Here is a 54685-nt window from a genome sequence, read left to right on the forward strand (position 1 = left end):
CGTCCATCGTCCCTTTGATGTGGTGCAGTTGTCCTGTCTCTTAGCAGACACCCCCAAAGCATAATGTTTCCTCCATGTTTGACGGTGGGGATGATGTTCATGGATGGTGTCCAAACACGGTGAGTTGAGTTGACGCCAAAGAGCTGGATTTTGGTCTCATCTGACCACAACACTTTCGCCCAGTTCTCCTCTGAATCATTGGCAAACTTCAGACAGGCCTGTACATCTGCTTTCTTGAGAAGGGGGACCTTGCGGGCGTTGCAGGATTTCAGTCCTTCACGGCGTAGTCTGTTACCAATTGTTTTCTTGGTGACTATGGTCCCAGCTGCATTGAGATCATTGACAAGATCCTCCCATGTAGTTCTAGGCTGATTCCTCGTCGTTCTCATGATCATTGGAACTCCACACGAGGTGAGATCTTGCATGGAGCCCCAGTCCAAGGGATATTGACAGTTATTTTGTGTTTCTTCCATTTGCGAATAATCGCATCAACTGTTGTCACCTTCTCACCAAGCTTGTAGCCCATTCCAGCCTTGTGTAGGTCTACAATCTTGTCCCTGACATCCTTGGACAGCTTTTTGGTCTTGGACATAGTGGAGAGTTTGGAATCTGATTGATTGATTGCTTCTGTGGACAAGTGTCTTCTATACAGGTGAGATTAGGAGCACTCCCTTTAAGAGTTTAATCTCAGCTCCTTACCTGTATAAAAGACACCTGGGAGCCAAAAATCTTGCTGATTGATAGGGGATCAAATACTTATTTGACTTGGTGCCCGCAGAATAACATAGGTTTCATAGACAATTGGACAAGTTTTTGGGGCAAACCTGACCTGTTGAAAAGAGATGGTGTTCCTCCCTCCTGGGGTGGTGCCGCTCTTCTCTCTAGAAATATGGCACATAGTCTTAGAGTTCGTACTTGACTAACTGGGGCCCAGATCAGCAAGCAGACAGACTGGCTAAAGCGACCGTCTGCTAGCCGCCTCACGTCACAGAAGTCAGTTAATTCTCAGCACATAGAGACTCCTTCACCCAGATATCACACTACAGAGACTGTGTCTGTTCCCCGAACTAGAAAATACAGAAAACATCCAAACCAAATTAAGAGTAACAATCTAATTGATGTTCAACAAATAAAAAAATGTTTACAATACAGAGAAACAATTTATAAAACTTGGCTTACTGAATATCAGGTCCCTTTCTACAAAAGCACTTTTTGTAAATGATTTGATCAATGATCATAACCTAGATCTGCTCTGTTTGACAGAAACATGGCTAAAACCACATGAATACATTACTTTAAATGAGTTTACCCCCCAAGATAACTGCTATAAAAATGAGCCACGTCCAAAAGGTAAAGGGGGAGGTGTTGCTACAATTTAGAGCAATATTCTCAGTATTTCTCAGAGGGCAGGCTTTAAGTATAACTCGTTTGAAGTTATGGTGCTGCGTATAACATTATCTAGAGAAACACGTGTTAGTGATAAATCCCCTGTGATGTTTGTACTGGCTACTGTACACAGGCCACCAGGGCACCATACAGACTTTATTAAAGAGCTGATTTTCATCTGAGTTAGTACTGGCTGCAGAAAAAGTCTTAATTGTTGGCGATTTTAATATCCATGTCGATAATGAAAAAGATGCATTAGGATCAGCATTCATAGACATTCTGAACTCTATTGGGGTTAGACAACACGTTTCAGGATCTACTCATTGTCTAAATCATACTCTAGATTTAATACTGTCACATGCAATTGATGTTAGATGTGTTGAAATTCTGCAGCAAAGCGATGATATCTCAGATCGTTATCTAGTCTTGTGTAAACTCCATATAGCTAAAACTGTAAATTCTACTCCTTGTTACAAGTATGGTAGAACCATCACTTCTACCACAAAAGACTGCTTTGTAAGTAATCTTTCTGATTTATCTCAATTCCTCAGCATATCCAATAGCTCAGAAAAACTTGATGATGTAACAGAAACTATGGACTCTCTCTTTTCTAGCACTTTAGATGCAGTTGCTCCTTTACACTTAAGGACAATCAAAGAAAGCAGTCGGACTCCATGGTATAATGAGCACACTCGCACCTTAAAGAGAGCAGCCCGGAAAATGGAGTGCAGCTGGAGGAAAACAAAACTAGAGGTATTTCGTATAGCTTGGCGGGAAAGTACCCTATCCTACAGAAAAGCATTACAAACTGCTAGATCTGATTACTTTTCATCTCTTCTAGAAGAAAACAAACATAACCCCCGGTATTTATTCAATATAGTGGCTAAATTGACGAAAAATAAAGCATCGACAGGTGTTGGCATTCCCCAAGAGCACAGCAGTAATGACTTTATGAACTACTTTACTTCCAAGATCGATACTATCAGAGATAAAATTGTAATAATGCAGCCGTCAGCAGTATCGCAACAATTCCACTCATTCTCTACTATAGGAGAGGAAGGATTGCATAAACTTGTTAAATCATCTAAACCAACAACATGTATGTTAGACCCTATTCCATCTAAACTACTAAAAGAGGTGCTTCCAGAAGTCATAGATCCTCTTTTGGCTATTATTCATTTGTCATTGTCATTATGATATGTCCCCAAAACCTTCAAATTGACTGTAATTAAGACTCTCATTAAAAAAACACAACTTGACCCCAAAGATCTAGTTAATTACAGACCGATCTCAAATCTCCCTTTTCTGTCAAAGATACTAGAAAAGGTAGTATCCTCATAATTATATTCCTTCTTAGAGAAAAATGGTATCTGTGAGGAATTCCAGTCAGGATTTAGACCGTATCATAGTACTGAGACTACTCTCATTAGAGTTACAAATGACCTGCTTCTATCATCTGATCGTGGTTGTATCTCTTTATTAATGCTACTGGATCTTAGCGCTGCGTTCGACACTATCGACCACAACATTCTTTTGAATAGACTAGAACACTTTGTTGGCATTAGTGGAAGTGCCTTAGCATGGTTCAAATCGTACTTATCTGACCGCCATCAATTCGTAGCAGTGAATGAAGAGGTATCATACCGATCACAAGTGCAGTACGGAGTACCTCAAGGCTCAGTATTAGGGCCGTTACTGTTCACGCTTTACATGTTACCCTTGGGAGATTTTATCAGGAGACATGGTGTTAGCTTTCACTGTTATGCTGATGATACTCAGCTCTACATTTCTTTGCAGCCCGGTGAAACACACCAAATTTAGAAACTAACGGAATGCATAGTCGATATAAAAAACTGGATGACGAGTAATTTCTTACTGCTAAATTCTAAAAAAACAGAAGTTTTAATTATCGGATCTAAAAACCCCACATGTAATAACAGATCCTTCTCCTATTTAGCGCCAAAACTCTGGAACAATCTACCTAACGCTGTTCGGGAGGCAGACACACTCTGTCAGTTTAAATCTAGATTAAAGACACATTTTTTTTAATTAGATCAACCGGAACTGGGAACACTCCCCATAACACACGATGTACTTGTTACATCGTAAGAAGAACGGCATCTATGGTAATATTTGTCTGTTTCTTTCTTATTCTTTTTCTCAGTCCGTGTCCGGATCAGATGGTGGATCGGCGCCGGGAGATGATGTCTCCCTGATCGTCGGCGGAGGCCAGGACACCTGGATGAGCCTGGACATATCCCCAGTGAAGACCTCGACTTTAAATTAAATAAAAATAAAAGTAAAAGAAAATAACTAAAAATAGAATAAAATACATAACTACATAATACTACTATTGTTAGAAATTGCAACAATATAAAATAGAAATATACATTTATACATTTAAAATTTTAAATAAAACATTAAGTAAACAATAAATAAAATATTATTTATGCCTGATCAAAAGAGATCCCGAGAAGCTGAAACTTCACCCCTGGATCAGGATAGCGGGAGACAGAAGCAAAGTGAGTTACGTCAGCCAGAAGAAATAATGGAAGAGGTAGCCACGTCGTCAGTTACAGAAAATTCCACTGATCTGATCAATGATATTTGGTCTCAAGAACAACTGAAGAACAAGCAAGTTGTATATCCGTGGCTAATTATGCAAAATCAAAAACTGGGCTGCCGGACATGTCAGAATGTGGGATCGCTCGGACCTGACCAAACAGTTGGAATTAACTTTGCACCAAACTCTCTAATCCGGAAGTATGTTTACAAGGAAGATGCAGGACAACTAAGTGCCAGCAGTACAACATGCAATACAACCCTAACAGATAAGTACACATAACAATAAAAATAAAGAACATTTAAACAAGATGAACTGGATTGTGTGTGTTTACTCTAGTATAAAACTGTTATTAGAAGAATGCACTAATTAACTATTGGAATGCCTATGAGCAAATTTATGAAACAAAAAGGCACAAACAGGGGAATTTGTAGAATGTAAAATTACATGACTTGCAAGCGGGAGTTATTTGCCACTGTTAATAAAATAAATATTAGGTACTATTATAATAGCATAGTTTAAATAGTGTCTGCAAAAATGTATGCCAAAATATAACCAACCTCAAATGGGAAAAAAGCCCACATCCTGCCTCTACTCCAGCAGAAGGATTCCCTAAAATAGCACAACTGTTGACAACTACTGATAATTTTAGATAGTGGTTATGCTAAATCATTTTAAAGGAGAGAGGTGTGTTGGACAACAGAGACCATAAACTCAAAACTTTCATGTTAGACAAACACCAGTGCTCACTGTTATGATGACAAAATTCACAGAATTATATGAAATCAGCAAATTCAAAGAGACATGCTGTCTTGCAGCTTTGACCTTGGAGGAAGATAAATCATGACAACTGTCAGACAACATGGAGAACTTGACTGGCAACTGTGAAGACATCAAAAACAGTAACGTCAAACCTTCCAACTTCCCAAAATAGCCACAAAATAAAGTCATACATGATACAGATGACACTAAAAGTGACTGAAATGATTGATGATTGTACATACTCTTTCTAAATATTAAGAATTCCTGGAGTTCTCATAGACTTGTCTAATGTTTGGAAGGGTTATAACCAGAGTTGTGCAGACATTACCAGCTAATCTGAATGCCCAAACTGAGTTCTGAGGCCTCTCCCCTGTGCAAACATTACAGGAATGTAAAATCAAATACACAGAGGTCCAGCAAAACAACCCTCAGGGAAAGAGCATTAACCAAAAAAAAAAAAGATGTTGATTCTTAGAATGTGGAAAATGGTTTGTGTGTGTGTTTGTGTACACCTACTCGAACATATTTTGTGGACAAAATATAAAATAATCTATAAATAAAGCAGTATGTAAATAAAATATAGAAAGCTTTCTGTTAGAGTCAAGGGTGTGTGTAAAAGTGTTTACAATCAACTGTATGCAGGGTGCGAACTACGGGGGAGCTAGGGGGAGCTCGGCTCCCCATAATAAGACATGGGCTCCCCTGAAAACGTGATTTGTGAAATTTTGGGGGTCTCCAAAATTACTGACAATGTGTTATTTTGACATGCAATTTCAGTTTTGTGTAATGTGATCATTGTGGATTATTATGTGTAAAATTGCAAAAATATACATGCACATGGAAAGTGAGGGGGCACAGTAACTCGTTTGGGGGGGCCCGCGAATGCCCCCCCTTGGCGCCGGCCCTGTTGCAAGACCAAGCTCACGAATTGAAAATATTGAAAAAGCACCATCAAATAAGGAAAAACTCTTCATCCGTTTGACAACACGTGCTTGCAAATACAGATGTTAATGTACAGGATGTTAAAATAAACAAAAACTCACCTTGCAGGTGATCAATTAGACACACAATAATGTCCTAGCCAGCATCGATGCCATCAGCAAACCAGCATTGTTATGACGTAATTTTCCTGCTACTTCATAGTTCAGACTTAAAATTGCATCCTTTGAAAGCAAGCCATTGAGGTCAATGGAAAGGTTAATGGACTTTTTTTTTCTCTGGGTATAATAAACCTTTTTGTGTTTATGCTTAAAGAAATTGCCAATGGGGTAAGAAAAATAAACTTTATTCAAGACATATTCTCTAAAAATAATTGATAAATTTATCTTGTTTTAAGCATGTTTTGAAATTGAATAGATACTGATAAAGAAAATAATTTTTGCTGTCTTTGATACTACAAGGTGAGAGAAGAGAAAGGAACAGCTGAAGGAAATATTGAGAGCAGAGGGAGGGTGAAATATTTCAGATAGAGTTCTGTGTGAGTTCTGTAGTGGAAAGGTGTGTTTGGAGAACAGACAGAGGGGAGCTTTGTGTACCTCTCTCAGACAGGTCAGCTCTCTCTCCTCTCTCTCCTAGCCTTCCTTCTTTCTCTCGTTCTTTCATTCTGGGTGCACAGAGCTCCTTTGCAGGCCGTATATGATGCTATCACTACTGTGCTGTGTTCTGCTGCTCTTTCTGAGTCAGGTAAGAGCCACCAATTCCATTCTTTCTTAACAGTCAAAGCTTGACTATAACCAATAGCATCATTGTCTGCCCATAACCCATAGTGACTGGCCTAGTTGGCCTTAAATATACACTCATACTTTCATGCTAATGAAAGTTATATCTTGGCTTTTAGGTTCTATATTTTTTGGGATGTTAACTGTACATTGTTGGCATGCATTTGTAATTGTAGCTGATTGCTAATTAACATTAGTACATTAAAAAAAACCATAAAATCAGAAAACGTTTTAGTTCACATCAAAGCTATTCTGGTGTTCTTGTCTTTTAGAAGAACTTTTTTGAAGTTGTCAAAGTACTTATGACAGGTCAGACTCCGAGTGATGTAATGCAAGTTTGCTGCTGTTTAAAACCTTGAGATGGTGTGGCCTGAGAAATGGCATTTTAATATAGCATCTCTTTAAAGCGAAACCTCCTCAGAGATGTTTACGAGATGAGTTTGCATTGGCATGTAAGTTCCTATTGTTATTTTGGTTTCATAAAATGAGCTCATTCTGTAAACCTTAACAGAAAGACTTCAGATTTTTTGTTTTGACCTCTGGTGACCCTGGAAGTACTTGTGTGAAAGAGAGGGGCCTGCAGTGAACCCTATGGTACAGAAGTGATATAGCTCATATGATAAACGCAACCAATCTAACTAACTACACTAAAACCTACAGAACTAAGCTTACAAAGGCTCTTATGGATTTAAAATGTCACATTTGTTCAAATCTCTGATATCTGGGTCATACTCATTTTAATTATTATATACAACCTATTATAAAATAAAGGATCAATATAATTGATTGAAATGGAATCAAGCTTTGAGGAACAGACTGAAATAATTCATATGATTGTAATATCTATTATATAAATGTTTTTATAATAGTATATAATATTTATTAAATTTATAGAACAGTTAATATAATAGTAAGACATTTTTTACATTTTTGTTACCAAATAGATCATGTATTTTAATATTCAAAATACAGCTTTTAAACTATTACTACAATTACAAAATAGTAATTTCCACATACTATCTGGTTAATTAAATTACAGTACCTAAGTCTGTGGACATATTGTCAAGTCGAGTCATTTGCACTGATGACTGACTATGTTTAAATTTTGACTTTTTCTCATCTGGTTTGTAATATTTAATACTGAATCACCCTTACACTCTGGCAAGGCTTTAATTTACCCAAGTGAAAGTAAAAAAGATAAACTGAAGAAAGTAAACTGATATGCTCATGTGGTACTTAAAAGCAAGAAAATTAAAGATGGGGGTGCATATATGGGCTATTTATTTGCTGCCTGCAGAGTGTCAACACCATAAATGCATGCAATGTTTTTCTTCCATAGGACGCTTTAACAGAAGCACAGTCAGTAGAGCTGTGTGAAGAGGCCGCTTGTTGACATCAGGGTTGGATTTTTCATCTGCCAAGCTTTGCATGTGGATTTGCTGCTAAACTCACTGAGAGAGCCAGAGAATTACAGTAACACAGTTTCATGAAAGTTGGGAAGGAGGAGGGTGGGAATAGAGGAGGGGGTCTTTATCACACAATATTAACAACTATTATAAACAAATCTAAAAACAAATCTAATTAGTTATAATTTTAGGGAGCAATTCTCACTATTAACTAGTTGCTTATTAGCAAGCATATTACTAGCACCGTGTTTTTTTTTACTACCAAGACGCTGTTTTTGAGCGTAATTTATTCCATAACGGACGCAAACTATAACTCTCCCGAAGAAATGAAACGTAAACAAAGGAATATTCATCCTTATTACAACGTTATTGTTTCGCTGGACTAAAAGTGCTCGCAGGGATGTTGTTCTGTGGACCCTTACCCCTCTAACTAAACTGGAATTTCAGCAGTGGACGCGTTTGTGGCTCGTTATTACAATGAATCTGGTACGTACGGCTTTTTTATTCTGCCTGTTTTGATGTGTACTGCTTACACAAATGTAGCAAATACACTCCTTATAAGCTTTCCATCAGAAAACAGCGATCTGTCGTCGATGCTTGAGGCTTAGACCTTCAGAATGATATATAGTTTGTCAAGATTAACGATATTCTTTCACGTTAAATTCATTCATAAACATTAAACTAGTGGGGAAAAAAACGCTTCAGTGCACTGTCGCTCTGGTGAACGTTAACAGGTTAACCTCCTGGGGTCAGCGCTGGTCACATTTGTGTTATTTTACTGCAAGTGGATGTGAACAATCACACTGTTAGCTTTAGCTCGTTTGTAGCGTTGGCAAGTCCAATTAATTTTAGTGAATCAGTTTGGTAATTCAGTTCAGTCTCTCTCTCTCTAATGTTTGAAAAATTTGATTCATTCTAGTGTATCAGTTCATCCTAAAAACTCTCTGTCCCTCTCTCTGTGTCTATATATACACTCACTAGCCACTTTATTAGGTACACGTTGCTTGTACCGGGTTGGACCCCCTTTTGCTTCAGAACTGCCATAATTCTTCGTGGTGTTGCGGTCCTACTCGATCCACTCCGAGCGGGATTCGAACCGCGGTCTCCGGCGTGGGAGGCGGGCGCTCTAACGAGGAGGCTAAAAGGCCACGGCCTCTAGCGTCAGTCGCTAGAGCGCCACTTGAGGTCGGGGAGTGAGGTGGCCCGCTGGCCTCTGCTACAGTGGCATAGATTCAACAAGGTGTTGAAAACATTCCTGGTTTTGGTCCATATTGACATGATAGCATCACTGCAGATTTGTCGGCTGCACATCCATGATGCGAATCTCCCGTTCCACCACATCCCAAAGTGCTCTATTGGATTGAGATCTGGTGAATGTGGAGGCCATTTGAGTAAAGTGAACTTATTGTCATGTTCAAGAAACCAATCTGAGATGATTTGAGCTTTGTGACATGGTGCATTATCCTGTTGGAAGTAACCATCAGAAGATGGGTACATTTTAGTCATAAAGGGATGGACATGGTCAGCAACAACACTCAGGTAGGTTCTGGCTTTTAAACAATGCTCAGTTGGTACTAAGGGGCCCAAAGTGTGCCAAGAAAATATCCCCCACACCATTACACCACCACCACCAGCCTGAACCGTTGAGACAAGGCAGGATGGATCCATGCTTTCATGTTCTTTACGCCAAATTCTGACCCTACATCTGAATGTCGCAGCAGAAATCGAGACTCATCAGACCAGGCAACGTTTTTCAAATCTTCTCTTGTCCAATTTTGGTGAGCCTGTGCCAGTTGTAGCCTCCGTTTCCTGTTCTTAGCTGAGAACGGAGCGGCACCTGGTGTGATCTTCTGCTGCTGTAGCCCATCTGCTTCAGGGTTCGACGTGTTGTGTGTTAAGAAATGGTATTCTGCATACCTTGGTTGTAACGAGTGGTTATTTGAGTTACTGTTGCCTTTCTATCATCTCTAACCAGTCTGCCCATTCTCCTCTGACCTCTGACATCAACAAGGCATTTTTGTCCACACAACTGCTGCTCACTGGATATTTTCTCTTTTTCGGACCATTCTTTGTAAACCCTAGAGATGGTTGTGTGTGAAAATCCCAGTAGATCAGCAGTTTTTGAAATACTCAGACCAGCCCATCTGGCACCAACAACCATTCCACTTTCAAAGTCACTTAAATCCCCTTTCTTCCCCATTCTGATGCTCAGTTTGAACTTCAGCAAGTCGTCTTCACCACATCTAGATGCCTAAATGCATTGAGTTGCTGCCATGTGATTGGCTTATTAGCAATTTGTGTTACCAAGCAATTGAACAGGTGTACCTAATAAAGTGGCCGGTGAGTGTATATCCTCTCTCATATGTAGCTTTGGAAAGCTAGATTTATTCTGGTGAATTGGTTTGTTTGGGGAGTTCTTTCTAATGAAGAGATTCCAAAAATAGTCAAGTTTTGTCAGGATCTTGGACCTGTTTTTGTTGTGTTTTTGCTCCCCATGTGTTCTGTGACCCAGTTTCTCCCTCATGTTAATTGTTAATTTGATCCCAGGTGTGTCTCCTTAGTTCCCTCGTTATCCTGTGTTTATAAGCCCCAGTCCTTTCAGTTAGTTTTGGTCGGTCGTTGAATTGTCTTCCCTGCCTGTGATGTGTTTCCTGTGCCTCCCATGCTCCTAGTTGGATCAAAGATTCTCATGTTTGTGAATTCCTCGTCTCCTGGTCTCCGTGTTTCCGTGCTTCCTGGCAGAGTGTGACAGAATGACCGACCGAAAACAGTTACCTCCGTTTATACCCTCCGTTTTGTTTTCCATTTTTTCCCACAGTGTTTTTATTTCCGTAGTGCCCTAATGGATCCCTTTTTCCGTCCCGAATTCCTCCTTCTCCTGCTGGAGCAGGGGGACCGATCTCTCGAGGACCATACAAGACTGTTCTTGTTGTTAGCGAACACCACCAGCTACCCTGACGACGCGCTCTGCTCATTCTTTCATGGAAGCCTGAACACCGCGTGCAGAGCGCTGTCGTCCGAAGATGGTCCTCGAGAGGATTTCGCCGCCTTTGTGGAGTGGATTCTGGCGAGAAACGGATCGCCCCTCACAGTCTCTTCAGAGGATGATCTCGCCAGATCCACTCCAGACCCAGAGCCCAGCCCACCATCTCCCCGCGGTGCGGAGCACCAGCCCGAGCCCACCGATGACGGAGAGCCATTTCCCGCCGCGATCTGCCAGCGCGAAGCCGAGCGACTGAGCGGATGATCGCCCCGGAAGTTGAGCCCAACCCGTCAGACCAGGTGCGAGAGCTTGCATCAGTGCCCACCACGAGGGAGCAAGCCGTGGACGGTGTGAACGTGGAGTGGAGCCCCCTGCACCGCGGCTGAGGGTGAGCTGAAGACAGATCTGGGACTGCTGGACAGAGAGGGGGCATCCGATCCTCCAGTGCCTGCTCCTCGAAAATGCCCACCCTCCCACCCGCTCCTGCCTCCTCCACCGCTGTTGTCTGGCAGCCCTCCCGCTCGCCCTCAGCCCTCTATCTGTACGGTGCGAGCCCCGTGGGTCTGCCATCCTCCAGCGTCGCCTGGGCTGGAGTATCCCTTACCTCCGCCTCCAGCCTCCGAGGCCCGGACTCCGTCTCGGCCCGTAGACCCAGTGGCTCCACCTCGGCTCCTAGCTCCCTCGCCTCCACCATCACCCCTCGATCCACCAGCTCCACCGTGCTCCCTCGTCCCTCCGGCTCCGCCTTGGTTGGGTGTCGACCCGCCATCGCCTCTGGACTCCTCTCCTCTGGCTGCGCTTCGTCGCTCCGTCCCACCGGCTCCGTTGGGCTCCTTCCTCCCTCCAGCTCCACCTTGGTCCTCAGTCGCTCCGGCTCCGCCGCGGATCTCCGGGTCTCCGCCTCCACCTCGGTCGCCAGAGCCCTCGGCTCCACCCTGTCCCCCCGGATCCTCGGCATCCCCCTGGCTCGTTGGCTCTCCGCCTCGGGCTCCTTCACCACCTGCTCCGCCGCCGTTGGTCGGCCCCCTGGAGTCGTCAGCAATCCCTCCTCCATGGCTCCTCCCTCCGTTGGCTCCACCGTGGGCCATCTTCACGTCTGTGGCCTGGGTCCAGCTGAGCGCCTCCTGCTCCGGGTCCCTCCTGTCTCTTCCCTGGCTCCTCCCTCCTTCGTCACCGCCTTGGTCTCTGTCTGCCGGCCCCCTCCCGGGTATCCGTCCTCCTCCTGAGCCGCCTCCCTAGTTCCCACCTGCCCCTCCCCTCCCCTTTGGATGTTTCTACGGTGCGAGGACGCACCTTCCGGGAGGGGGGCGATATGTCTGGATCTTGGACCTGTTTTTGTTGTGTTTTTGCTCCCCATGTGTTCTGTGACCCAGTTTCTCCCTCACGTTAATTGTTAATTTGATCCCAGGTGTGTCTCCTTAGTTCCCTCGTTATCCTGTGTTTATAAGCCCCAGTCCTTTCAGTTAGTTTTTGTCGGTCGTTGAATTGTCTTCCCTGCCTGTGATGTGTTTCCTGTGCCTCCCATGCTCCTAGTTGGATTAAAGATTCTCGTGTTTGTGAATTCCTCGTCTCCTGGTCTCCGTGTTTCCGTGCTCCCGGGCAGAGTGTGACAAGTTTCAAGTGCATATACCTTTCTTTTTTTGTGTGTGTCAGTAGGCCTTTATCTAACCCTGTTATATAAATTAGCAAGTGTTTTATTTTTTTTATAATATATATTTAGTATAAATGTATTATAATGGAGCATAGCGGTAGTTCTGGCAGGCCATGTTAGTCAAGCTCGCATCAGCTGATCCACGTCTACCTATAGGATCACGACACCTGTCATAATTCCCTTCATAAGTTCCCTTCATTATTCATTATTCAGCAGCTATCGCTTCGCTCAGGAACTAATAGACGGCAAATTCCATCTCCATAGGAAGCGTTCAATCAGGATTTTCGACAGGATTCCCACAGAGTATCTCACCAGATTCAAGTTGTGAACTTAAAGTGAATTCGCCGCGTAGTTTGTCAAGCCGAAAGTTATCTGAGCGAGCACGGCTCCTCGCAATTGATATAGACACTTTGCCCACAATTCATCACCGAAGTTGTGTTAATACGACTGCACCAACAACTTTACACAATCTTCTTTCTCCGCTGGAAGAAGCAAGATATTCAAGAAGGGTTAAAGCATCCATGTAACAACTGGCCATTTAACCCTTTATTCATCTCTGAATGTCTTCACGAAGCTAAGCAAAGTTTCTTTCATTTTATTGTCTAATGCTATGTTGGCGAACATGCTTCAGATATTGCTCATTGTTAAGCTAGTTGTTCAGTTATGTTTGCTAGGCATGCTATCGTACTGTCACACTGGTAACATTAGCAGTTAAATTTACCAGGGAACCTTGTTTTAATCTATTGTCAAGGCTGTCGATATGAAACAGGCTTGCTGCTTCTGGCTCATCTATTGGGGATGCTTTCATTAAACTTATCTGACTATTTCCAACATGCTGTGTTTAAGTCAGTGATATGCTGTTGCTCTAGCGAACTAGTGTATCGGTAATGTGCTTGATACTTAATGTGCAGATCATATATTTGCTTCTAAAGCTATATCAATGCTAAACGTTATCTGGACAAGGGCAAATGCTGTTGCCTAAATTCGAGTATTGACCATAAGTGAAGTGAAGTGACATACTGCCAAGTATGGTGACCCATACTCGGAATTCGTGCTCTGCATTTAACCCATCCAAAGTGCACACACACAGCAGTGAACACACACACACCGTGAACACACACCCGGAGCAGTGGGCAGCCATTTATGCTGCGGCGCCCGGGGAGCAGTTGGGCGTTCGGTGCCTTGCTCAAGGGCACCTCAGTCGTGGTATTGAGGGTGGAGAGAGCGCTGGACATTCACTCCCCCCACCTACAATCCCTGCTGGCCCGAGACTCGAACCCGCAACCTTTGGATTACGAGTCCGACTCTCTAACCATTAGGCCACGACTTCCCCAAAAAGCCATACTACTTTAGAGGGGCATGCTGCTCTTTTTAGCTGTTTATAAAAGAGCACCCCTTCGCTACTTCTATTCTTCTGTAAGGGCATGCTGCCCCACTCTATGCATTCAGAGATCTTTGCTTAAAGCTATCAGGGTATTGGGATTGCTTGCTTGTTAAGCCTTATCTAGTGTCCAGTATCATATCGTTACTAGACCTGCCGTTGCTTAGGCTATCAGGTTTTTCTGCAGTGCTGGTATCCAGGTAAACTTGCGACAGCAAGAAGCTAATGTTAAGCTATTGTTTAAAGCCATCTAATTATCTTGAGATATGCTTGCTGCTATGGGTCATCTGGTTATTGGTAATGCTATTTCTTTAGGTCTGACTACTGCAACATGCTGTGCTTAAGCACGCTACACACTGTTGCATAAGCTTCGAGAGTATTGGTAAGGATTGTCTACTACACTAATGCGGGTTATCAGATAGAGGACATGTATGTCAGCGAACACTAATATCATGGGAGGCGACAACCTGTATAAACATGACATGAATTATTGAGTTATATGCTGTGTTATGGATGCTAAGCTTAGACTAGGCAGAATCTGCAATCTCTAAACCTCCCATTGCTTGCTCTACGGCTGCAGTACACAGTGTTTGCTACAACTGGTAACTGGACTGAAATCTAGTGTAATTTCAGGTTGCATTAAAAAGGGGCTTGCTGCTCTTCTTGGCTGCTATTACGAAGAGCACCTCTTTGATGCTACACTCCGGTAAGGGGCTTGCTGCTCTTCTTAGCTGATTATAAAGAAGAGAACCCGTTCGCTGCCACTGTTTTCCCGAAGGGGCAAGCTGCTCTACTGGCAAGAGCACCCCTTTGCCGCCACTCTCCTTCCATAAGGCATTCAGTTAGATTGCTATCAGCATTTTGGTTGGAGGGTTCAGCATATGGTTGTTTTAACAGGTATTCTGCTCTCCCTGCTCCTATCCATGCTAGGCTGCGTGAATGGGCAGGGAGTGTTTGCCCCGAATAGAACCATTCCCCAAACCTAAAATGTATGGTAATCGTAAGTTATATTGACAATAGTGGTCCTGACAGAACTGTATGTACATAAATGAATAGTATAATATGTATTCAGTAAATATTCATCTTTAAATTTTATGTTGCCATCCTAATTTGGATTGTTCATTCAAAAACCCACATTGATCAAATAACTATGCTCTAAACACATTAAGGGTGCATGGCAAGGAAATGAAAACCAAAGAATAAGAGCATGACATTAGTGATTCTTTCACAAATAACTACAAATGATCTCATAGAGGTGATAGAATCATGAGAGTATCTCTCTCTATGATATCTTTGATTCCAGGGTCTTATTTTCTTTTTGCATGTATTGCAGGGTGCTGATAGCAGGCAGAGGCAGCGGGAAGCGACAGGCCTGGTGGAGAGGAGGCAGTTCTGTAGCTGGCCGTGTAAATGTGGTGTCCGGCCACTGTGTGCCCCTGGTGTCAGCTCCATCTTGGATGGCTGTGGCTGCTGCAAAACCTGTGCACGGCAGATTGGGGAATCATGCAACGAGAGGGATGTCTGTGACCTTCACAAAAGCATGTACTGTGACTTTTCCAAAGACCAGCCACGTTATGAAGTTGGCGTCTGTGCTTGTGAGTGAGCGATTTATGAAAAACCCTACGTCTTTGTTACAATCAACATCACAACTTCTTAAAAGTTAGGACAGTTAGTTTAGAAGCTAAATTGAGAATAGAGTGGTGTAATGAGAATCCTCGCACATGATATGATATGCAGGGAGAAAAAAAACATATATACATGTAAATATTGTGACCACAAATTAAGAATCCATTCCCACAGTTTATTTTGTGGCCACATTTGAATAATTTGTTCCCTATAGTTTTAAGTAAATTATGGCCACATTGTACTAAGTAACTGCCTCGTTTTAATATAGTTTTAGGATTTTTTTATAACCTCATGACCACAACTGGATCTCTTAAATTAAGTAAAAAAAATTTGTACGTAATAGTCAATCCTGCATATTTTTGTAGACATGATGGGGGTTGGTTGTGATCTGAATGGGGCTCACTATAATAACGGACAGGCCTTCCAACCCAGCCTACTCTACAAGTGCACTTGCATTGCTGGAGCCATCGGCTGCACTCCTGCCTTCATCCAAAAGCCGGCTGGAATGTTGAGTCCCGCTGCTCTCCAGGGCAGCTTGCCAGCAGGACTCAAGAGCAATCAAAGCCCCAAACACAAGCAGGACACCACCTACAGGACCATGTCAGGTGAATATCACCCAGTCTGAGACAGCATAATACATTACATAATTTGAATATTCTGAGAAAATGATTCTCTCCATCAGGGTTTGATTAGATGGAAACATGTTAGCATGTGATTTTACTGGTAAATTTTATTTTTCATCTCCCACACAAGTTTAGTTACATCAGCAGAAACAAAAATAATTTTAGAGATGAAGAGGGTTTTTGCTGGGGATGTAACAATTCACTCAATTCAACTTAACCCAAAAACAATATGATTCACAATAGCCTACTGGTTTCACAGTATGATTTTCTCACCTTTTTTTTTTTTTTTACAAAATTAGATTTAAGACAAATTATGAATAAAAAAGTGTCCTTTTATTATTTCTCAGACAAGTGAAACTGAAATATCTCTTATGTTGAAATTAGTGCTGTCAAGCGATTAATCGCATCCAAAATAAGTTTTTGTTTACATGATATATGTGTGGACGTTGCATATTTATTATGTACTGTATATATATATATATATATATATATATATATATATATATATATATATATACACACACACATGCATGTATATATTTAAGAAAAATATGTTTCATTTATATATTTAATATATTTATATATGATATAATTTATATGAATATAAATATATACACGTAAATACAGCATATATTTTCAATATATATGCTGTATGTGTGTGTCTTTATACATACATAATAAATATACACAGTTCACACACATATATTATGTAAACAAAAACTTTTATTTTGGATGCGATTAATCACGATTAATCGTTTGACAGAACTAGTTGAAATATTAGCGTGTTGACATTTTCCAGCAGAAAATGTGCCTTGTACAGAAAACGCATTTAAAGCAAAAACAGAACGGTCTAAATTTAGCATTTATGAAATTATGCTACATAAAACTACAAAAACGCAGACAGGCTAAATGAGAACACAAATTCACTCTTTACCAGTAGGTGGCACCTATAGAAGAACAGCAATAACCTAAACCCTGCAGTTCCGTTGGTTACCGCTGTAAACAAAGCAGAGCTGGGCTGATAAACACTACTTCAATATGCATTATACGGAGGCAAGATGAAAAGAAAATACCATCAAAACTTATTTGAAGACTGTCAGTTCCCCCTAGACATACATTCATATAAACCTCCACCCCAACTGTATTGTGATTTGTTCAACGTCTCATCTAACTTGAATCGTCACATATTTTCATTGATTTTCAACTGGCTTCGGGTGCATCGTTACATCCCTAGTTATAACATGTTGATGAAAGTTTATGAAAACAACAAGAGCGAGGATATTAAGAAAGCAACTACTGTAGGTACGATGTTGATTTCACGTTGACTTAAAAGGAATGCTCCAGGTTTGATACAATTAAAGTTTGTGGTATAATGTCTGTTATCATAGAAAAAATATGGAGTGTCTATTTACACTTTTTACACAAATGCACATAGCCCGCCTTGAAGGCAAAGGCTATTTACTCTAATTCTGCCCACCATTGTCTGGTTGAGCCAGACAGAATTACAAAAGAAACATCTCGGTTACATATGTAACCTTGGTTCCTGAATATGGAACAATGCATCGGCAGCTGACGCTATGAGAACACCCCCTGGTGTGATGACCGTCTGAAGCCCATATAGAAACAGACCAATTTAGTATCTGCTGGCGCTATTGCCTCCCTCCCCGAGGCACCAAAGTTGTATCCATGCACTTCATAAACGTGTAAAGTGAAATTCTAAGCCAAGGAAATACTCAAAATTGAAATCCTTTGCCCCAAAAGTGAACCTGAGAAACTTATTTTGTCTCTGAATGATCTGAATGTGGAAATAAGCATCCTTCAGATCTATCATGACAAACCAGTCCACCGGCCGAATCTTCGTCGAGATGTGCTTTAGCGTCAGCATGCTGTCAACATACTTCTACAACGCTTCTGTAAAGAGTAGTTCAGTTGACCTAAGTCTGCCAACTCCATTCTAGAAGGAGGCACTTTCTCTATGGCTCTTTTCTGCAAAAGGGAGAGGATCTCTAAAAGCCAGTGATGGGGTGAAACCAGTCCCCTTCTTTCCTTGAATGGGCAGAGAACTTTTTTATTTTTAATACTTCTAAAGTACTTTTAAAAATCTCACTCTGCATGTAACTAGCAGAGCCATTAAGTGCAGCATGAGCTTGATGAATGGCCAAACACAGTTGACACACTTACCGTGCAAGTCTTCACTCATAAAAGGAAGACAGCATGGAACATACTCCTGAAATAACATTGTGTTCCCCACAAGGAGTATTATGCACTCAAAGAGGTTGCAGAACATGAAATCCTATCCTGATGCAAAAAGACAACTCATAACCACGGGCTAAGACGAATCGCAGAGAAGAAATCTGAGGAATGATGCCACTCCCTTTTGAGGTGCTGGTGCAGCGTATATTGTTACTCATGCTGGGTTCAAAGGGTTCCTATCCTGGACCTTGGAGGACACCGTTACTGATCATCAGGCTCAAATTGGTTAGTGTTAGGGCTAGTTGTAGGGGTGCAGTTGCAACCATGGAGTAAAGTGATATGCCATTAGATCTGTCACATTATTCATTTAAAACTGTACATGACAGTAGATTCTGTGCAAAATACAGAAAGTAGGCTGTAATGTGTAAACCTTGTGCCTATACTTCTAAAATGTACTGCCTGGTCCAATTTTCTTTCATTGTAAGTGCTTCGCTGTAAGCATTTTTGGTAACACTTTATTTTAAGGTGTCCATAATACAGAGTAATTACAATATTATATTTTAATTAATATACTTACCATGTAACTAAGTTATGGAACAGCCTGTACTTACAGTTTGTAATTATGTACATGTAATAGGCAGCTACTGTTATCGAGTCTGTTACACAGCTAGTTGTGTAACTACAATATTGTTATATGTGTGTTGCAGACTTTATACAATGTAATTATAAATGTAAGTACACAGACATAAGCTACTTAAAATAAAGTGTATTACTTAAGTGTACTTCATGTGTATCTATACTGTACACCTTATCCAGCTGCAACTTAGTTTGATTTAACCCACCAGCACATAGCTTAATTACATGTAATACATTTCTAATTACATTAAAATGACAGAATATTACACAGGCATAAGCTATTAAAATAAAGTGTATCAAGATTGTACTTAAGTGTACAAGTAGCTGTGTAACAGACTCGGTCTGATACATATGTGTAACAGTAGCTGCCTATTACATGTACATAATTACAAACTGTAATTACAGGCTGTTCCATAACTTAGTTACATACTACTAAGTACTTAATCAGGTAATTACTTTGTATTATGAGACCTTAAAACAAAGTGTTACCGCATTGTTTTTTTTTTTATTGAAATTATGGTAATTAAACTGACAGCATGTCACAAATGTTGTTAATAGAGCATTACTTGTATAGAATTTGGAACAAGCATTCCTTTATAAGCATGTTGAAGTTACTCAGATGATGAGAATGGGATATGATACAGTAGAGATGTACTTTTATCCAACAGAGCAGTTCATGTTGCTGTCCTTAGAAAATGTGGGAATACTAATACACTAGTTTGTTTACACTAGTATAGGGACCAGTTCTCACTAATAACTAGTTGCTTATTAGCATCCATATTACTAACATATTGACTGTTTATTAGTACCTACAGTATAAAGCACATATTACTGTCTTATTCTGCATAACCATATTGTACAACTACCTTACTAACTATTAATAAGCAGCAAATTAAGTTTACTGAGGCAAAATTTGTGAGAATGGGTCCCAAACTGAGTGACAAATTTTACATTTTGCAGTCATGCTGCACTCTAGAATTTCTTAGGGACATTTAGAACAGCAATTAAACGTCTGAAGAGACTTTCATTAAATAAATTACATTCACTTATGCCTCAAATGTAAGTTGCCATAAGAGGACAAATTTTTGTTCACTTACTGTAAGTAAAAGTCATTCGTCAAGCACAAAAGCTTGTGGTTTACATAAAGTGTAGTAGTGTTGGCACTATTTTCAAACATCCATATTAAAAATAAACCACTTCCCATTTGCTAGCTATCTTTGAGGAGCAACATGTAGAGTGACATTAACCTTGTACTAACATTATTCATAACTAGAAAACAGCCAAATCTTAGAAACTCCAGAGAGAACCCATGGTGAATTTGCCTTCTGGATTGTTCTATGAATTGACGTCATAACTAAACAGTAGCTGTGACAGATCAATACTATACAGTATTCACAGACTCGTTGTTCCTGTCAGAATGTGAAGCCTGGGGTGAGGGCAGATGTTTGAATGTGTGCTGTGGGATGACGTAGTGCTTTGTGACTGTAACACTGAAAGCTTACAGGGATCCTCCCTTAGCCTGGAAGAAGAACTGTTTAGTCCAGACCACACCCTGGTCACCCTGTTCACGCACCTGCGGCATCGGCATCTCTGTACGAGTCAACAATGACAACAGCAAGTGTGAGATGAGAAAAGAGCGCCGACTCTGTCTGCTTCGACCATGTGATAAAAAGGCTCTAAAGGGACTTAAGGTAAGAGATCCGTCCATGCTGGTCAAGGTTAAACTAGAAATTCTGTCTTCCATCTACACACCCTTCATGCCATTCCAAACTTGTATTCAATCGCCAAAAAAGGACAAGAGGGTAGCCTATACAGTATGTAATCCATATACCTCCATTGATTTAATCCAAATCTTCAGAGGGCAAAATAATTATACTGTATGCATTATGAACAGATAAAAAATTCAAGTAAATCTAACCATTTTGTTCAACAATCATTGTCGTGATTTGGACAGTTATTGTTTATTGATTATTGTGACACGTTAATAATATCAAACTTTATTCTCTGTAAAAAAACTGTAAAACTGTAAAAAAATTCTGAAAAAACTGTTAACTTGACTGTTGACTGAACTACATTATATATTAATATATACAGTGGAGATCAAAATTAGAGAACAACCTATAATGTCCTTTCAAGGTAAATTTCAAGGTCACTGCTTAGACCTATTTAAAGTTATCCTAACAGGAGTAGAAGGGCAGTTTTTAAGCATATTTCATGAATTAATTGTATTTCGAGGCACAGTATAAAAAACTTGAATGAATTTGAAAAAGAACTCTGATCAAAATGAGAGAACACTTATATATACCTCCAAGTTATTGGTGATAATCTGGCACCTGGTGCTAATTTCCTTAAATATACAGTATGACAAACCCTATTTAACTGGCAGCATTCCTCCAATTTTCACTGAGATTGCAAGATGGCGGGCTGCTCTAAAGTGACTAAACCCTGCAACGGGAGGTTGTCCAGATGAAGACCAAAGGGATGACCCTTTAAGCCATTGAAAGAGAAGTAAGTCATTCCAAATCTGTGATTTCTTGAACATTGCAGATTTACAGTGACACTAATTCATTCAAGTCCCCCAGAAAGGCTGGTCGTCCACTTAAGACAAATGGATGAGATGACAAAATAATGCAGAGACTCTCACTGGGGAATCGGTTCAACACTGCAGCTGGAATTGCTTGCCAGTTCCTCGCTGAACAGGGTAAGGATCTGTCTCGACATGTTTAAGAGAAGTCGGATTGAAAGCACGCTCTGCGTTGACCAAACCTCTCATCAGCAGAAAGAATCAAAAGGATAAGCTCGCCTGTGCTGAGGAGCATATTGTGTGGAGAGAGGAAATCTGGTCCAAAGATTACTTTAGTGATGAGAGCAAGTTTAATTTATTTGGGTCAGATGGGAAACATTATGTTCGGTGTCAAACTGGGGAAAAACTGAAGCCCAAGTGTGTAAAGGAGTCAGTGAACGGTGAAGGAGGAAGTGCCATAGTTTGGGGGATGTTTTGTGCAGCAGGAGTTGGGCCTCAAATACAGCTACATGGAAGGTGAATGCAAATGTTCACCAGAACTTCCTTCAGCAACATGCGGTACCTTCCCTGTAAGCATCTCCCAATCAGCCTGCAAATTTCATGCAATACAATGCCCCCTTCACACTGCAAAATAGGCGAAGCAGCTCCTTGAAGCTAAGAACATAAAAAAAAAAAAAAACACGAAATGGCCAGGCCAGAGTCCTGATCTAATCCCGAATGAAAATCTCTGGAACATCCATGACAACAAAGTTATGGCTAAGAAACCCACTACATTTACCGAACTATGGAAGAGAGTGGAAGAAGAGTGGACCAAGATCACACCAGCGTATGAATGAATGAATGAGGCATTTATATAGCGCTTTATTGTGTATTGCTGTACACCCAAAGCGCTTTACAATCATGTGGGGGGGTCCTCTCCTCAACCACCACCAGTGTGCAGCATCCACTTGGATGATGCGACGGCAGCCACACTACAACGGCGCCTGTGCGCTCACCACACACCAGCTACAGGTGGAGAGGAGAGAGAGTCAAGCATAGTGTGAGAAACTAGTGAAGTCCTGCGGCCTCTACTCTTCCAACTAATTTCTGACAGCTGTAACCATCCAAAACTTCAGTTGTTATCTTCTTTTGTGCTAAAGTGGTTACTGTTCTCTAATTTTGATCACAGTGTTTTCCAAAAAATAAAGTTTTTTTTGTTGTTGTTGAAATGCTTTGGTTATTTTGTCAGACATGTTAAGTATACCAATACAGCTAATATTCCTTTAAGTTTTGAGCAATGAAGATGAACAATATTTCAGAAAAAAAAATCAAGTATTTGTAGACTTCTCTAATTTTGTTCTCCAATCTAAATATTAAATAAAAAAATTTTGTGGCCATTTAGTTTGAGTGATTTAAAATATTAAATTATAATGTCAAGTTTAGTGGTGAGGGTCCAAACAAACAGGTTGTTTGATCACTCATAACACACTTTAATAATTTTTGTTCATCCCTGAGGAAAGAAACCGTTTCTGTGCTTGGCCGTTGTGGTGTAATCAAATCTGTATTTGATTACATTTTGTTGTAAAAGTTGTTACCATTAGAGTGATTAGTGTTCTTTTCATAGACAAAGTAGAAAAATTCTACATCACTATTATGTAATATCAATGCTGTCATGACACAACACAAGGGAAGCGAGGAGATGAGGAGTAAACTCAAAATAACCAGTATGTAATCAAATCCAAAAACGGGGTAACACAGGGCAGCGCAGAAACACACAGGAAACAGGACATCGACGTTAATACCGGACAGGAAACAAGGGGCAGAACACACTATAAATACTCAACTGAACGAGGGAATTAAACAAACACAGGTGGGACTGAATTAACTAATAATGAACCAATAAAGACAGGAACAGGAACATAACCAAATATGGGCATACACGAGGATGAACTAAGTAATGGGAAGCACATGAGACAGAAAACAGCAACACAAGACAGGACACAGTGCGAACAATATTAACTTAAAATGCAAACTTAAAATGTTGATTGAATGTGGATCTACAAGAAACATTAGTTCATGAAACTTACTGTATTGTTTTTAATGAAATCACAGACAAAATGTTATTAAGTTAACAATTTTTCCATGTGTTGCCCAAACTCAAAATAGTCCTGAAGCTGGTTGCCTCAAGTTGAGTTTTCTGTATGGTTTTTTTTTTTTCTTAACAGTGTTGGTTCTTGTGGCAATTGACCTAATGTCGTGACATAAGAGCCAGTGAGGTTTGATGCTATTGACATTGGATCCGAGCTCTGTATATGCAAGTTGATCGATGATTTGATTTGAGAGTCAATAAAGTTGTCTGTTCATCAACTGATTGTCTAACACAAATTAGAAAATCACGAACTGATAATATACTCTGATGTCAAGGTTTCTGGAGTTTTTAACAATGTGAGGGTGAGTAAATAATTACAGAATTTTTATTTTTGGATTATTTAGATAATATACGGTATATATTGTGTTGTAAATGTAGACAATGAATTAGTGTTGTAATTAAGTATTTGGACATTTTCTGGTGGTTAATTAACGTGGTGATCCACACTTGTCATTACCGTTTTCACATGTGTGAGCATCTATTAAAAATAGCTTTGACACCAGCTGAAAGTCACTGAAAATCAGGCTTTGAAAAATTATGTCACAATTGATTAATTGTGCAGATTTAAAGTTCTGAGAACTCTAGCATCAATTGTGATGTTACTTACTGTGATATATTATCTAGAAGGACGTTCTAAGAGTCACTTTATTATCCAAATACTTTTGGTGCAATGGTATCTATCATTGTATTATAAAGTTGAATCTGCATACTTAAACTGGCTTTCTAATTGTGTTGGTAGTTGAATATCAAAAGTACAAGCTCTCAGAACAATACAATCTCATCAGCTTTATCTGAGGGTGGATTTGCCAGAAAGTGAAATCTGACACTGTGGTACAGTGAGTGAGGGAAAAAGAAAGTCTGACTTCCCTGAAAAGCGAGTGAGAGAGAGAGGTGCCAATACCGATGTAAGATGAGTCTCAGTACTTCATTACAGCATTCCTAAGGAGCTTACAGGACAATGACTTGCCTTAAGATCTTGTAATGAGACTTCATTGAAACAATTAGTCAAGAACAGGCATGTGTGGGCCTGACACTAACACAAAAGCCTCAACTGAAAAGAAAACCGTCATATCCTGATGTTAATAAGCACTTTACACAAACAGGGTAAACCATTCATCTATTTTACTGAAATCATTGTAAGAAAAACTGAAAAAGATATATAATTGGAATATTGCATAAAACATTTGTGAATAATGCACCATTTCCATCCAGTGAAACGAAGAGAACAAAATCATCACTTCCTGATAAACTGGTGCCAAATATCATGAAAATCAAGAAAGGGCAAGAAAAAGATAATTTGCTGCAGTAGGAGAAGCCTCTGTTGTTTCTTTTTTTTATATATATAATGACTAAAACAACATTTCAGATACTCTGCAGTGAAATGTGTTAGTCCAGTTATGCCATCCAATTGCGCAGTCACATGACTTTTTTGATGCATTGAGGAATTAATTCAGTAAATGTGTTTCCATCAGTTTATGCACGTTTTCTTATCCGGTAAAAGAAAATTATCTGACTCAGTTGAGCGCAGTTTTTTATGCAATATCCCAAAATGTGCATAAAAATAGGTGGATGAAAAAATAGCTACTGTGCTTAACCATGGGTTATCAACTTTCTAAATGCTGTTAAGCCTGGTTAAAGAAACATTTCACACTTGTAAATTAGAAGCAAGGTGAAACTTGCACCAAATTAAGGTTTGCACCACTTTAGTGTGCCAAAGTTGTGCAGTGTGAAAATGCAGTGTAAGAATGTTAGGTTAAATACAGAGTGCTTTGGACAGTCACAGAAACACTGCATGTTGTATTAAATTGACACCGCAAATAAGAACTTTTAAACCAGTGTTTAGGAACGTACAGTGTGAAGCATCAGCTTATGAATACCGAATACCCAGTAATAACTGTCAACCCTGGGTAAATTATGAGTAGTGTAAAACAAAATATCTTAGGATCCAAGGGTTTAGACTGACCCAGGCTTAAATATTTTATATGTTAAAAAAACAAAAGATATGCAGGTATATTAGAATGAAACCTTTCCAAAGTTCTATTTTTGAACCCCTAATCATAACCGATTTTTTTTCTCATTCATGCTTAGATGCCAAGAGGTAAAACCTGCAGACCGAAATTCCAGGCCAGTAAAGCAGAGAAGCTCTCGCTGTCTGGTTGTACCAGCGTTAAGAAGCACCGCCCGACATACTGCGGCATCTGCACAGACAAGCGCTGCTGCGTTCCCAATAAGTCCAAAATGGTGAACATAGAGTTCCACTGCAAAAGGGGATCGAATGTACGCTGGAAGATGCAGTGGATCACTTCCTGTGTGTGTCAGAGGAAGTGCAATGATGCTAATGACATGTTTTCAGAGCTGCACTTGATATAAAACAGACAAAGAGGAAGTACGCAATGCTTAATGTACTGTAAGCTATAGTATATGGCCAGAAATACTCTATGCAAGTATATGAACAAAGACAAGTAACTTGTCAACACACTTCAGTTTTATGGACATGTGGTAATATCTTAATGTTTGTTCGGACGCTATTGCGCTAATAAACCTCAGAACTTGAATGAGACAGAGTAACATTCAACTATTCCTTTAATCCGAAGGTGTTGTTATTCAGGCAGCTTTGTGCTTTTATAAAATCTAATGGCAAAGTTCAAACTGTTGTTTTACAATGAGTAGTTGATTTCAAAAGGGACAGACAAGTTGCGTCCTGAATGACACATTATTTACTGTGCACTTATACAATACGTACTCAACTGTGTAGCCTATGAATTTTATTTTAGTGTATGAAGGTTATTTTGTCATTCATAATCAGTGTCTGATAGCCCCTCCTCTGCTATGTAATTAAAGCTGTGACAGCTGAATGCATAAAGTGTCCAACATTACACACATATACACACAACTGCATCATGCAAGTACACCAATTTATTTATTTATTATTTTTTTATTTCAAATTTTCAGTGTTCACTATTTATACTACCATATTAGTATGTGAACTGGGACGCACCTAAAGCATTCCTTGGGTCAATGCAGAGAATGCACCAGTAAAATCGTCCATGCGTCCATCGTCCAATCGTCATGTGTCTGCATTCACATATTTGAGTAGAGTATGATTCGGGCCTTAACGCATAACTGTATAAACACATTAAAACCAGTGTTTTACTCTGTTGTTTGCAATACAGCAAGTAAAGAGAATGGGGAGATATTTATTTAAACCCTTAAAGGTGCACTAAGCAATATTTGAAAAATGCTTTTGACCACAGTGTCGGACCAAGTCCCAAAACACACTTGCAGCCAATCAGCAGTCTTGTCTAGATAAAGATAGATATAGATATAGACTATAGATAAAGATAGATGGCAGACAAAAAAGGGGGGAGGAGGTATCAGAGGAACAAGGCATTAAAAGAAGTGTTATGATCAGGCAAGAAGTAGGACCCGCGTAAATATCGAAGCAGCTTTCGGCAGGCATAGCAGATTCCACCATCTTCATTCCCAGGGTTGTGTACGTATGTGTGGGGTGGAGATATCAAAATAGGGGCGAGGTCCTGTTGGGGTATAGTTTGTTTTGGTGCTTTCAAACATCAACATCGTTTGGCAAAATTTGCTTAGTGCTCCTTTAAATGAAGCAAAGTCATGTTAATACATGTCTCACATCCCTCATATCATGTATAGCAAATTCTCAGGTCACAGGTACTCACCTGGATGTGAAGAACCTGTAGAGATTTTGAACTTGTGGGAAAACACACAGGCATTTAAGGCCATCAGCTACAATCATCTCTGAGGTTAAAGCTGCAGTCCGTAACATTTTTTGGTTAAAAATGATCCGAAATTAATATTTGAGAAAGTACATAACCAGCCAGTGTTCAAAACTATGGCCTTACTTTAGCCCGATTCACAACGGTTAGTTTATAATAATGTTTTCTAATTTGAGTGGAAATTCGAGCATGGCACTGCGTCATTACGTCACGTCTGTAAAAATGAAGTTGTCCCGGCTAGTAGGCTATCTCATGTGAGGATCCTGCAGGTGCCGGCTCATTTATAGCCTTATCTCACAGCAGTTAGAATAATTCAATTTATCATTTTGATGGCGGATTGTAATCTAGAAAGTTTATGAAACACATGTTAATGAAATTAAATTATATTCCAGTTTGAAATGTGCTTCTGATTACAGATAGCCAATGTGGGATTACAAGTTTTTGTATTTTAAATAGAACCAGTTTGAAGGAAGATTAATTTGCTTTTTGGATTAAAAGAATATTTTAATGGTATGACAATTAGATATTAGACTGTACAAAAATTTTAATCTACACACTAATACTCATAGTCACGCAATGCTGATGTTGTTAACATTAATAATTTGAGAACAAAGTATAACAATGATAATACTTTGCACAATTAGATGTGGCATGAGCTAACTGATCATTTAATCACCATTGGTAGCGTGATTTATTGTAATGTTTTTTTCCTCAGTTGGTCAGAACAAACGTGGCAGACTTGTTACTTATTTGTTCAGATGGCAATATACAGCGAAAATTCTGATTTGGGTCATATATTCCAAGACGTAGACTAATCTGTGATTGCGAAGCACAGTAAATATCCACACTGGTGCGGTGACTGACAGCTACACATTCATCTCAAAACATTAGATTCATCCATGCTGGAGCCGTGCAGGAACACCGGATCACGACCCCACGCAGAAGATAATTCCGCAAGAAACTGCAATTCCAGGTTTTCCAGCATAGAGGGTGACAAAGAGGTAAAAGTTACGGACTGCAGCTTTAAGCAATGGCATATACTTCTGAAAAAGTCAAACAAACAAACAAATAAATTTCAACCTTGTTTTAAACAACAACAACAAAAAAAGTATGTGTATGCTAGTCATAATTTTGGAGCAAAGCTCAACCAACTAGAGGTCACTACAGAAACAGGAATATATTTTCCTCAACTGTAAAAGTAATCAACAAAAGAGAGCAGTACAGGAAAGTTAATAATAATATAATAACATAAATAAGGACAAACTATATCAAGAGTCATGTAAACTTGGAGTCTGAACTCCCACTGTACATTGCTGTGCATTTGCATAAAGCTGAACTCTCCAGAACAACAAATCGTCAGCTCTTTGAAAGTGAATGACTTGCAACTTAAATCCCATTACGTAATAAATCCCAAAACGTAAAATGTTTATTGAATTTATTGGGTTGTTTACGATTTTTTATTTTTTTTTGTAAGCATTACAACGTAACAATAGATACATTTTAAAAATATTATTATTACTACTACTAGGTATGTGCACTCTGAAGAGAGTTTTCGAACTCTGCCTATACAAAAGAACACCTTCACCCTACCAGCACGCACACAATACAGGACACATTCACTATAGACATTGGGCAAAAATTGAGTAAAAATGAATGCAATAGACAGTTCCATCTAAAGATGGGCTCTTTAAAATTAATTATTCAAAATATAAGGATTTTGTTTTACTCTTGAGTACTGAACTCCCGTCAAGTCAGTTGCAACAAAAATAGTGTGCATGCTTATTATTATTAGAATGACAATTTGCAGGCACCCCAAAAATATTGCTTTTGTGAGGTGATGGGACCTATGGATGCCCAGCACCGACTGATTATAAAAGAATAAACTGAAGCAAAAATACAACTACTGCTTACCTGCAAACAAACCATCAGTCAACAGGTCAATGTAGAGCCATATTAAATGATACGAGTTTAGGCTTTGTGCTTACTGTGCCAATGCCAAGAATATAGAATTGAGTGTGTAATCTAGTTTCAGATAAAGTGACATTTCTTATGTTTTACTGATGTGTATTGATGACAAATGAATCTGCAATTCTTCTTCTGTTAAAACTACATTATCCAGACACTGTTTGATATGACTATCTTATTAACATTTTATATTAAAGAAAAAGTAATAACATTTTACAGGTGAAGTGTGTAATTTCTGTGCCTCTAGTACACACATGTGCAATTCAGGCCCATTGTCTTGCAGAGTTAAGGTCCAGGCCTAATCAGACACAACTAAATTTTAAGTTATTATTATAGCTTAATAACTTAAAATAAATTAATAAAAAATTGTCTTTGGGTGTACTTGAAAATTGCAGGCAGGCATGTTTGCTTAGGGATAGAGCTCAACTTTGTTTGACTCAATATTGTCTGTTATGCAGTAGGCAAACATTTTACTCAAGTGAAAGGAAAGATACTCAGTGAAAATTTTACTCAATTAAAAGTACAAGTATCTGGTCAAAAACATACTTGAGTAAAAGTAAAAACAAAGTACAACTTTAAATTGTACTCAAGTATTAAAAAAGTAGAAGTACTTTTTTTCTGACAGACATACAGAAGTTTGGTTAAAGGGAGAAAACAGGTCAAACATATATATCTAGTGTAGCAATAACAATTAAAATGCAGCACAGTGGGACACACACACACAAAATTGCAGGGAAAAGGATTAAAAGGAAACTCCATCCTTTCCACCTTCATGCCATCCCATATATATATATATATATATATATATATATATATACATACATACATATATATATATATAGCACTTTTCACGATACAAATCATTGCAAAGCAGCTTTACAGACAATTTGTTTCTACGTTATATTTAGGAGTAGGCTATTGGTGGTACAGTAAAAATCATGCAGTTAGTTAAATATATATATATATATATATATATATATATATATACACACACACTCACCGGCCACTTTATTAGGTACACCTGTTCAATTGCTTGGTAACACAAATTGCTAATCAGCCAATCACATGGCATCAGAATGGGGAAGAAAGGGGATTTAAGTGACTTTGAAAGTGGAATGGTTGTTGGTGCCAGACGGGGCGGTCTGAGTATTTCAAAAACTGCTGATCCATTGGGATTTTCATGCACAACCATCTCTAGGGTTCACAGAGAATGGTCTGAAAAAGAGAACATATCCAGTGAGCGGCAGTTGTGTGGACGAAAAATGCCTTGTTGATGTCAGAGGTCAGAGGAGAATGGGCAGACTGGTTAGAGAAGATAGAAAGGCAACAGTAACTCAAATAACCACTCGTTACAACCAAGGTATGCAGAATACCATCTCTGAACGCACAACACGTCGAACCCTGAAGCAGATGGGCTACAGCAGCAGAAGACCACCTCGGGTGCCGCTCCTGTCAGCTAAGAACAGGAAACGGAGGCTACAATTGGCACAGGCTCACCAAAATTGGACAATAGATTGGAAAAACGTTGCCTGGTCTGATGAGTCTCGATTTCTGCTGCGACATTCAGATGGTAGGGTCAGAATTGGGCGTAAAGAACATGAAAGCATGGATCCATCCTGCCTTGTCTCAACGGTTCAGGCTGGTGGTGGTGGTGTAATGGTGTGGGGGATATTTTCTTGGCACACTTTGGGCCCCTTAGTACCAACTGGGCATCGTTTAAACGCCACAGCCTACCTGAGTATTGTTGCTGACCATGTCCATCCCTTTATGGCTAAGTGTACCCATCTTCTGATGGCTACTTCCAGCAGGATAATGCACCGTCACAAAGCTCAAATCATCTCAGACTGGTTTCTTGAACATGATAATGAGTTCACTTTACTCAAATTACCTCCACAGTCACCAGATCTCAATCCAATAGAGCACCTTTGGGATGTGGTGGAACGGGAGATTCGCATCATGGATGTGCAGCCGACAAATCTGCAGCAACTGCGTGATGCTATCATGTCAATATGGACCAAAATCTCTGATGAATATTTCCAACACGTTGAATCTATGACACGAATAATTAAGGCAGTTCTGAAGGCAAAGGGTCCAACCCGGTACTAGCAAGGTGTAACTAATAAAGTGACCAGTGAGTGTATATATATATATATATATATATATATATATATATATATATATAGTCATGGCCAAAATTATCTGCACCCTTGGTAAATATGATCAAAGGAGGCTGTGAAAATAATCTGCATTGTTAATCCTTTTGATCTTTTATTTTAAAAATTCACAAAAATCTAACCTTTCATTGGAGAATAAGAATATAAAATGGGGGGAAATATCATTATGAAATAAATGTTTTTCTCAAATACACATTGGCCACAATTAACGGCACCCTTTTATTCAATACTTTTTGAAACCTCCATTTGCCAGTTTAACAGCTCTACATTTTCTCCTATAATGCCTGATGAGGTTAGAGAACACCTGACAAGAGATCAGAGACCATTCCTTCATCCAGAATCACTCCAGACCCTTTAGATTCACAGCTCCATGACAGTGCTTCTTCTCTTCAGTTCACCTCACTCATTTTCTACAGGGTTCAGGTCAGAGGACTGGAATGGCCAGCAGAAGCTTGGTTTTGTGCTCAGTGACCCATTTTTGTGTTGTTTTTGAGGTTTGTGTTTGGATTATTGTACGGTTGGAAGATCCAAACATGGCCCATTATAAGATTTCAAACAGAGTCAGTAATTTATTGATTTTTTATCTGTTGGTATTTGATAGAATCCATGATGCCATGTGTCTAAACAAGATGTCCAGGACCTCCAGTAGAAATATAGGACCACATCAAAAATACAGCAGCATATTTCATTGTACACATGGGGTACTTTTTATCAAACCCATCTTCAGTGTTTGCTGCTAAAAAGCTCATTTTTTTGTTTCATCTGACCATAGAAGCCAGTCCCATTTGAAGTTCCAGTCGTGTCTGATAAATTAATATACTGTTTTTGTTATTGTTTTTGGATGAGGAGAATTTTTTTTTTTTAAGGTTTTCTGACCCCGAGACTCAACTATTTTCTGCAATTCTCCAGCTGTGGTCCTTGGAGTGTCTTTAGCCACTGAAATTCTCCTTCTCACCTGGGCAACAAAATACACCTGTCAGTCACTAGTTCCAATACATTTTTTCACATGAAAAATGGGTGGGTTCAAACAAATGGTCATATCTTCTAAGTTGTGTGTCAGATCCAGATGTAAATACCTGGAAATAAAAGTCTGCATGTAAATCTCTTGTCTGATATTCATCTTTTGATGTCAAACCCAAATGTTTTCAGTCTACAGCAAAAATAAAGTAATTGGCCTTACTGTCCCAATACTTTTGGAGGGGAATGAATTTCATTTATCAAATGAACAAAACTAAAATCAAAGTGAATATGACAGTAATTCATACAACCCCTATTAATGAATCAGTCTTCTTAAGTCAAACGATAGGCATATGTAAGAAAATTACAAATACTAATATTTTAAACTTGACCGTTGTGTTCACTTTGTGTGGTTTCTGAAGTGGTCCTGTCCCCTTGCATTATACGGACTAAAAATCTTGTGAGCTTGTGTTCATCTGAAGAAAGAAAGTCATAAACATCTGAGACGACATGAGAATCTTGATTTTTGGGTGAACTATCACTTTTAATAACAATGTGATGCAGAGGTTAGAAACATGAGAGTTGAATTACTGAGGAGAGCCATAGAATTAAAACTTTTTTGTGTTGTCTACGTCACTAAAGGATAATCTTTTGTTTATTTGCGACTAATTACATGAATTAATGAGCAAATCATGTAATAATTAAGATTAAAAAAAATATTCATTGAGAGTCCAAATTCCTACTCACTGCATCATATAATGACATATTAATACAACTTATCCACTACCTGGTAAGAACATCACTAAACATGAATTACAATTAAGTAAACATATAATGTTCATTTAAACACTTTTTGGGGGGGGGGTATTTGTAACATTTAATTAAAATAATAATAATTCCCACAAAAATATGAATTATATTTAAAAAAATGATCATTCATTTTATTTGCACTCAATCTTTTGCATTCAGCATATTACACAGCTAATGTCTCTATCAAAACAAAGAATAAACTTTTTTTTGGGGGGGGGGGGGGACAACTTTGCTACCTCAACATACTTCCTCAGATTTGATGGTGAACTATTGAACCCAGACATTTACCTGATGAAAGTAATAACTGAAGTAGAACTGTGTGCGCGCTTGATGCGTGATAACAATGATCTTTTGTTCTCGTCAAGCACGCACGTTTCAGCTTCCGTTTCCCATATTTAATGTGCATAAGGTAAAATAAAAATGTAATGTACTTTTTAAGTTGAAATAAAATTGTAAGGAGTAAAAAGTACAGTTTTTTTCTTCAGAAATGTAATCAAGTAAAAGTACAAGTAGTCAGTTTAAATTGTACTTGAATAAAGTAAAAATCCCCCAAAATAATACTTAAGTACAGTAATCAAGTAAAAATACTCAAGTATTTTACACCTCTGGCTGTAGGTAGTACTAACAGATCCACTCCAATGTTTCTATGCCTCTAAAATAGAGACATTTTACATCAATAAATAATTGGTCCAAAAATACATGTACATGTAGAAATGTTTGATCACTTTGTCTATTGTACACACGATTCAGGTGGCGATGGTGAGTCTGGGAGCACTGGGCATGAGAGGGCTTTCCAGGTGTGTGTATTCTTCAATTAGAGCTGAGATAGATGACAAAGCCTCACTGAATCCAGCCAACTCCATGCCGTCAACTGCTAGATAGTGATGCAAGTGAGCCTGTGAGGAGCACATTTCAAAAGTTCATGAGTTGATATATGCGCCCAAGTAAAATCTGTTACTGTTGAGAGAACCAGTGCATGTCGCTGCATTATAAAATGACCCAAATGTAACGTCATTTTGCTGTTGATATGCTATGCTAGACACACCTTCCTACGGTACAGCTTCACAAAACGCTCCCTTAGTTCAAAGAAGGTGGATTTCACGCAAGTGTTGTTGGCTAAAGCCAACAGAGAATGTGAGTGACACACAGGAGGGACTGAACACAGACTAGTCTTCCATCCTTCCTGATTCCATGGGACAAACGGAAGGGTGGGCTTTAGCCTAAGGGGGGAAAAAAGAAAAAACAGATTATTCTGTAATGAAGAGAGACTCAAGTACATCATCATGGATCATTTACAGATCATATATTTATATTACATACGAAATAAGCTGTTACAAAACCTTGCAAGCTGCCTACTTAGCATTTTATAGTATCACAGTAATGCAAAATCTGTGTCAAATAGTAGACATTCATGGGTAAAAAGTTGTAATATTGTAACAATTATTGTAAAAAGGTGATGTCTAAAGCAATGCAAGACAAAAAAAGTACTAAAATTAGCAGTAAAAAATTATCTACATAGTTTTACTAATGCCAATTTCACCCTAATTTGAGTAACACTTTAGTTTGATAGTCCACTTTAGACATTCTACTAACAGTAAGTAACTTTGTAAATACATGTCAACTAGCAGTCGTTAGAGTATTAGTAGACTGTCTTTTTAGTATCTTCTAACACTTTATTTTGATGGGTCCACAACATACAACATACTGACTATGAGAAACTTTGCAAGTACGTCAACTTATTCTACTAACCCTAAACCTACCCTAACAGTCTACTCTGAGAGTTAGTAGACATGAGGTTGCAAATGAATGAGAATTAGTTGACATGTAGTTAAAAAGTTACTTATAGTTAGTAGAATGTCTAAAGTGGACTATCGAAATAAAGTGTAACCCTAATTTGTGCTAATAAGAAGTACTGTGATTAAGAGTACTCTATGACCAGTTACACCTGGTATGAAGTCTTTATTGATCCGATCACAAATGGTCAGCCGAGACAAGTTATCATTTACACCTGGCATTAAAAGGGAATTCACTGAAAAATTAAATAATCTGACAGGGCAACTGATAACAGAATTTCGTTTTTGGGTGAACTAACCTTTAACATGTACTTCAAGGGCATGTTTGTTCAAATCTCCCGTGTTTGGATCTCATCAAGATACTCCCTACTTATTTTGGCTCACATTTAGGGATTGAAGAAAAAAGAAATCTGACTGAAAAAGCTTTTTTACGACTGATGAAAAGTCATAATCCTTTAAATACTTGAGAAGATGTGTTTTCTATTACGTAAGTCCTTTGCTAAACTTTCCTATTAACCTTTTTTATTTAGAAGGTTTTCTATTATTGGTAGAAGTATGTTTGTGTAATTTCAAAGCTATCAGTCTCTAAAAATAAAACTAATATTTTTGCAATACATGGTCTCTATGCACTTTTTTTTTTTTTTAAGTCATTCAACCATCTTAGTTACCTGTCAGTGCATATGTATCTGTAATTTATGACAATTCATTAAGTGAGCATGCACCCTATGGTGCAGATTTCTTCTTCACCGGTGACTTATCTAAATACCTTTTATTGGCCAGTACACTCATGCCCTCAAAGGATATATGTGTGATTGGATGTAAAGCTAAACGCTGAAAAAAAACAACAACCAAAATGAAATCTCTGATGCCATGTGAGCAGCTCTACATATTACATTTAGATTGATACTTTCTATTCATTTTCACATTTCACTTTAATTGTGACAGTCACGATTTAGTTTAATTGTGCTGAAATTTCTCCTCATAATCATCTGATACATGGTCTTTATGCCATGCATCCAGTTGATGTTAATCCATCCTAGCAACAAAGAACATCTCCAAAAATTTGAATATCGTGAAAAAGTAAATTTTTTCTTGTAACTTATTTCAAAAAGTGAAACTTTCATATATTTTAGATTCATTACATGTAAAGTAAAACATTAAAAAAAAAAAATTGTTTTAATTTTGATGATTAGAGCTTACAGCTCATAAGTCAAAAATCTGTATCTCAAAATATTAGAATATTTACATTTGAGTTTCAGTTAATGACCATCCCTACAGTATAAATACAGTATGTCTTGTTCTTTGAAACCACAATAATGGAGAAGACTGTTGACTTGGCAATGATCCAGAGGATGAACATTGACGCCCTCCACAAAGAGGGTAAGTCACAGAGGGTCATTACTGAAAGGTGTGGCTGTTTACAGAGTGCTGTATCAAAGCATATTAAATGCAAAGTTGACTGGAAGGAAAAATTGGGGTAGGAATAGGTGCACATGCAACAGGGATGACCGCAAGCTTGAGAATACGGTCAAGCAAAGCCGATTCAAACACTTGGGAGAGCTTCACAAGGAGTGGACTGAAGCTGGAGTCGGTGCATCAAGAGTCACGCTCAGACGTCTTCAGGAAAAGGGCTATCAAGCCACTTCTGAATCAGAGATAACTTCAGAAGCATCTTACCTGGGCTGTGGAGAAAAAGAACAAAGTCCTCTTTTCAGATGAAAGTAAATTTTGCATTTAATTTGGAAATCAAGGTCCCGGAGTCTGGAGAAAAAGTGGAGAGGCACAGAATCCATGTTGCTTGAAGTCCAGTGTGAAGTTTCCACAGTCAGTGATGATTTGGGCTGCCATGCTGGTGTTGGTCTACTGTGTTTTCTGAAGTCCACAGTCAACGCAGCCATCTACCAGGAAATTTTAGAGCACTTCATGCTTCTTTCTGCTGACAAGCTTCATGGAGATGCTTCCTGACAGACAGGCAGCAGTTAGTAAAGCTTGGTAAATTCACATCCAACACCCACACCATCAGCACTGGAGCTCCTCAGGGCTGTGTTCTCTCCCCACTGCACTTCTCCCTCTACACCAACGACTGCACATCTAAACACCCCTCTGTCAAGCTCCTAAAGTTTGCAGATGACACCACACTGATCAGCCTCATCCAGGACGGTGACGAGTCTGCTTACAGGCGAGAGGTTAAGGAGCTGGCTGTATGGTGATGTCTTAACAACCTGGAGCTTAACACGCTCAAAACTGTGGAGATGATTGTGGACTTCAGGAGAAACCCCCCATGCTCTCCCCCCACTCACCATCATGAACAGCACTGTGACTGCAGTGGAGTCATTCAGATTCCTGGGCACCACCATCTCCCAGGACCTGAAGTGGGACAATCACATTGACTCTATTGTCAAAAAGGCCCAGCAGAGGTTGTACTTCCTTTGCCAGCTGAGGAAGTTCAACCTGCCACAGGAGCTGCTGAAGCTGTTCTACTCCGACATCATTGAATCCATGCTCTGCACTTCAATAACTGTCTGGTCCCAGTTTGAACTGTTACCGTCTGGTCGACGCTACAGAGCCCTGAGCACCAGAATGACCAGACACAGGAACAGTTTCTTCCCTCAGGCAATCCATCTCATGAACACTTGACAATAAACGCGGAACACACAACTATTATACATTATTTATCCACCACACTTACTTATTATTTTTTCTCATTTCAAATTTGCACATATCAGACCTATACATACATAATTGTCTTTATTATATATTGTGTTTTTGCTGTTTTGTACATTGCCTATTTGGATATTATTCTTTATTATCTGTGTCCTGTCCTGTTGATGTCTTTCTGTTGCACTGTGGAGCTTCTGTCACTATAACAAATTCCTCGTATGTGTAAACATACTTGGCCAATAAAGCTCATTCTGATTCTGATTTCATTTTCCAGCAGGACTTGGCACCTGCCCACACTGCCAAAGGTACCAAAAGCTGGTTCAATGGCCATGGTGTTACTGTGCTTGATTGGCCAGCAAACTCGCCTGACCTGATATTGTCAAGAGGAAGATGAGAGACACCAGACCCAACAATGCAGATGACCTGAAGGCCGCTGTCAAAGCAACCTGGGCTTCCATACCACCTGAGCAGTACCACAGGCTGATTGCCTCCATGCCACGCCGCATTGATGCAGTAATTCATGCAAAAGGAGGCCCAACCAAGTATTGAGTGCATAGAAATGAACTTACTTTTCAGAAGCCTGACATTTCTGTTTAAAATATCGTTTTTTTTTTATTGATCTTATGTAATATTTAAATTTTCTGAGACATTGAATTTTGGGTTTTCATTATCTGTAAGCCATAATCATCAAAATTTAAAGAAATAAAGGCTTGAAATATTTCACTCTTTGTGTAATGAATCTACATAATATATGGGTTTTACTTTCTGAAATGAGTGACAAAAAATATTGACCTTTTTCATGATATTCCAATTTTTTTAGATGTACCTATACATAACTTCCGTGAGATCATACTGTGCAGTGCATGAATAGAATGTATGTAGACATTTATGTAGACAGTATGCGAGGCAGCTTACTAGGATTTGGACAGAATCACAGAGTGAGAAAAATGTATATTAGAATAAAAAAAGATACAAAACTAGAGTAAATCAAGATAAGGGAGAAACAAACCGCTCAATATTCCGGCGCAGATCTGACAACTGAACATTTCCACGCAGCATAAGAGCACAGGCCAGATACAGGTTGTGTTTGGGATCGGCTCTGATTAGCTGATGCTCCTTACTAAATGCATCTGAGAACATCTGATCCAGCCTACAGAACACAGCGCAGCATCAGTTTGAAGATGAAGAGATTTTTCCATATAAAGTCTCTCCCCTTCCATGCAGTATTGTTGGCATGGGGGACATCTGGGAATATTATCCAAAGACCTGTAGGTTCTCTGTGGCAGAGCTATTAAACTTCAGTTTGGAAGGTCACTGTCCTGAAGAGTTTAGCTCTAAAAGGGTCGACCACACTACACTTTTCGTTTTATTGACTTACTTTCGTATGCATGCAAATGTGGGAGACCAGAAATGTGCTGCAAAAAACTATATATTTTTTTTACATGTATGCTCTATGCCAGGGGTTCTTAACACTGGCCCTCGAGGGCCACTTTCCTGAAAAGTTTAGCTCCAACCCTAATCAAATACATCTGGACAAGCTAATCAAGGTCTTCAGGATTACTAGAAAGTTACTGGCAGGCAAGTTTGATCAAGGTTGGAGCTAAACTCTGCAGGAAAGTGGACCTCGAGGGCCAGAGTTGAGAGCCCCTGTTCTATGCAATTGTCTTGATAGAGGGAAACAAGAAGGTCACTATTGGCATGTAATGCAACAAAGATTGCTGAAGTCAACTAATGTTACTAATAGACCTAGCAATCTCTGTGTAATAATAGAAAGATGGCAGCATCCTCCTATAATTTGGCTCTAAATCTCAGGTGAAAATGTCATTTTGACCCCCCTTTACCAAACAGGGGATTGCTCAATAAATATACATCCATGACATTTAATATTTTGGCATTCATCACTACACATATTTATGTTCCTTCAGAAAAATATTGAGCTGGTGAAGTTTCTGAAATTCGGTCGATTTGACAGACTGTCACTATAATAAACATTGGTTTCTCATGTTAAATTTTTTTATGATCATTAAAATAATAATTTAAAAAAAACACTTAAAGACTGCTTAAGTACAATTGTAAATACAATAAATTCAAGAACTGACTGTTCACTTGCTAACATATCCCAACCTTTTAAAGCTGCCACTGTAATAATATATTCAATGCTATTCACTTCACTGGTCAGTGGTTGTAATATTGTGGCTGATCAGTGTATTTATTTATTTATTAATGTCTATGGCATTTTCAGATTATAATAATTTACTAATAATTTACAACTTTGAAAAGAATGAAAATTAATAGTAAAAAGTAAAAGTAAAATTTAAATCATTTTAAGCCCAGTACTGATATAGAGGACAGGGAGTGATTTCCAGCATAGCTACAAAAAAAGAAAAAACAATCAGGAACCTAACTGAACTATAAACCAGTCATTTGTTTTATGTATAATTGCAATCCCGGCGTATTTGAGGCAGGTGCTGTATAAGAGCATTCAATGAGAAAATAGGTAAAAATTACTGCAGATATACAGGTCCTTCTCAAAAAATTAGCATATTGTGATAAAGTTCATTATTTTCTGTAATGTACTGATAAACATTAGACTTTCATATATTTTAGATTCATTACAACACAACTGAAGTAGTTCAAGCCTTTTATTGTTTTAATATTGATGATTTTGGCATACAGCTCATGAAAACCCAAAATTCTCAATCTCAAAAAATTAGCATATCATGAAAAGGTTCTCTAAACGAGCTATTAACCTAATCATCTGAATCAACTAATTAACTCTAAACACCTGCAAAAGATTCCTGAGGCTTTTAAAAACTCCCAGCCTGGTTCATTACTCAAAACCGCAATCATGGGTAAGACTGCCGATCTGACTGCTGTCCAGAAGGCCATCATTGACACCCTCAAGCAAGAGGGTAAGACACAGAAAGAAATTTCTGAACGAATAGGCTGTTCCCAGAGTGCTGTATCAAGGCACCTCAGTGGGAAGTCTGTGGGAAGGAAAAAGTGTGGCAGAAAACGCAGCACAACGAGAAGAGGTGACCGGACCCTGAGGAAGATTGTGGAGAAGGACCAATTCCAGACCTTGGGGGACCTGCGGAAGCAGTGGACTGAGTCTGGAGTAGAAACATCCAGAGCCACCGTGTACAGGCGTGTGCAGGAAATGGGCTACAGGTGCCGCATTCCCCAGGTCAAGCCACTTTTGAACCAGAAACAGCGGCAGAAGCGCCTGACCTGGGCTACAGAGAAGCAGCACTGGACTGTTGCTCAGTGGTCCAAAGTACTTTTTTCGGATGAAAGCAAATTTTGCATGTCATTCGGAAATCAAGGTGCCAGAGTCTGGAGGAAGACTGGGGAGAGGGAAATGCCAAAATGCCTGAAGTCCAGTGTCAAGTACCCACAGTCAGTGATGGTCTGGGGTGCCATGTCAGCTGCTGGTGTTGGTCCACTGTGTTTTATCAAGGGCAGGGTCAATGCAGCTAGCTATCAGGAGATTTTGGAGCACTTCATGCTTCCATCTGCTGAAAAGCTTTATGGAGATGAAGATTTCATTTTTCAGCACGACCTGGCACCTGCTCACAGTGCCAAAACCACTGGTAAATGGTTTACTGACCATGGTATTACTGTGCTCAATTGGCCTGCCAACTCTCCTGACCTGAACCCCATAGAGAATCTGTGGGATATTGTGAAGAGAAAGTTGAGAGACGCAAGACCCAACACTCTGGATGAGCTTAAGGCCGCTATCGAAGCATCCTGGGCCTCCATAACACCTCAGCAGTGCCACAGGCTGATTGCCTCCATGCCACGCCGCATTGAAGCAGTCATTTCTGCAAAAGGATTCCCGACCAAGTATTGAGTGCATAAATGAACATAATTATTTGAAGGTTGACTTTTTTTTGTATTAAAAACACTTTTCTTTTATTGGTCGGATGAAATATGCTAATTTTTTGAGATGGGAATTTTGGGTTTTCATGAGCTGTATGCCAAAATCATCAATATTAAAACAATACAAGGCTTGAACTACTTCAGTTGTGTTGTAATGAATCTAAAATATATGAAAGTCTAATGTTTATCAGTACATTACAGAAAATAATGAACTTTATCACAATATGCTAATTTTTTGAGAAGGATCTGTACAATGACGAACCTGCGTGGTGGTATGTTGACATCAGCAAGTGTGTATAGAGGAGTTAGACTGGGCAAAAGGTAGTGTAACCGTGGGAATGGAACAAGGTTCATGGCTATCTCATTCAGATCCATGTTGAGAGAGCCCTCAAACCGTGCTGAACTGCAAGAGGAGAAATTAATTCAATAATTAAATTAGTGAGAAAATCTCTTGCATTTAAAAAAAAAAAAAAAAAAGTCAAAGACAACAGATGGCCAGTTACATTGTCTTCTATAAGCTTTTTATTTTTAGAATGTTTTCCAGTTAATTAAAAAAAATATGTAAGTGCCAATTGTTATGTGATGACCTTACAAGCCATATACAGAAATTATCCACCAATCTGATACTATAAACCAGAACAAAATAGCTCAGCAGATAATGTCCATTGTCACAAAGCATTTAGTACCTGGTAATATTAAGAAGTAGATTGGCCACAATGTTGTTCATGGCATCAAAAGGTTTCTCGACCTTCACCACCCCTCCTCGTCCTGAGATGATGGTACAGTCTTTCTTGATGGTACAGCTTGGTTTGCCAGTGTTGGACATGTGTTGTATCTTACCAACAATATCAACCAGAGACTACAATAAAGGTAAAAAAAATAATAATTGAAATTATCATGATATACTGATCCTCACGCTGCTCCAAAACTTTATGACGTCCCTTCATATGTGTAACACAACAGGAACAATTTTGGGAAAAGCAGCAGTGACAAGGTCTGTCAAGTTATAAACAGGTAAAACAAATGCGATAAATGTAGTCCATGTGACTTATATACTGTATTCAAACTTTTCCAAAGGCACGAAACCACAGCTTTGTATGAGGAACAGACTGATATTTAAGTCATTATTCAAATCTTTACTTCCAGTCCCATCTGGTTTGGTAATGAGACATGTGAGCAAAGTTGTTTACCATCATTGACGTCAAATATGGTCCAACGTGTCTTCACATGCTTTATTAGAATATACATGACCGGAAAAAGGGTTTGAGAGCTATGATGCCAGGAGAGGGATACCTGGTTATCAACCGGCAAGACACAGTCTGCGTGTTCTGTCAGTTCTTTCATGGCTAGGACGCTGTTGTAAGGAGAGGTGATCACATCATCTTCTGCTGTCGGGTAGACAGAGGTCACTATCCGACATACCTCTGGGAACTCATCTTCTAGAAGCTTCAACACAAACGTGCCTAACCCCGATCCAGTACCTAAACACACAAATGCACGCTTAGGTCAGCCCATGTTTCTCAACCACCAACACATGTAACATGCCAGACATCAGAAGCTTACCTCCTCCCATAGAGTGAATGAGGAAGAAGCACTGAAGGCAATCACAGTGTTCTGCAGCCTTGCGGACCTGATCCACAATCTGCTCTCTGTAGGCCAAGCCATATGTGTGATGCCCGACCGCCCTAAGAGTCATAGAGCAGTAACAGTATCAGTCACTGATTAACAGTCAAATAAAAAAATAAACAATGCATAACTAAAAATGATCTGTCATTAACTAAAGAATAAGATACATATTAAGGCCCCGTTTACATTTTCGTTTTAAAACGCATAACTTTTGCTACGGATGCGCCTATCGTTTACACTACTCCGGCATTTTTGAGGTTAAAAACTGAGACTTTTGAAAACGCTGCAGATTTAGTTTGAAAACTGCGGGGTTGCGGAACAGGCGCAATGATATTACGCAGCACCTGAAAATAGTACCCAGCTATATCATAACTAGTTACCTAGCTGGGGACTATTTTCAGGCGCTGCGTAATATCATTACGCCAGAATGGGAGTATAGTTCCTAGCCATATCGGCATAGAATATCGCAACTTTTAATTTTCCATCAGTCTTAGTACACGATGTAACTCTCAACTGTTTAACTCTTGGGGAGTTGGAAAATTTGCCTATTTTCAAAAAAAAAAAAAAAAAGGAGTGTTCCTTTAAAGGTGCGTATGTAGGATTGACACCTAGCGGTTGAACTAGGTATTACAGTCCACATTCAAAATATTGGAGACTGTTTTTCACCCAGCCCCTCCTCTTCAGACTTGAGCACACACAGGTTGCCAGATTAATGACACCAACGGAAATGAGCGCACATGACGATAAATGACATTAAATACTTTGTGTTTTTTGCCAACTGGCAACCCGGGGTGCTGAAATACAATTGGGTAAACTGGCAGTGGGCGGGTTTCACAAACCAAAACAAACACAGACATTCCGGGCCGGAATGCACATTTTCAAAGGAGAATAACTGACTGTAGCATTGTTTTTCAGATAAACAAGTATGTTAACTTAGCATGTTTCTTAAATATCTGCAAACATATTATGGTATTTTTATGCTTCAGTAGAGTCAAAATCCTACATACAGCACCTTTAACATTACAACTGCAAGTCAACATATCAATGTCTGACTCTGTTTGACTCATCTTTTGCCTTAGGTTATGACTGGATGGTGTCATTTCAATCGAAGTTTCTGAATATCTGTCTAGAATGACAAGCAATTGACCTTGAGCACTGATACATGAAGAACCACTTAAACAGTCAAGAACTATAAAGTGTGACTCTTCAGTAACATGCCTGGAGGCTGTCAGGAGCTTCTGAAGTATAAAAACACATGGGTGTTTCAACCACATGAGGAATAGTAACATAGGCCTGGTTTACACCTAGTATTGAGATCCATCTCAGATGATCGGTGACAAGTGGTTAGAGACATGTTGTTTACAAGTTGCAGTTACATGTGTGTGATCGGATTTCGAGGTGAGGGTGGCAATGAAAGGAAATCCTCATGACTGCATACATCATGTCTAAACACAAGCAACAAAAAGTATGGTGATAAAAGTTTTGGCCCTTGTTTTATTAACAGCTGACTTAAGAAGTCACATTGACTAACTGAGCTATTATGCTACAAATCTACAAATGCAGTTTGATCACACGTTTTGACCCAATATGGTCGAAAGTGAACAAGCTCAAAACATTTTGGTCCTTGTTTACACTAAACGGGGCCATAGCCAACTCATAGAAGAGGAAATGAAGATTTTTCTTGACAAGGTATTCTTGTGTTCTTGACAAATGATTTTCATCTGGCTGAAGAATAAACATCTGTCAAAAACCTGTCACATGAACTTACAGGTTTGGCTTTATCTGTGTCCCGAATATGTGTTATGGGTCGGATTATGAATTGATAATGAGATTGTTTCATATCAATTAAGCCAGGGGTTTTCAAACTTTTTTGTCAGCCGAACCCCTTTGACACAAATTATTTACTTAAAGTACCCCCTGATATTAAAAAACTTTCCCTACAACAAAGAGTTATTTTTATACATTTAAGATTTTACATTTACATTACAATTGTGTAAACCTGTAACATTTATTTGTAAAAACTTTAATTTAATTTTTATTATTAATTTCCTAATGGTACACACTCGTAGGCACACCATGTAGCAACTCACGAACCCCCTGCAATTCCCTCACAAACTACCAGGGGTTTGTGAACCCCACTTTGGGAAACCCTGAATTAAGCCAGAATAATGCTATATCTGGTCTGCATTTAATTACTTTGATAATTAGGAGCAAAGACCAACCCAAAGAATTGCCCAAATAGTGGGGGATTTAAGAGCATATATATATGCGATTTCTTGTTTTCCTTTTTGTTAACAACTGTTTATTGAATTTTATTCTGTGGAACAGTAGTACAAAACAAAAATCAGCTGTACAAATTTAAAACCCACCCCAAACCATCCCATCCCACCCCACCCCACCCCTTGGTAGACTTAAAAAAATATATAATAATAAATAAATAATAATAATAATAAATTAATTAAAAATTAATAGATAAACAAATAATAATAAAATAATTTTTACAAAGATTTTAGAAAAGAAGACACAACATTAAAAGCTGAATGCCATAAACTAACAGTTTTCACGTTAGATCCATGTATACGAGAAGTAGAGAGTTCCATCGAGATAATGTCCCACAAATACACAGTCCAGGTTCGTCTGTCCATTGTTTGAGTATTCCAACGGTTGACCAGCTATTTTTTTTGCTGCTGTGAGAGCAGCTAACAGTAAAGATCTTTGTTGGACGGACAAGGTGAAGTCTCAAAAGTCATTTGTAATGTAAAATGTAATATGTAATTTAAAGTAAATAGTTTAATTTATGATTTTATAGGGAATTTGAACAGACTCACTTTTTCACGGCTGATCACTGAGTCGGCAGCGATTCATTGACCAAGCCATATAACATCAACTCTGCACTGGATATTAAAATCCAAAATATAGTGAAAACACTATTTAATAGCACAGTAACAAGATCGGCAGATTAAGACATTAACTTGTAAGCACAAAACACAAGATACTTCTCTTTTCAATATAAATAAGATTTTATTTATATAAACCTAAGACAAACTAATCTAACACATGAACCACACGTTGCGGAAAGAGAGAAAATAAGGAAAGGATGAGTTTAAGAGAATGAAAATGTGAAAATCACAAGTTTACAGCAATATGGGCAATTGCATAGACCTGAACAACCATCAATCCCTTATTTAACCCTCGCTTTGAGTTTCTCAATGAGGCTAAAGTTTATATTAAATGCACCAATTCAGTTAGAACCTGGAGATTACTTGCTTGTTGCTAAGGGATTCCCTTCATTGCAAAACAAAGATTGTAAAATCCTTAAATTGTAAAGATTGTAAAATTTCTTTCTTTTATGCCTCCAATAACTGAGGATATGTTTTGTCAAAGGTTCAACAATAAAACCTTTTTTTTTTTTGGATTTGTGCCGAATGAGAGAGGTAGGATACACGAGCACAAAGCTCCATTTCGCAAACAGTTAAGTGCACAAGCCTTTAAAGTATACTCCTTTGTCAGTCTATGTGAGAGACGCGCTCAGAATCAGCACGTGGTCACTGTCTAGTGAGCTTTGTTTTCAAGTCCGCAACTCACGGCATTCGCTGTTCTTCTGCTGGCTATTAGCAAACAGCGTTGCATTGCCTTCTGGATTGAGGGAGAATTGCCTGTGTTCGTTGTGAGAACTCAGGAGTCATTTTGGCAGCTCGGTTTCAATAAAAGCCGTTTTTGGACTAATAAGCAAGCTTCAGAATGTTTTTATACTACAATAAACTCTTATATGTCAAAAGATTTGTAAAAATGAGTGTCAAAATTCTAATTCTCAATTCATGACCCCATTATTGAACTGAATTTTTACAAGGCAAGCTTAACCTATGCATAACAACCTCACTTGCGTGAACTAAAATGCTTTTTATCTTTTTGGGTGCAAAAATTACTTAGAGCATCTTTAATGAGGTACAGTAGTAATTACTGATTGAGGCATGTCTGACTAGCAGACATGAGACTGACGCATACAGGTGTGAGGTAAAATTCTGTAAAAAACCAGGACTAATGTCTACGTATACTCTATTTGATAGACACATACGGACTAGAAAGTGGATTGTTATTATAAGCGTATGTGCACAGTAATTGCATTTAATGTGGCTCATTAAACTTCTCACACTGCAATAACTTTAAAATGAAAGTGCTTCGTTTGAGGCTCACAGAGGAAAATACAAGTTGAGCTTGAGGTGATGAGAGCGAGCAGTGACTCTGATAGGTTCTCTGGGCCCTCAGTATAATGCATTTCATTGGGCCCCCTCAGTCAAAATCGTGAACCATTCTTAGGGGGCAAGTTGTGGGTCCCCCGATAGTTCTCCTCCACCCCCCACCCCACCCCCCCCGTACTCAGTCCCAATTCCAAACTGCAACACCCCTTCTCAGGTAGAGTTTGCACATGAGAAGTTGTGAGGTGTTCTAGCGAGTTGTGTTCTGTCCTATATAAATTTTGCTCCTGGTCAGGTAAAGGTTTTGTTGCAGATTTACAATGACCACACAAGCCAGTGGCTTAAATCTGATCTGCTTGTTCTGGAGGCTGCAACAAGGATGTTACTGCTAAGAAATAATGGATCTGCATTGGATTTTATGTGATTATTCTTGCTTATAAAGTACATTGGTTAAGTTTGCCTGTTGGCATTTGAGCTCACTCTGCTAGAAAAGTTGTTCTTTCTTGCGTGTTATCTAGTGGTCCATCTTTGGAAGACACTGGTGTGGTGGTTGAATGGGTCTCTTAGATTTTAGAATCTGGATTTTGACATTCATCCGTTTAAGGGTACATTCTGTTTCAGTACATAGTCCTCACAGGCTGATAAACTGGCAGTAACTTTGTAGTATGGCGTTGTGGTGAGGTGTTCCAACAGCGTAAACTACTTACATAGCACTAAATGAACCTATAAAAAGGAAAATTTCTGTTATGTATGTATCCCTGGTTTTATAAAGAATGAGATGCTGCATCAAGTGTAGAAAGAAGAGATGTGTCTTTAGCCGTTTCTTGAAGATGGGATGGCCTCTTTGAGAAGGCACAATAATGCAATGTTCACTTGCAGAATGCAAGCTTCTGGAGGGCACGTAAGTCTGAAGTGGTGAATTTAAGTAAAAGGGGGCAGAGTAAGTGGTTGTTTTGTTGGCATACATCAAGGTTTCTGGCTGTTTTTGAAAGAGTTATGGTTGATGAGCCTAGTTGGATGGAGAAATTGTGAATTGATGGGTTGGCTGAAACCACAAGCAGTTCTGTCTTGGCAAGTTTGAGTTAAAGGTGATGGTTCTTCATCCAGCAAGAAATGTCTGTTGACATGCTGAGATATGAGCAGCTATAATCGGATCATGAGACAGGAATGAGAGGTAGAGTTGAGTGTCATCAGCATAGAAGTGATATGAAAAATCATGTTTCTGAATGACCGAACGTAGTGATGCCATATAGATAGAGAAGAAAAGTGGTCCAAGAACTGAGCCCTGAGGCACCCCAGTAGTTAGATGTTGCGACTTGGACACCTCACCCTTCCAAGATACTTTGAAGGACCTATCTGAGAGCAAAGACTCAAACCACTTGAGTGTGGTTCCTGAAATGCCCTTTGCCATGAGGAACTGGTGATTAACCTTGTCAAAAGCAGTGGAAAGATCTAGCAAGATAAGTATTGAAGATTTGAAAGCCGCTCTTGCCAGTCTTAGGGCTTCAACAATTGAGAGAAGGGCAGTCTCGGTTGAATATCCACTTCTGAAGCCAGACTGGTTGCTGTTTAGCAGGTTTTTCTGTGTGAGAAAGGCAGAGACTTGGTTGAACATAACTCTTTCAAGTGGTTTTGGCAATGAATGGAAGAAGGGATACCAGTTTGTAGTTTTCTAGAAGTGCTAGGTAAAGAGTGGGTTTCCTGTAGTGGGGTTACCCGAGCCTGTTTAAATGCTGAGTGAAAGACACCAGAGTGAAGGTATGTGTTAATGATGTGAGTGAGTGTTTTTGTTGTTTTTCCATCTCTTCCATTTCTTTTCTGACTGCGAAACAATGGCCTGGGACAATGTTGCAACCTTGTGGGCAAAACTAATTAGTGCAAGATAAATTATGTGCAAGTTGGTTTTGAAAAAACATGCTGTGCATGTATAGTGTGGAAAAAAAAAAAAAAAAAGTATACTTTAGGCTTTTACCACTGGGTTGGCATGTATGCATGGATAGGATGTTGTGCCTTTTGCAATTAAGAACACAGTGTGTATGGCAGAGTACATGTAGAATATGTCTGCAATGCAAACAACTTGGGACAAGATCACATTTTCAAGAGCATTTGTACTCAGCCAGGATTCAGACTCAGATGAGCTGGTCTTGACTAGTTACAGAAAATATGGACTTTGACTTGAGATGAAGTCCACATCCCGGTTTTGTACAGGCCTAAAGGGTTAGTTCACCCCAAAATTAAAATTCTGTCATTAATTACTCACCCTCATGTCGTTCCAAACCCGTAAGACCTTCGTTCATCATCGGAACACAAATTAAGATATTTTTGATACTCTCCAAAATGGCAGAAGACGGAAACTCGGGGGAGAAGAATTGTTGAAAAGTCGTTATTTTTGTCTTCTTTGCGCACAAAAAGTGTTCTCGTAAGTTGAGCCACTGATGTCAGATGGATGTCCTTACTACGTTTCTGGACCTGGGAACATTACAGTTGCGTTGCTGTCTATGGGAGGGTCAGAGAGCTCTCTGGTTTAATCAAAAATATCTTAATTTGCCTTCCGATGATGAACGGAGGTCTGACAGGTTTGGAACAACATGAGGAGAGAAATAAAACAGAATTTTCATTTTGGGGTGAACTAACCCTTTAAGTACTACAACACTGCAGTAATACCCAATAGGTTTTGACAGCAACCTGCACACATAATTTACATTTTTTTATGCCACATTAGAGCCAAAGACTATTTTCATGTTGTGATTTTTTTTTAAATACCCAAGTTTTTTTCCTGACTTTTAAAAATTATGCATCTGATGTACTGTGGTATTAAAGGTATAAAATAACGAAGTGTCTAATTAGACTAAGTGCAAATAGCCCGCCTTGTTGGCAACGTGTGATTGGGATAGTCAACACTGAAAAAAGACACTCGTTTCACATCAGTCCCATTGGCGTAGGTGGTAAGGCGCGTGCTTTTTGAAGCAATCAACCCGAGATCGATCCCTTTTCAAATATCATATCGCATCGGAAAGGTATTTATTTTCAATAAAAATGAAGGAAATAATCAAAAAGTTGAAAATAAAGTAACAGGTAGGTGTAGGGAGGGCTTTATGTCCCAATAAGGTGGCATCCATTTAATAATTTGAATTAAAACTATAATAGACTAATATTGGAGAAGGGGGGACCAGGCATTAACGATACGATGGACATCGCTGATTCTTACTTGGCAGATCTCGGAGACATCTAATAAATACTGACATTTTGGGCGACGCGAATGAAAACCGGAAACTGATATCCCGACTTCTGTCGATAGCGGAAGTTCGTTGCTACGCTTGTCTATTTACACTCAATACGTTATTATTGCGTACTGTTTTATAATGTACTACAATGCTGAGGTGCAGATAATTGCCACTATTTGCAATAAGTAGTATATAAATAGCAGAAATAGCATATCATTAAAAAATACTGCTATTTTCACTTAGTGCAAATAGCCGCTGAAATAAAATAATCTCTACCTGTTGACAAATTTCTGTCTTTGCAAAGTATATAACATCATATCGTCCATCACTAGTAGGACTTTATCTATTTTAAAAGCAATCATTGCACATTCACACACCAAACAGAGTATGCATGTAGAAGCAGTGTGACAGAGTCCCTACCAAGACAGACTCTTACCAGTTGTTTCCTGAACCAGAGACATCACTTATGAGTTGTGTGCTGCTGAAGAGAGAACGCAACGGCCCCTGCAGAATCTCTCCTAGGACTCCCTCCTCCATGTCCACTAACACGGCCTGCAGACACGCACACAGATACAACTGATTTTCTATTATGTTGGGGACATCCCATTGACATCTGATTTTATTAGAAATGGTCATTTTATCTACTCAAGTACTGGATATTAATCAACCGAGTACATGGGAGGTAAGGTTGTACTATTTTTTAATTGTTGGTCCGTGAATGCATTTCCCCATGAGAGTGACTACAGGCCGCACATATCTCAAACTCTCACACACACACACACACACACACACTCACATGTTGGGTTTCCATGTTTTATGGGGACATTCCATACGTGTAATGGTTTTTATTCTGTACAAACTGGATTTTCTATGGCCCTACACCTAAACACCTTATATTTTTAGATTTTCAAAAAACTTTTGATTTGGACAAAGATTTTGGATATTGCCATCTTTGTGGCAAATCCTTAATGTAGGATTTACCAGGACCACACACACACACACATACGTTAGCAGCCAAAATCTAATGAATCTCCATGCCCCATCTTCAATACATCACCTAACATGGTGCTCACCCTGGCCTTTAGAGTGTTGATCTTGCCCCCTGTAGAGTCTGCCCCTCTACAAATACACCAAACACACAAGTACACACATAAGATCCCACAATAAATGGATAAGTGGGTCAGCAAGGAGTTGAGGACATGTGGACAAACAAAGTAACATGAACAGAGTAGAAGGGAGTATAAGGAGAAGAAAGAGAGGCTACCTTTGGTCAACATTTCTAAAGAAACTGCTCAGCGCCTCATCATAAATTCCCATCTGCAGAGACAAAAGCAAGACTCAGTTAATGGCTTTTTAGATCAGATTGACAGCAGCATAAAATTTTGCCAGATTTACATGGATTAAAAAAAACTAGTAATTTTCCAATGTCAGCTATATACACATAACGTGTGTATATAGCTAACCCCCAATTCATATAACTGTAATTTAGGCATGATAGAGGCACTCGTTGGACTGTCTTTATGCTGGTTTCAATTTTAAAATGCAATGAAACTGAATTTTTTTATCATCATAAAACATTTAAACATATTTGTGTATGTATTTATATTTAATGCCAAATATAATTTCCTTTTTATTTTAGGGTGAAATGTGACCCAGATGTGTTCTTGACAGGCTTAGTGAGATTCACATATTAAATCTAAATCTTACTGTGAATGGAATATGACTGAAATTATAAATCAACTTCTAATTTACATAAAAAGAATATAAATATTACATACTCAGTCTACCTGTAAAATAGATAGTTTCATGCAAGTCTTAAATTATTAGAAAAAAGAAGCAAGTATTTGAAAAACATCTGTATAGTGTCATTATTTCTCACTTGATTGACGTGTGCGTGTTCTCTGAGTGCCAGGTCCCAGAAGCGGCAGCCCACCTGATTCCCACACTGACCAACTAAAACACACACACACAATGACATGAGGCAACAAGAGAGACATTCTTGGTCAGGGGTGTTATGCACCTTTTTATTATTATTATTTGGGAACCAATGACAGTTTGTATTTTAATTTTTTTTCCCCAATGCCAGACATTTTTGTCTGGTGGAGTATTTTTGGTTTAACGTTAGTAGGGAAGAGGATCTTGCATTCTTTTGAACATAAATTAAATAAACACTTTTAAATATGAGTAATTATTGGTCAGTTTTAAAAACTGATGTATTTATTTGCATTTTTAATTAACTGAAACATAGATAGCTGATTTCTACACTTTATTTTAACATGGCAAACCAAGTCCTGCATATCAGCGGTCTTGTGTTGATAAATAATTTTAAAAAGATCACCCACATTTATGTATGCAAGTTATGCATGTTTGTTAGTCTTCTTGTATGTAGAAGAATAATTCAAAATCCAGTTAAGTTACTTCAAATCTCAAGGGGACACGGTTGGGTTGAATGAATCTTATGCAGTCGATGACGGAAAGTCTGCTTTATTACAGACATAAGTTACATTAAACACAAGAAGACAACAGCGGTTTGAATAACTTACAGACATAACGTTAGCAGCTGACATGAACAGACTGGGACACTTAACGTTATACAGAAACTTCCTGAAATCATATTTCTTAAAATAAGATTTAGCTCTATTTTCTGAAATTGCCATGGTTACTATAAAAACATGACTGTTTGAACCCCTGTCACAGGGAGTAACACGGTTAACTAGTTATGACCATTAAAAATGAACTCTCTTACCTTGGACTACTACGGACTGTGTCATCTTTTTAGTTTATTCTATTATATCTACTTTTATCTGCATCTAACATCCATCTGTGGACACATCGCTTTTTAGTTGGCGGTTGTTGTTTGCTATAGAAACAGTGGGCGTTTCGCGCGACAATTTCGAGTCAAAGCGTCGTTGGTTGATGACGTTTCACAGTGCGCCTGTTTGTAGTTTTTACTTTTAGCATTTTCCTCTAAGCATTTTATCCATAAATGTAGATTTTCACGACTCCACCTGTTTGTACTCTTCAAGAATTAATACATAAGAGTTAAAAAAGCTTGTATATTGTTGTATTTATCTGATAAACATAATTTATTATAATATCTTGTTAACATCCCTTTAATATTGTTTTACCTGTTTTTCTTTTTTGAGCTTGTACAGCTGATTTAATTATTCATTTACCCTTTTATATTTATGTGTCTAATTAAGTACTTTTTGTTATTCTAATGTAATCTTGTTCTTTGTAATAGCCTACTTCTTGATTTTATTTATTTTTTAAAGTTTGATTTTTTTTTTTTTTTGTCATGTTCAGTCATGTGCTGTTGAAAGATGATTTACTTTAATTTACTGTACTTAAAAAAAGAAAAGTTTTACACATCCTTTATAAATGTCAGCGAATGAATCCCTGCGTATCAAACCACATACTATCCACCCTAAACAGTATCCAAGATTAGAATTAGTGTGTCCCAGGTCATTGTTATGCTGAAATCCTAAAGATACCTGGTCCAGATGGTCTACTACCCAGATGGGAACAGAGTCTGGGCTAAATCTGGTTTAAATTCAGCACTTCTGGCTTGATATTGATGGATTGTCGTATAGTGCAGATCCATGCACACTCTTCACTTAAATTGTCAAATTTAAAGATCATGTCCATTCACCAATGTGACAACATTAATCTATGGAATCCCTGTTAAGGATTGCAATTATGAGAAATGCAGAGAGACACACAGAAGGTAATTTTGTAGATCAGTCTAAAAAAGACCAAAATAATTAAAAATAAATGGTTACAAATTAATATTTTTGTTGTTGTTGTTTCATCTCTCTGGTGATTGCATTAGCCCTAAGTTAACACATGTCATTTTTCTTGGAATAAGACTCACTTTATTAAGAAAACTGTTAAATCACATGACACAATTGAAATATATTTTTGAACAGATGAATGAAATGGTTCTTATATGCAACTGTTTTACAGTTCCAGCTTTTTTGTAACCCCTGTTTATTTGATCATTCTGTTGAATTATCGAATTTCACTGCTTTTACATTTTCTTACATTATTAATGGTATCAGACATCTATTT

The 54685-nt window shown here is 38.7% G+C and overlaps 2 protein-coding genes across 4 annotated transcripts; one reads left to right on the forward strand and one right to left on the reverse strand.

The window, feature by feature from the left end:
* Window positions 1-6297: 6297 nt before the first annotated feature.
* On the forward strand, window positions 6298-28895 carry LOC306879832 (cellular communication network factor 6-like). Of its 2 annotated transcripts, none has more exons than XM_079433034.1 (5): window positions 6298-6394; window positions 15184-15445; window positions 15842-16081; window positions 20426-20619; window positions 25669-26928. In XM_079433034.1, the coding sequence occupies exons 1-5, from the start codon at window positions 6347-6349 to the stop codon at window positions 25948-25950; spliced, it is 1026 nt and encodes a 341-aa protein (XP_079289160.1). In that variant the 5' UTR covers window positions 6298-6346; the 3' UTR covers window positions 25951-26928. The 2 variants fall into 2 exon arrangements, with proteins under 2 accessions (XP_079289160.1, XP_079289161.1); XM_079433035.1 differs by having other exon boundaries at window positions 6313-6394; window positions 20447-20619; window positions 25669-28895.
* A 4054-nt stretch (window positions 28896-32949) lies between these two features.
* Window positions 32950-53514, reverse strand: LOC306879833 (tubulin epsilon chain-like). Of its 2 annotated transcripts, XM_079433036.1 has the most exons (12): window positions 53361-53514; window positions 52494-52567; window positions 51879-51931; window positions 51688-51733; window positions 51051-51166; window positions 43132-43253; window positions 42862-43049; window positions 42255-42427; window positions 41831-41971; window positions 38696-38836; window positions 34278-34452; window positions 32950-34128 (listed from the first exon to the last, which is right to left on the reverse strand). In XM_079433036.1, exons 1-12 carry the CDS (start codon window positions 53383-53385, stop codon window positions 33979-33981), a joined length of 1404 nt encoding a protein of 467 aa, XP_079289162.1. In that variant the 5' UTR covers window positions 53386-53514; the 3' UTR covers window positions 32950-33978. The 2 variants fall into 2 exon arrangements, with proteins under 2 accessions (XP_079289162.1, XP_079289163.1); XM_079433037.1 differs by lacking the exon at window positions 38696-38836 and having other exon boundaries at window positions 32951-34128.
* Window positions 53515-54685: the final 1171 nt, after the last annotated feature.

Source organism: Barbus barbus (genome assembly GCF_936440315.1).
Source record: "Barbus barbus genome assembly, chromosome: 14".
NCBI classification, from domain to species: domain Eukaryota; kingdom Metazoa; phylum Chordata; class Actinopteri; order Cypriniformes; family Cyprinidae; genus Barbus; species Barbus barbus.

Bases quoted from the DNA above. Each gene is read 5' to 3' on its own strand.
- LOC306879832 (XM_079433034.1), top strand. From the start codon at position 6,347: ATGATGCTATCACTACTGTGCTGTGTTCTGCTGCTCTTTCTGAGTCAG. The intron at 16,082-20,425 runs GTGAATATCACC...TAACACTGAAAG, and splicing joins CACCTACAGGACCATGTCAG to CTTACAGGGATCCTCCCTTA. The intron at 20,620-25,668 runs GTAAGAGATCCG...ATTCATGCTTAG, and splicing joins AGGCTCTAAAGGGACTTAAG to ATGCCAAGAGGTAAAACCTG.
- LOC306879833 (XM_079433036.1), bottom strand. From the start codon at position 53,385: ATGACACAGTCCGTAGTAGTCCAAG. The intron at 51,734-51,878 runs GTAGCCTCTCTT...GTGTATTTGTAG, and splicing joins TTTAGAAATGTTGACCAAAG to AGGGGCAGACTCTACAGGGG. The intron at 43,254-51,050 runs GTAAGAGTCTGT...TATGACTCTTAG, and splicing joins TCTGGTTCAGGAAACAACTG to GGCGGTCGGGCATCACACAT.